Consider the following 72089-nt stretch of genomic DNA (forward strand, 5'->3'; position numbering starts at 1 on the left):
AGGCAGGGCTGCTCTAGGCGCTGAGAAGGGAGCAGAGTCGCTGGATCAGAGGCAGGGCTGCTCTAGGCGCTGAGAAGGGAGCAGAGTCGCTGGCTCGGAGGCAGGGCTGCTCTAGGCACTGAGAAGGGGGCAGAGTCGCTGGCTCAGAGGCAGGGCTGCTCTAGGCACTGAGAAGGGAGCAGAGTCGCTTGCTCAGAGGCAGGGCTGCTCTAGGCACTGAGAAGGGAGCAGAGTCGCTGCTCAGGGCTGCTCTAGGCACTGAGAAGGGAGCAGAGTCGCTGGCTCAGAGGCAGGGCTGCTCTAGGCACTGAGAAGGGAGCAGAGTCGCGGGCTCAGAGGCTGGGCTGCTCTAGCCACTGAGAAGGGAGCAGAGTCGCTGGCTCCGAGGCAGGGCTGCACTAGGCGCTGAGAAGGGGGCAGAGTCGCTGGCTCAGAGGGGAGCAGAGTCACTGGCTCAGAGGCAGGGCTGCTCTAGGCGCTGAGAAGGGGGCAGAGTCGCTGGCTCAGAGGCAGGGCTGCTCTAGGCATTGAGAAGGGGGCAGAGTCGCTGGCTCAGAGGCAGGGCTGCTCTAGGCACTGAGAAGGGGGCAGAGTCGCTGGCTCAGAGGCAGGGATGCTCTAGGCACTGAGAAGGTGGCAGAGTCGCTGGCTCAGAGGCAGGGATGCTCTAGGCACTGAGAAGGGAGTAGAGTCACTGGCTCAGAGGCAGGGATGCTCTAGGCACTGAGAAGGGGCAGAGTCGCTGGCTCAGAGGCAGGATTCTCTAGGCACTGAGAAGGTGGCAGAGTCGCTGGCTCAGAGGCAGGGATGCTCTAGGCACTGAGAAGGGAGTAGAGTCGCTGGCTCAGAGGCAGGGCTGCTCCAGAAACTGAGAAGGGGGCAGAGTCGCTGGCTCAGAGGCAGGGCTGCTCTAGGCACTGAGAAGGGGGCAGAGTCGCTGGCTCAGAGGCAGGGCTGCTCTAGGCACTGAGAAGGGAGCAGAGTCGCTGGCTCAGAGGCAGGGCTGCTCTAGGCACTGAGAAGGGAGCAGAGTCGCTGCTCAGGGCTGCTCTAGGCACTGAGAAGGGAGCAGAGTCGCTGGTTCAGAGGCTGGGCTGCTCTAGGCACTGAGAAGGGAGCAGAGTCGCTGGCTCAGAGGCAGGGCCTCTCTAGGCGCTGAGAAGGGGGCAGAGTCGCTGGCTCAGAGGGGAGCAGAGTCGCTGGCTCAGAGGCAGGGCTGCTCTAGGCACTGAGAAGGGGGCAGAGTCGCTGGCTCGGAGGCAGAGCTGCTCTAGGCACTGAGAAGGGAGCAGAGTCGCTGGCTCAGAGGCAGGGCTGCTCTAGGCACTGAGAAGGGAGCAGAGTCGCTGGCTCAGAGGCAGGGCTGCTCTAGGCACTGAGAAGGGAGCAGAGTCGCTGGCTCGGAGGCAGGGCTGCTCTAGGCACTGAGAAGGGAGCACAGTCGCTGCTCAGAGGCAGGGCTGCTCTAGGCACTGAGAAGGGAGCAGAGTCGCTGGCTCAGAGGCAGGGCTGCTCTAGGCGCTGAGAAGGGGGCAGAGTCGCTGGCTCAGAGGCAGGGCTGCTCTAGGCGCTGAGAAGGGGGCAGAGTCGCTGGCTCAGATGCAGGGCTGCTCTAGGCGCTGAGAAGGGAGCAGAGTCGCTGGCTCAGAGGCAGGGCTGCTCTAGGCACTGAGAAGGGAGCAGAGTCGCTGGCTCAGAGGGGAGCAGAGTCGCTGGCTCAGAGGCAGGGCTTCTCTAGGCGCTGAGAAGGGGGCAGAGTCGCTGGCTCAGAGGGGAGCAGAGTGGCTGGCTCAGAGGCTGGGCTGCTCTAGGCACTGAGAAGGGAGCAGAGTCGCTGGCTCAGAGGCAGGGCTGCTCTAGGCACTGAGAAGGGAGCAGAGTCGCTGCTCAGGGCTGCTCTAGGCACTGAAAAGGGGGCAGAGTCGCTGGCTCAGAGGCAGGGCTGCTCTAGGCACTGAGAAGGGAGCAGAGTCGCTGGCTCAGAGGCAGGGCTGCTCCAGGCACTGAGAAGGGAGCAAAGTCGCTGGCTCAGAGGCAGGGCTGCTCTAGGCACTGAGAAGGGGGCAGAGTCGCTGGCTCAGAGGCTGGGCTGCTCTAGGCACTGAGAGGGGAGCAGAGTCGCTGGCTCAGAGGCAGGGCTGCTCTAGGCACTGAGAAGGGGGCAGAGTCGGAGGCTGGGCTGCTCTAGGCGCTGAGAAGGGAGCAGAGTCGCTGGCTCAGAGGCAGGGCTGCTCTAGGCACTGAGAAGGGGGCAGAGTCGCTGGCTCAGAGGCTGGGCTGCTCTAGGCACTGAGAAGGGAGCAGAGTCGCTGGCTCAGAGGCAGGGCTGCTCTAGGCACTGAGAAAGGGGCAGAGTCGCTGGCTCAGAGGCAGGGCTGCTCTAGGCACTGAGAAGGGAGCAGAGTCGCTGGCTCGGAGGCAGGGCTGCTCTAGGCGCTGAGAAGGGAGCAGTCGCTGGCTCGGAGGCAGGGCTGCTCTAGGCGCTGAGAAGGGAGCAGAGTCGCTGGCTCGGAGGCAGGGCTGCTCTAGGCACTGAGAAGGGAGCAGAGTCGCTGGCTCGGAGGCAGGGATGCTCTAGGCACTGAGAAGGGGGCAGAGTCGCTGGCTCAGAGGCTGGGCTGCTCTAGGCACTGAGAAGGGAGCAGAGTCGCTGGCTCAGAGGCTGGGCTGCTCTAGGCGCTGAGAAGGGGGCAGAGTCGCTGGCTCAGAGGCAGGGCTGCTCTAGGCGCTGAGAAGGGAGCAGAGTCGCTGGCTCGGAGGCTGGGCTGCTCTAGGCGCTGAGAAGAGAGCAGAGTCGCTGGCTCGGAGGCAGGGCTGCTCTAGGCACTGAGAAGGGGGCAGAGTCGCTGGCTCGGAGGCAGGGCTGCTCTAGGCACTGAGAAGGGGGCAGAGTCGCTGGCTCGGAGGCAGGGCTGCTCTAGGCACTGAGAAGGGGGCAGAGTCGCTGGCTCAGAGGCAGGGCTGCTCCAGGCACTGAGAAGGGAGCAGAGTCGCTGGCTCAGCGGCAGGGCTGCTCCAGGCACTGAGAAGGGAGCAGAGTCGCTGGCTCAGAGGCAGGGCTGCTCCAGGCACTGAGAAGGGAGCAGAGTCGCTGGCTCGGAGGCAGGGCTGCTCTAGGCACTGAGAAGGGAGCAGAGTCGCTGGCTCGGAGGCAGGGCTGCTCTAGGCACTGAGAAGGGGGCAGAGTCGCTGGCTCGGAGGCAGGGCTGCTCTAGGCACTGAGAAGGGGGCAGAGTCGCTGGCTCGGAGGCAGGGCTGCTCCAGGCACTGAGAAGGGGGCAGAGTCGCTGGCTCGGAGGCAGGGCTGCTCCAGGCACTGAGAAGGGGGCAGAGTCGCTGGCTCAGAGGCAGGGCTGCTCTAGGCACTGAGAAGGGGCAGAGTCACTGGCTCAGAGGCAGGGCTGCTCTAGGCGCTGAGAAGGGAGCAGAGTCGCTGGCTCAGAGGAAGGGCTGTTCTAGGCGCTGAGAAGGGAGCAGAGTCGCTGGCTCAGAGGCAGAGCTGCTCTAGGCACTGAGAAGGGGGCAGAGTCGGAGGCTGGGCTGCTCTAGGCACTGAGAAGGGGGCCGAGTCGCTGGCTCAGAGGCAGGGCTGCTCTAGGCACTGAGAAGGGGGCAGAGTCGCTGGCTCGGAGGCAGGGCTGCTCTAGGCACTGAGAAGGGAGCAGAGTCGCTGGCTCAGAGGCAGGGCTGCTCTAGGCACTGAGAAGGGGGCAGAGTCGCTGGCTCAGAGGCAGGGCTGCTCTAGGCACTGAGAAGGGAGAAGGGGCAGAGTCGCTGGCTCAGAGGCAGGGCTGCTCTTGGCGCTGAGAAGGGAGCAGAGTCGCTGGCTCAGAGGCAGGGCTGCTCTAGGCACTGAGAAGGGAGCAGAGTCGCTGGTTCAGAGGCTGGGCTGCTCTAGGCACTCCTCTGTGGTGGAGACCCAAGTCATGTTAGGTTTACTGTGACGGAGACAGACACTGTCTGATTGCAGACCAGAGATGCTTATTGCACTGAGGATTACTCTCCTATGTGACGGTCATTGCAAATTCAGGGCACGCCTTGTCAGGGATACTGAGTACTGTGCTGCCCGTTACATTTCACACCTGAGTTCCTGTTTGTAATACCCAAGCAGTACCAGCGAGGTGGATCACTCCCAACGAGTAACGGACGAAGCCTATGCACCGTGATCAGAGAGAGAAGGACTCTTACTGATGAGTGAGCACATTTAACCTCTTTATCATTCCTCCTGAATCTAGACCCTACATGGTGAGGATATAGCAAGCATTAACAAGCCTTTGATTGATAACCTCCAAGAGCCGCCCACAAGTCATATACTTCCCAGTGACTGCTGGAGGAATCATCAAATCAGCGAGCTCAGAAAACCATCATTGGACAACCTTATCGTGACATCATCAAACCATCCACCTACGGGAGGGCCCTATCACTAGGAGCTAGAAAGGCACTGAAGAACCAGAAGGTTCAATCCAACCACATGGACACAAGGGGACACCAGAATCCAACCACCAGATGTGATGATGCACAAACCATGGACATCCCTCAACAACATAGACACAATGACCCATCAGAACCCAACCACCAGATGTGATGATGCACAAACCATGCACATCCAACAACCACATGAACAAAATGATGCAGCAGAACCCAACCACCAGATCTGATGATGCACAAACCATGCACATCCAACAACCACATGCACACAATGATACAGCAGAACCTAACCACCAGATCTGATGATGCACAAACCATGCACATCCAACAACCACATGCACACAATGATGCAGCAGAACCCAACCACCAGATCTGATGATGCACAAACGATGCACATCCAACACCCACATGAACACAATGATGCACCAGAACCCAACCACCAGATCTGATGATGCACAAATCATGCACATCCAACAACTACATGCACACAATGATGCAGCAGAACCCAACCACCAGATGTGATGATACACACACCATGCACATCGAACAACCACATGGGCACAATGATAAACCAGAACCCAAACACCAGAGGTGATGATGCACACACCATGCACATCCAACAACCACATAAACACAATGATGCACCAAACCCAATCACGAAATGTGATGATGCACAAACCATGCACATCCAACATCTTCATGCACACAATGATGCACCAGAACCCAGCCATCAGATGTGATGATGCACAAACCATGCATATCTAACAACCAAATAGACACCGGGTGTAATGATGCTCAAACTATGGACATCCAACAACCACATGAACACAAATGTAAACTAGAATCTAACCACCAGCTATGATGATACACATACCATTCACATCCAACAACTACATGCACACAGCGATGCACCAGAACCCAACCACTAGATGTGATGATACACATACCAGGCATATCCAACAACTACATGCACACAGTGATCCACCAGAACTCAACCACCGGATGTGATGAGGCACAAACCATGCTCATCCATCAACAACATAGACACAATGGCCAATCAGAATCCAACCACGAAGTGTGACAATTTACAAGCAATGCACATCCAACAACCACATGGACACAATGATGCACCAGGATCCAACCATCAGATGTGATGATGCGCAAACACTCACATCCAATCACCACATTCACAAAGTGATGCACTAGAACCCAACCACCAGATGTACTGATGCACAAACCATGTCTATCCAACAACCAAATGCAGGCAATGATGCAACGGAATCCAACCACTAGATGTGATGATGCACACACCATGCACATCCAACAACCACATAAACACAATGATGCACCAAACCCAATCACGAAATGTGATGATGCACAAACCATGCACATCCAACATCTACATGCACACAATGATGCACCAGAACCCAGCCATCAGATGTGATGATGCACAAACCATGCATATCTAACAACCACATAGACACTGGGTGTAATGATGCTCAAACTATGGACATCCAACAACCACATGCACACAAATGTAAACTAGAATCTAACCACCAGCTGTGATGATACACATACCATTCACATCCAACAACTACATGCACACAGCGATGCACCAGAACCCAACCACTAGATGTGATGATACACATACCAGGCATATCCAACAACTACATGCACACAGCGATGCACCAGAACCCAACCACTAGATGTGATGATACACATACCAGGCATATCCAACAACTACATGCACACAGTGATCCACCAGAACTCAACCACCGGATGTGATGAGGCACAAACCATGCTCATCCATCAACAACATAGACACAATGGCCAATCAGAATCCAACCACGAAGTGTGACAATTTACAAGCAATGCACATCCAACAACCACATGGACACAATGATGCACCAGGATCCAACCATCAGATGTGATGATGCGCAAACAGTCACATCCAACCACCACATTCACAAAGTGATGCACTAGAACCCAACCACCAGATGTACTGATGCACAAACCATGTCTATCCAACAACCAAATGCAGGCAATGATGCAACGGAATCCAACCACTAGATGTGATTATGCACAAACCATGCACTTCCAACACCCGCCTGGAAACAATGATCCATCAGAATTCAACCTAAAGAAGTGATGATGCACACAAACAGGGGTGGCTCCTCCATTAGAGCGGAGGAGCATCACCCCACTTAAAAGCCCCCAGAAAAGCCCCATAGGTAAAAATAAAATAGTAATGAACCTAATTCATTACCGTTTTATTTTTTGTCAATCCGTCCTGAACCGAGTGTCAGGACAGGGCAGGGCCTGCTGAGTGGCAGTATTGGTGGGCTGTCTGTGCACTAGTTTATAGTGTGCATGTCACTTTGGCTGACCGTCTTGCAATGGCCAGCCTGACATGCACACTAATGCCTCTAGTGTCCTCGAGAGCACAGAGAGAGGCCGCTCCCTCCAATCCTGGCACTTTTCTCATGCTGATTAACAGCATGAGAGCAACACCAGGAATGGTTAAGAGAGTTAGCTCGGGCCCTGATTGTGACGTGACGAGAAGAGGAGGACCTGATCGAGGAGGATGTGTGTGCAGCAAGTACGGTAACAAACTTTTTATTTATTTCATTTATATATTTATTTTATTTCTGTTATGCATTTATTTTATGCACCCACCAATTTACCCGCCCTCCAATCGCCATACTTCCCAGCCGCCACTGACACAACAAGCCCTCAGACCAGGAGGGAAGACTTGTAAATGGTGAACACCTTCATGGACCTCAGCTTGTCGTGGACCCACCAACGACCCAACAGTTTTGCTATCTAAGAAAAAGTCCCACCAAAGGGAGAAGAAACCCTCATGAACAAAAAGCTAAATTGGGGGACTCTGGTACAGCACTGCAAGACTGCTCTCTCCACTACATAGAAAAGAAGAGCTTTAGAAATATTCATTGCTGCGGACACTTTTACACCTGGAATCCGAGCAATTGACTGACACAACCACAAACAGTAAGACTAGAACAACTGTTTTTAGTAACGACTGTGTGTGAAAGTGTGGGAATAGAGGTGATTGCATCTGAGGTCCAATGAGTGTTAGTAAACAGTCTTTCTGGGCTGCTCACCACTGGGGGCAATGCTCAGGCGAGGGTTTAGACAGACACCTCCCTTCAGAGTTCTTGCAGCCTTTAGCTGGGGTCATGCCTTTGTAATGGATCCATTCTACCTTCCTTGGGTACAGGAGTTTAGCATAGCTTCAGCTTGCAGGCCTGTGCCCTTTAATTAGATAACATGCTCTGTTTTTATTGTTTGTTTATATTCATTTTAGCACAGCTTGCATTTTAGTACAAATGTTTTTATTTCATAATCAGTTGCCGTCCAGTGAAAGTGTCATTATCAGTAATGTAAGTATTGGATTGTCATTGTGTCCCTTTGCTTCACATTAGACAAGAACACAAATGAGAGTACGGGGTTCTTATACCGGGGGCAGGTCAATAGTGTAACATTTGTTGCACTAGGCCCCTCGTAAACCTCGATTGGAGGTGGGACAGCAGTGGATTCTAGTGTGTGGGATGAGAAAAGGGGAATTTCCTTTACGGACTAGGTGGTCTCACACACTCAATGGTGTCATGCTTCATTATATGACCACCTAGCCCCACCCAGGTAGGGCAATGCCACCTGGGCGGACTCAACCTCTCTGTTAAAAGAACAAGAGGGAGTGCGTAAATCAATTCTGATTCTGGAAAAGGGGATCCAGCTAGACTAAGAAATAAAAAACACCTAAACAGATACCCATATGTGTATTTTAATTGAAGGTCTGTCTGGTGTGATTAAAAAGAAGGCTGGGACACCAAGTGAGAGCAATGACTCACTGGGTCTCCTATCTAAATGAAAAAGGCCAACATGTTTCTGCCCACAACGAGGAGCTGGAGGGTCTTGGGGCATTCATCAGGGAGAAGGATCCCTACTATACATGTTAAGTAATTAATAGTAATCAAGAAATATAATAAATGTCACCCGAACGGGAGGGGGGCCTACCTTGTCAAGGGAATACCTGGGGGGACCCTATCACTAGAGGCTACTAGCGTCCGGAGTCCTGGAGAGGGAGCGTCCCCTTATAGTCAGACTTACATCAAAGGCGGGTGCTCGCTCTGCGCCTAGACCGACCTCTCGACAGGACCGCTCACATTAGACAAGAACAGAATGTGAACATGTCTGGCATTTGTTATGATATTGCTGATATAAGTTTGCGCACACAATCCAAAGTGTAGGTACATACCCACGTCCGGATGTCTGCACGAACAATGACATGTGCCTTATAAAAACACCTTGTGAGACCAAGGCAATTAGAGGGGGTCCACCCAGGATGTTCCATCCATACTGCACATCACTTTCAGGAGACCTCAGCCTTTGTGTCTCTGCAGCGCCTGATCTGGGGACTAGCGGCCGACCTTGTTCTAAGGCAACAAGGGTGTGGGTGCTTCTCATGGACACGGCATGGGCAGATTAGGTTTATCACGCCTTGCTCTTTTAGGGTAGAAAATACACTTTAGGGAGGAATTTACATATTCATGTTTATTGTAATGTGTTGGGGTTGTTCATATTCACATCAATTATTTTTACAATCCTGATTCTGTTTTTCCCCATTGTCCTAATCATTGCAGCTGATGTATTTTACCGTAGATTGCAGCCTTTTCAATAAATGTATTGAGAACTATGCTGCATTTTCCTTCCTGCCTGTGTGTGTGTATAAGAGACTTATTGCTAATGAGAGAAAAGGGGAAGACTTGTTCCAGGCTAGGCTGCCAGAAATCACCTTTACTGTTTGTGTTTTGTGAGGTGCTGCTAGAGAGCCGGAAGGGTTGAGCTGATGGTTGCCAACAGTTGTAGGAGTGACTCAGTCACCTACAATCAGAGGTGCTGCCACCCCTAATCCAGCAGTCCCTCGAGATACGAGAGTCCTTACGACACCTTCCTTCTGACTGGGCAATGGGGAGAAGTAGAAAAGGTTTTTTATCAATTTATTTATGGGGAGCTTTCTAGGCACTGCTTAATTTGTAGAGCTATAAGTGCAGGTGTGCAAAATTAAGGTGCCATTGCCCTCTTTCACTGCTCACGCTGTCCACTTCCTCCACCGGTACTGCCCACTTGCACTACTGCTCTCCCACAAAGACGTGCAGCAAGCGAGCCCACCCTCCTGAAGAGGGATTTGAGGGCTTCTCTGCAAAAATGTTGTGAAAAAGTGAGAGAAAATAGGAAAATAGACCACTATTCCAAGCAAACACAGACATAACTAGGGTTTGTGGCCACTCAAACCTCTTTGTACCGGTGCCAATGCACCTGTTGCACTAGGGATAGCCATGACCTCTACCACGACCCTTGCATCTAGCAAGGCTTTTTTGAGGTATTTCTTCGTGGGAACACCTCTGCAAGCTTCATCGCGATGTGGGACATCTGTCTTCCAAAGGAGAAGTTCCTAGTCCTCTTCGTTCTGCCAGTGCCCTTCACGTCCAACCACTTCACAACCAAGCATGTGCCTTGGGTATCTCATGGCAGTGCCATTCACGTCCAACCACTTCACAACCAAGGACGTGCGTCAGGTATCAGCTGCCAGTGCCATTCACGTCCAACCACTTCACAACCAAGCATGTGCCTCGGGTATCTCAAGGCAGTGCAATTCACGTCCAACCACTTCACAACCAAGACCGTGCGTCATTTATCTGTTGCCAGTGCCACTCATGTCCAATCACTTCACAACCAAGCATGTGCCTTGGGTATCTCACGGCAGTGCCATTCACGTCCAACCACTTCACAACCAAGGACGTGTGTCAGGTATCCGTTGCCAGTGCCATTCACGTCCAACCACTTCACAACCAAGCATGTGCCTTGGATATCTCATGGCAGTGCCATTCACGTCCAACCACTTCACAACCAAGAATGTGCATTAGGTATTTGCTGTCAGTGCCACTCACGTCCAACGTGCACAACCAAGTACACACGTCAGTTATCTGCTGCCAGTGCCACTCACGTCCAGCGTGCACAACCAGGCACGTGCATCAGGTATCTGCTGCCAGTGCTACTCACATCCAACCACTTCACAACCAAGGACGTGCGTCAGTTATCTGTTGCCAGTGCCAATCACGTCCAACCACTTCACAACCAAGCATGTGCCTCGGATATCTCAAGGCAGTGCAATCCACGTCCAACCACTTCACAACCAAGGACGTGCGTCAGGTACTTGTTGCCAGTGCCATTCACGTCCAACCACTTCACAACCAAGCATGTGCCTTGGATATCTCATGGCAGTGCCATTCACGTCCAACCACTTCACAACCAAGGACGTGCGTCAGGTATCAGCTGCCAGTGCCATTCACGTCCAACCACTTCACAACCAAGCATGTGCCTCGGGTATCTCAAGGCAGTGCAATTCACGTCCAACCACTTCACAACCAAGACCGTGCGTCATTTATCTGTTGCCCGTGCCACTCATGTCCAATCACTTCACAACCAAGCACGTGCCTTGGGTATCTCATGGCAGTGCCAGTCACGTCCAACCACTTCACAACCAAGGACGTGTGTCAGGTATCTGTTGCCAGTGCCATTCACGTCCAACCACTTCACAACCAAGCATGTGCCTCGGGTATCTCATGGCAGTGCCATTCACGTCCAACCACTTCACAACCAAGAACGTGCATTAGGTATCTGCTGTCAGTGCCATTCACGTCCAACCACTTCACAACCAAGCATGTGCCTCGGGTATCTCAAGGCAGTGCAATTCACGTCCAACCACTTCACAACCAAGGACGTGCTTCAGGTATCGGCTGCCAGTGCCATTCACGTCCAACCACTTCACAACCAAGCATGTGCCTTGGGTATCTCATGGCAGTGCCATTCATGTCCAACCACTTCACAACCAAGGACGTGCGTCAGGTATCTGTTGCCAGTGCCATTCACGTCCAACCACTTCACAACCAAGCATGTGCCTTGGGTATCTCATGGCAGTGCCATTCACGACCAACCACTTCACAACCAAGGACGTGCGTCAGGTATCTGTTGCCAGTGCCACTCATGTCCAATCACTTCACAACCAAGCATGTGCCTTGGGTATCTCAGCGTCAGGTATCTGTTGCCAGTGCCACTCATGTCCAATCACTTCACAACCAAGCATGTGCCTTGGGTATCTCATGGCAGTGCCATTCACGTCCAACCACTTCACAACCAAGGACGTGTGTCAGGTATCTGTTGCCAGTGCCATTCACGTCCAATCACTTCACAACCAAGCATGTGCCTTGGGTATCTTATGGCAGTGCCATTCACGTCCAACCACTTCACAACCAAGGACGTGCGTCAGGTATCTGTTGCCAGTGCCATTCACGTCCAACCACTTCACAACCAAGCATGTGCCTCAGGTATCTCATGGCAGTGGCATTCACGTCCAACCACTTCACAACCACGGACGTGCGTCAGGTATCTGCTGCCAGTGCCAATCACGTCCAACCACTTCACAACCAAGCATGTGCCTTGGATATCTCATGGCAGTGCCATTCACGTCCAACCACTTCACAACCAAGGTCGTGTGTCAGGTATCTGTTGCCAGTGCCATTCATGTCCAACCACTTCACAACCAAGCATGTGCCTTGGGTATCTCATGGCAGTGCCATTCACGTCCAACCACTTCACAACCAAGGACGTGCGTCAGGTATCAGCTGCCAGTGCCATTCACGTCCAACCACTTCACAACCAAGCATGTGCCTCGGGTATCTCAAGGCAGTGCAATTCACGTCCAACCACTTCACAACCAAGACCGTGCGTCATTTATCTGTTGCCAGTGCCACTCATGTCCAATCACTTCACAACCAAGCATGTGCCTTGGGTATCTCATGGCAGTGCCATTCACGTCCAACCACTTCACAACCAAGGACGTGTGTCAGGTATCTGTTGCCAGTGCCATTCACGTCCAACCACTTCACAACCAAGCATGTGTCTCGGGTATCTCATGGCAGTGCCATTCACGTCCAATCACTTCACAACCAAGGACGTACGTCAGGTATCTGTTGCTAGTGCCATTCACGACCAACCACTTCACAGTCTCAAGGCAGTGCAATTCACGTCCAACCACTTCACAACCAAGCATGTGCCTTGGGTATCTCATGGCAGTGCCATTCACCTCCAACCACTTCACAACCAAGGACGTGTGTCAGGTATCTGTTGCCAGTGCCATTCACGTCCAAACACTTCACAACCAAGCATGTGCCTCGGGTATCTCATGGCAGTGCCATTCACGTCCAACCACTTCACAACCAAGGACGTGCGTCAGGTATCTGTTGCCAGTGCCATTCACGTCCAACCACTTCACAGTCTCAAGGCAGTGCAATTCACGTCCAACCACTTCACAACCAAGGACGTGCGTCAGGTATCTGTTGCCAGTGCCATTCACGTCCAACCACTTCACAACCAAGCATGTGCCTTGGGTATCTCATGGCAGTGCCATTCACGTCCAATCACTTCATAACCAAGGATGTGCGTCAGGTATCTGTTGCCAGTGCCATTCACGTCCAACCACTTCACAACCAAGCATGTGCCTTGGGTATCTCATGGCAGTGCCATTCACCTCCAACCACTTCACAACCAAGGACGTGCGTCAGGTATCTGTTGCCAGTGCCATTCACGTTCAATCACTTCACAACCAAGCATGTGCCTTGGGTATCTCATGGCAGTGCCATTCACGTCCAACCACTTCACAACCAAGGACGTGCGTCAGGTATCTGTTGCCAGTGCCATTCACGTCCAACCACTTCACAGTCTCAAGGCAGTGCAATTCACGTCCAACCACTTCACAACCAAGACCGTGCGTCATTTATCTGTTGCCCGTGCCACTCATGTCCAATCACTTCACAACCAAGCACGTGCCTTGGGTATCTCATGGCAGTGACAGTCACGTCCAACCACTTCACAACCAAGGACGTGTGTCAGGTATCTGTTGCCAGTGCCATTCACGTCCAATCACTTCACAACCAAGCATGTGCCTCGGGTATCTCATGGCAGTGCCATTCACGTCCAACCACTTCACAACCAAGAACGTGCATTAGGTATCTGCTGTCAGTGCCATTCACGTCCAACCACTTCACAACCAAGCATGTGCCTCGGGTATCTCAAGGCAGTGCAATTCACGTCCAACCACTTCACAACCAAGGACGTGCTTCAGGTATCGGTTGCCAGTGCCATTCACGTCCAACCACTTCACAACCAAGCATGTGCCTTGGGTATCTCATGGCAGTGCCATTCACGTCCAACCACTTCACAACCAAGGATGTGCGTCAGGTATCTGTTGCCACTGCCATTCACGTCCAACCACTTCACAACCAAGCATGTGCCTTGGGTATCTCATGGCAGTGCCATTCATGACCAACCACTTCACAACCAAGGACGTGCGTCAGGTATCTGTTGCCAGTGCCACTCATGTCCAATCACTTCACAACCAAGCATGTGCCTTGGTTATCTCATGGCAGTGCCATTCACGTCCAACCACTTCACAACCAAGGACGTGTGTCAGGTATCTGTTGCCAGTGCCATTCACGTCCAATCACTTCACAACCAAGCATGTGCCTTGGGTATCTCATGGCAGTGCCATTCACGTCCAACCACTTCACAACCAAGGACGTGTGTCAGGTATCTGTTGCCAGTGCCATTCACGTCCAACCACTTCACAACCAAGCATGTGCCTCGGGTATCTCATGGCAGTGGCATTCACGTCCAACCACTTCACAACCAAGGACGTGCGTCAGGTATCTGTTGCCAGTGCCATTCACGTCCAACCACTTCACAACCAAGCATGTGCCTTGGATATCTCATGGCAGTGCCATTCACGTCCAACCACTTCACAACCAAGGTCGTGTGTCAGGTATCTGTTGCCAGTGCCATTCATGTCCAACCACTTCACAACCAAGCATGTGCCTTGGGTATCTCATGGCAGTGTCATTCACGTCCAACCACTTCACAACCAAGGACGTGCGTCAGGTATCAGCTGCCAGTGCCATTCACGTCCAACCACTTCACAACCAAGCATGTGCCTCGGGTATCTCAAGGCAGTGCAATTCACGTCCAACCACTTCACAACCAAGACCGTGCGTCATTTATCTGTTGCCAGGGCCACTCATGTCCAATCACTTCACAACCAAGCATGTGCCTTGGGTATCTCATGGCAGTGCCATTCACCTCCAACCACTTCACAACCAAGGACGTGTGTCAGGTATCTGTTGCCAGTGCCATTCACGTCCAACCACTTCACAACCAAGCATGTGTCTCGGGTATCTCATGGCAGTGCCATTCACGTCCAATCACTTCACAACCAAGGATGTGCGTCAGGTATCTGTTGCTAGTGCCATTCACGACCAACCACTTCACAGTCTCAAGGCAGTGCAATTCACGTCCAACCACTTCACAACCAAGCATGTGCCTTGGGTATCTCATGGCAGTGCCATTCACCTCCAACCACTTCACAACCAAGGACGTGTGTCAGGTATCTGTTGCCAGTGCCATTCACGTCCAAACACTTCACAACCAAGCATGTGCCTCGGGTATCTCATGGCAGTGCCATTCACGTCCAACCACTTCACAACCAAGGACGTGCGTCAGGTATCTGTTGCCAGTGCCATTCACGTCCAACCACTTCACAGTCTCAAGGCAGTGCAATTCACGTCCAACCACTTCACAACCAAGGACGTGCGTCAGGTATCTGTTGCCAGTGCCATTCACGTCCAACCACTTCACAACCAAGCATGTGCCTTGGGTATCTCATGGCAGTGCCATTCACGTCCAATCACTTCATAACCAAGGATGTGCGTCAGGTATCTGTTGCCAGTGCCATTCACGTCCAACCACTTCACAACCAAGCATGTGCCTTGGGTATCTCATGGCAGTGCCATTCACCTCCAACCACTTCACAACCAAGGACGTGCGTCAGGTATCTGTTGCCAGTGCCATTCACGTCCAATCACTTCACAACCAAGCATGTGCCTTGGGTATCTCATGGCAGTGCCATTCACGTCCAACCACTTCACAACCAAGGACGTGCGTCAGGTATCTGTTGCCAGTGCCATTCACGTCCAACCACTTCACAACCAAGCATGTGCCTCGGGTATCTCATGGCAGTGCCATTCACGACCAACCACTTCACAACCAAGGACGTGCGTCAGGTATCTGTTGCCAGTGCCACTCATGTCCAATCACTTCACAACCAAGCATGTGCCTTGGGTATCTCATGGCAGTGCCATTCACGTCCAACCACTTCACAACCAAGGACGTGCATCAGGTATCTGTTGCCAGTGCCATTCACGTCCAACCACTTCACAACCAAGCATGTGCCTCGGGTATCTCATGGCAGTGGCATTCACGTCCAACCACTTCACAACCAAGGACGTGCGTCAGGTATCTGCTGCCAGTGCCAATCACGTCCAACCACTTCACAACCAAGCATGTGCCTCGGATATCTCAAGGCAGTGCAATTCACGTCCAACCACTTCACAACCAAGGACGTGCGTCAGGTATCTGTTGCCAGTGCCATTCACGTCCAACCACTTCACAACCAAGCATGTGCCTTGGATATCTCATGGCAGTGCCATTCACGTCCAACCACTTCACAACCAAGGTCGTGTGTCAGGTATCTGTTGCCAGTGCCATTCATGTCCAACCACTTCACAACCAAGCATGTGCCTTGGGTATCTCATGGCAGTGCCATTCACGTCCAACCACTTCACAACCAAGGACGTGCGTCAGGTATCAGCTGCCAATGCCATTCACGTCCAACCACTTCACAACCAAGCATGTGCCTCGGGTATCTCAAGGCAGTGCAATTCACGTCCAACCACTTCACAACCAAGACCGTGCGTCATTTATCTGTTGCCAGTGCCACTCATGTCCAATCACTTCACAACCAAGCATGTGCCTTGGGTATCTCATGGCAGTGCCATTCACCTCCAACCACTTCACAACCAAGGACGTGTGTCAGGTATCTGTTGCCAGTGCCATTCACGTCCAACCACTTCACAACCAAGCATGTGTCTCGGGTATCTCATGGCAGTGCCATTCACGTCCAATCACTTCACAACCAAGGACGTGCGTCAGGTATCTGTTGCTAGTGCCATTCACGACCAACCACTTCACAGTCTCAAGGCAGTGCAATTCACGTCCAACCACTTCACAACCAAGCATGTGCCTTGGGTATCTCATGGCAGTGCCATTCACCTCCAACCACTTCACAACCAAGGACGTGTGTCAGGTATCTGTTGCCAGTGCCATTCACGTCCAAACACTTCACAACCAAGCATGTGCCTCGGGTATCTCATGGCAGTGCCATTCACGTCCAACCAGTTCACAACCAAGGACGTGCGTCAGGTATCTGTTGCCAGTGCCATTCACGTCCAACCACTTCACAGTCTCAAGGCAGTGCAATTCACGTCCAACTACTTCACAACCAAGGACGTGCGTCAGGTATCTGTTGCCAGTGCCATTCACGTCCAACCACTTCACAACCAAGCATGTGCCTTGGGTATCTCATGGCAGTGCCATTCACGTCCAATCACTTCATAACCAAGGATGTGCATCAGGTATCTGTTGCCAGTGCCATTCACGTCCAACCACTTCACAACCAAGCATGTGCCTTGGGTATCTCATGGCAGTGCCATTCACCTCCAACCACTTCACAACCAAGGACGTGCGTCAGGTATCTGTTGCCAGTGCCATTCACATCCAATCACTTCACAACCAAGCATGTGCCTTGGGTATCTCATGGCAGTGCCATTCACGTCCAACCACTTCACAACCAAGGACGTGCGTCAGGTATCTGTTGCCAGTGCCATTCACGTCCAACCACTTCACAACCAAGCATGTGCCTCGGGTATCTCATGGCAGTGCCATTCACGACCAACCACTTCACAACCAAGTACGTGCGTCAGGTATCTGTTGCCAGTGCCACTCATGTCCAATCACTTCACAACCAAGCATGTGCCTTGGGTATCTCATGGCAGTGCCATTCACGTCCAACCACTTCACAACCAAGGACGTGTGTCAGGTATCTGTTGCCAGTGCCATTCACGTCCAATCACTTCACAACCAAGCATGTGCCTTGGGTATCTCATGGCAGTGCCATTCACGTCCAACCACTTCACAACCAAGGACGTGCGTCAGGTATCTGTTGCCAGTGCCACTCATGTCCAATCACTTCACAACCAAGCATGTGCCTTGGGTATCTCATGGCAGTGCCATTCATGTCCAACCACTTCACAACCAAGGACGTGCGTCAGGTATCTGTTGCCGGTGCCATTCACGTCCAACCACTTCACAACCAAGCATGTGCGTTGGGTATCTCAAGGCAGTGCCATTCACGTCCAACCACTTCACAACCAAGGACGTGCGTCTGTTATCTGTTGCCAGTGCCAATCACGTCCAACCACTTCACAACCAAGCATGTGCCTCGGATATCTCAAGGCAGTGCAATTCACGTCCAACCACTTCACAACCAAGGACGTGCGTCAGGTATCTGTTGCCAGTGCCATTCACGTCCAACCACTTCACAACCAAGCATGTGCCTTGGATATCTCATGGCAGTGCCATTCACGTCCAACCACTTCACAACCAAGGTCGTGTGTCAGGTATCTGTTGCCAGTGCCATTCATGTCCAACCACTTCACAACCAAGCATGTGCCTTGGGTATCTCATGGCAGTGCCATTCACGTCCAACCACTTCACAACCAAGGACGTGCGTCAGGTATCAGCTGCCAATGCCATTCACGTCCAACCACTTCACAACCAAGCATGTGCCTCGGGTATCTCAAGGCAGTGCAATTCACGTCCAACCACTTCACAACCAAGACCGTGCGTCATTTATCTGTTGCCAGTGCCACTCATGTCCAATCACTTCACAACCAAGCATGTGCCTTGGGTATCTCATGGCAGTGCCATTCACCTCCAACCACTTCACAACCAAGGACGTGTGTCAGGTATCTGTTGCCAGTGCCATTCACGTCCAACCACTTCACAACCAAGCATGTGTCTCGGGTATCTCATGGCAGTGCCATTCACGTCCAATCACTTCACAACCAAGGACGTGCGTCAGGTATCTGTTGCTAGTGCCATTCACGACCAACCACTTCACAGTCTCAAGGCAGTGCAATTCACGTCCAACCACTTCACAACCAAGCATGTGCCTTGGGTATCTCATGGCAGTGCCATTCACCTCCAACCACTTCACAACCAAGGACGTGTGTCAGGTATCTGTTGCCAGTGCCATTCACGTCCAAACACTTCACAACCAAGCATGTGCCTCGGGTATCTCATGGCAGTGCCATTCACGTCCAACCAGTTCACAACCAAGGACGTGCGTCAGGTATCTGTTGCCAGTGCCATTCACGTCCAACCACTTCACAGTCTCAAGGCAGTGCAATTCACGTCCAACTACTTCACAACCAAGGACGTGCGTCAGGTATCTGTTGCCAGTGCCATTCACGTCCAACCACTTCACAACCAAGCATGTGCCTTGGGTATCTCATGGCAGTGCCATTCACGTCCAATCACTTCATAACCAAGGATGTGCATCAGGTATCTGATGCCAGTGCCATTCACGTCCAACCACTTCACAACCAAGCATGTGCCTTGGGTATCTCATGGCAGTGCCATTCACCTCCAACCACTTCACAACCAAGGACGTGCGTCAGGTATCTGTTGCCAGTGCCATTCACATCCAATCACTTCACAACCAAGCATGTGCCTTGGGTATCTCATGGCAGTGCCATTCACGTCCAACCACTTCACAACCAAGGACGTGCGTCAGGTATCTGTTGCCAGTGCCATTCACGTCCAACCACTTCACAACCAAGCATGTGCCTCGGGTATCTCATGGCAGTGCCATTCACGACCAACCACTTCACAACCAAGTACGTGCGTCAGGTATCTGTTGCCAGTGCCACTCATGTCCAATCACTTCACAACCAAGCATGTGCCTTGGGTATCTCATGGCAGTGCCATTCACGTCCAACCACTTCACAACCAAGGACGTGTGTCAGGTATCTGTTGCCAGTGCCATTCACGTCCAATCACTTCACAACCAAGCATGTGCCTTGGGTATCTCATGGCAGTGCCATTCACGTCCAACCACTTCACAACCAAGGACGTGCGTCAGGTATCTGTTGCCAGTGCCACTCATGTCCAATCACTTCACAACCAAGCATGTGCCTTGGGTATCTCATGGCAGTGCCATTCATGTCCAACCACTTCACAACCAAGGACGTGCGTCAGGTATCTGTTGCCGGTGCCATTCACGTCCAACCACTTCACAACCAAGCATGTGCGTTGGGTATCTCAAGGCAGTGCCATTCACGTCCAACCACTTCACAACCAAGGACGTGCGTCTGTTATCTGTTGCCAGTGCCAATCACGTCCAACCACTTCACAACCAAGCATGTGCCTCGGATATCTGCTGCCAGTGCCACTGGCATCCAACCTGCACAACCAATCATGTGCGTCAAGTATCTGCTGCCTGTGCCACTCATGTCTAACGTGCACAACCAAGCATGTGAATCAGGTATCTGCTGCCAGTGCCAGTCACGGCCAACGTGCACAACCAAGAACAGGCATCAGGTATCTGCTGCCAGTGCCATTCACGTCCAATGTGCTCAAACAGGCATGTGCATCATGTATCTGTTGCCAGTGCCCCTCACATCCAACGTGCACAACCAACAACGGGCATCAGGTATCTGATGCCAGCGCCACGGACGGCTAGCGTGCACAACCAGGCATGTGCATCAGGTATCAGCTGCCAGTGCCACTCATGTCCAACGTGCACAACCAAGCATGTGCGTCAGGTACCTGTTGCCAGTGCACTCACGTCCAACATGCACAACCAACCACGTGCGTCAGGTACCTGTTGCCAGTGCCACTCACAGCCAATGTGCACAACCAAGCATGTGCGTCAGGTACCTGTTGCCAGTGCTACTCACGTCCAGCGTGCACAACCAGGCATGTGCATCAGGTATCAGCTGCCAGTGCCACTCATGTCCAACGTGTACAACCAAGCATGTGCGTCAGGTACCTGTTGCCAGTGCCACTCACAGCCAATGTGCACAACAAGCATGTGCGTCAGGTATCTGCTGCCAGTGCCACTCACAGCCAATGTGCACAACCAAGCATGTGCGTGAGGAATCTGCTGCCAGGGCCACTCACGTCCAACCTGCTGCCTGCACAAGGCAGTGAAGAGCTAGTGCAGTTAGGATGAAAGAATAAAAAAGCGAGTGATGGAGCACCATTGGTTATTCCATTTCATCGTTTTAACTCCACCTCTATCATACAAGGAGTTCAGTCATTTGGCTGCCCCCAGAGGTGCTGTGTGGCAGGCGTGGCTCCTCCATTAGGGTGGAGGAGCGATGCCCCCCACCAGCAGCAGCTGCTGCAAATCACCTTTAACAAACGGAAAGATAATAGACCATTTTTATTATCTTTTCGTTTGTTAAAGGGGCGGGACATTGGGGATGACGACAATGAGAGAAGTGCACTGTGTACTCCCCTCAGTGTGCATGTATATTTGGCCAGCCGTGTCGGGCTGGCCAAACACACATGCGCACAGGGCTCTCTCCAGCCCAGCAACAGTTGCCAGGCTGGAGACAGCATGCACAGGCTCCCAGTCTGCCTGGGAGCGCGCTGGCTGAACGCTCCCAGCCAATCCTGAAGCTGCTCTGAGCAGTGTCAGGATTGGCCACAGGGCACGCTGGGAGCCTGTGCCTGCAGTGCAGCAGAGGAGCAGCGCGGCGGCGGAGAAGCAAGTAAGTTATTTTTTTTATGAATCCCCCCGCACCTTCCCCCGTGCACCCTCGCGCCACCCGAACAAAGCCCCATGAGCCACTCCTGCCGTCTGGTCTGATCTCGACACATTGACTATCAAGAGCATCTCATACCTCAGGCGCCTGCAGGCCGGGGACTTTCTGACCAGGCCTCAGTGGTGAGGTGCAGCCCTGGCCTGTAGTTACAGGGGGGGTACGACCCTTATCTGTGCATGATTCCCCCACCAGCAGAATCATGCAAAAAGGTGGTGGGTGGGAAGTATCCGGACACTGCTTCTCAGTCCACCTTTACAGCTTCTCTGGGCCCTTTAGTAATGGCAGGTGGTTGGTGAGGAGCACTGAGAGCTGGACTGATGTGAAATATCCAGATACTGGTGCAGTGAAGAGAGCCATTTGCAGCAGAATGAGTGCCTGAGAGTCTTGGGGTGTGGTCTGATGCTCCAGGAATGGCTGGGTGGCATAGGGCTGGAACCCCAACCCTGCCTTTCCCACACCGACCAACAGCCATGATTAACGGAGCTCATTGGACACTGGAGAGCTGCCCCACAGCCACCTGTACCCCCCATGGCACCAAAGCAGTGGGGCTGGCAAAGGGGCACCTCACCACCATCACAGCCAACGTGTCCGAGCTGGCAGTGGACATTCGCCCCAGTGACAAGGGATCCAAGTGAAGAGTAGGGGCCTCATTTACGAGGCCCAGGGCGCGTGGCAGCACATCAAGTGGCTTGCTGTGCAGCCGTGCGCCACCAAGAAAGGGCAGAAATGCGTACACCCATGGCATACAGTGCATTCCTGTCCTGCTCCCCTGCGCTGGCGCACAAGTTGCTGCCATGCACCGGCACCCTTGCACAATGGTGAAAGGGTGCCTGCATTGTGGGGATGATTGTTTTTGAGCACGAACAGACACCGTCCTGTACAAAAACAATAACGAGGGGTGTTTTTCACATAGAAAGAGGAAAGAAACGGGGAGAAATAAAGGTATTTCTCCCGGTTGCGTCATTCTTATGCCACCCCTGTGGGGGCGCAGGAATCTGACCCATTCCCAGACCTGTAAATCTGGGAATGGGTCAGATTCCGTGGGTTTTGCATGGGAACATCCATAGCAACTGGAACACCCGCAGCAACACCCATGGAACGCCTCTTTCACGTACTGTTATGCGTGAAAGGTGCCCATATTTACAAGGCTATGAAAAGCCTCACAATAAATGACACTCCAGTGCCACGGTGTGCCTCTAGGGCCTCACAAATGAGGCAGGAGGTGTCCAAGCGATTAATCACACATACGTATTCAAGGGGAACCGGGACATTCTGACATTCAGGCGCTGGTGGGGCGGAACTCCCAGTTTCTTTCCAACTTTCCTTCACACCAACAACATCTATGCCAACACTGAAAGTAGGAAAGCTTATAAGGAGTCAGAGGAGGCGGAGACAGCCTCTTCTGACTCCTCCTCACAATCGGGAAAGGGGGGTTAGAGCTGCGATCTCCCACCCACCCGACAGAATTTTGGGTACACAGTGGTGGGGCTTTTTTTTGCAGCAAATGCCATAGGACAGGTTGCAGGAGTTTTGACGGTAGTTGGGGGTGTGTTGAGTCAGAAGCGGGCATGTCCACCCCTTAGGGAGATGAAGGGACCACAGACGAAGGAAGAAGCTGTGTGGGATTCTTGGAACAGCATAAGGAGGCCTTGTTGGAGGATGTTTGGGAGGGGATGTGAGAGAGAGATTGAGGAATGGAAGGAGGTCAGTGAGTGAAAGGGGAAGAATGAAGAGAGGTATGGGGGCTGCGGGTGAAAGGTTGCTGAGAAGTGACAATTTTTAAGAACGGGGTTATGTATCAAAGATGTTGGACGTTATGTTTATGTTGTTTCTGGTTGATAACTGTCATGCAACCCTGTCCTAATAAATGGCCTTTTACACATCACGGTGGCGTGGCATATGACTATTGCACGCTCGTCGGTGGCTCACTCTGCTTGTGCCTCTGGGGAACCGAGGGACCTGTTGGATGGAACACTGGAAGTGCACATGCAACGCCCCATCCTCCAGGACAAAGAGTCCCCTTCATGAGCCTTCCCAAGGCAGCGAAGAGAAGAACATCCAGCATGAAGGCGGTATGATCTGCTGCACAAAGATGGCGAGAGCTGTCTTTATCCCTGATGCTGCGCCTTGAAGCGTCTCAAGAGTGGTCGCTAGGAGCGCTCGCGCCATGTCAATGCTTCCAAGGGGACCAAAGGATCCTCTTTCAATAAGTCTCCTTTCTCTGAGGCTTTTTGTTGGTAATAACATGTTTGAGCTAATAACTGAACAAAGGTTTCTCATCTTATGTGTGTTTCTGCACAGCTCCTGCCGCAGCAGGCTCTAATTTGCTTTAAATATAGTAATTATGGGTGTTTACTCATCTCTTAGGTATGGAACAGTTAAGTGAAACGTTGAATGCTCCATGTAGGCTGTCCATCCCTCTGAGAGCAGCTGCTTGGTTTCTACTCTTTGTCTGCCCTCCAGTTACACAAAGCAAGGATCTCAAAAGTGACTTATATAACTCTTTCTACTCATGACAACCACTGAAGTGTTTAATGCTGGGCAGCCTGCTGCTCCGAAACCCAAGGTTAGTGGTTAATCCAGTGCCATTGAATATTGCGGTTATTGGGTTTAGTGTTATGTGCTTAAGCAAACTGTCCCATGCTAGCACTGCAGGTCCTTTTGGTAGATGAATAGGAGCTACGCGTGATCATCGGAGGGTGGCGGAGTATGTGAGCTCATGCAGACGGCTGGGGGGTATAGTCGAGATTGTTGGAGTAGGTAGTGGTAGGTTGGGGGTATAACTTTCATCGACTGGGGCTGTGATCTCTGAAATGACAGAGGACTCTTTGCAAGAATACATTAAGAGAGATTAGGACAAACATGCATGTGGCTTGGAGTAGCTTTTGCACAGAGCACAGAGGCCTGCAGAAGACTGAAGGGAGGGAGAAGGTGATTTGAAGGAAAGAAGTAGCAACACTTAGAAGCTGTAACGCTCCCCATTTTATGCCGGATTTTGAGAATATAAAGGCTGCTTTTGAGATAGCGTGCAATTTGAAGATGCAAATAGTAGGAAGAAACAGTATTGTCTGCATGTCAGATGGCGCTACGATAGGCACTTTTGATAGGCACTATAATCAGGCTAAAGCCAGACCACCACTCCAGCACAGTCAGCTGAGAGGTTTTTAGTATAAATTAATTATATAAAAGCTGTAGACAGCACTCAAAGGAAGCAGTAACCTCAAGTTCATAGCAATGTCAGATACTGTCGGCCATATTCATACTTTTTGACGCAAACCAGCACCAGCACTGGTTTGCGGAAAAATTTTACCGCCTGCTAACGCCATTCCTAACCGCCATGCGGGCGCCTTATTTAAGGAATGACGTTAGCCGGCGCTGCGGGCTGGTCAGAGTAAAAAAAAATGACTCAAACCAGGCAGCGCCGGCATAGGGGAAAATGGGGGTTGTGCGTCAAAAAATGGTGCAAGTCAGGTTTGAGGCAAGAATGATGCCTCAAACCGGACTTGCGCCATTTTTTAATGCACAAACCCCATTGAAATGACTCCTGTCTTAGCAAAGACAGGAGTCATGCCCCGTGGCCCAATGGCCATGCCCAGGGGACTTTTGTCCCCTGGGCATGGCCATTGGGCATAGTGGCATGTAGGGGGGGCCCAAATCTCCTCATGCCACTTGAAAAAAAAAAAAAATTACCTCAACTTACCTGTACTTACCTGGGATGGGTGCCCCCATCCATGGGTGTCCTCCAGTGGTGGGTGAGGGTGGCAGGGGGTGTCCCTGGGGCAGGGAAGGGCACTGCTTCCATGGTCAGAGACCATGGAAGTGAGCCCACAGGTCCCTTGAAGCCTGCCCTCACCCAGGCGTTAAAAAACGGCACACATCAGGCTGGGTGCCGTTTTTTAAGGCCCGCCACCTCCTGTGCGTCAAAATGACGCGGGAGTATAAATAAGGCGCACAGGCCTTAAAGTCATTTTTTGGACGGGAACGCCTACCTTGCATGGCATTAACGCAAGGCAGTTTCCCACATTCAAAAAATGATGCACACTGAGGATTTTTGACATCCGCGGGGTTGGATGTCAAAGTATAAATATGGGGCAAGGTTTGCGCTGAATATGCACATTCGGCGCAAACAGATTATAAATATGCCCCTATGTGGGTAACAAACGCAAACATTGCGGAGTGGACACCTTGTGAAGTTCTTTATGAAGTTTGGCTGGCAGTGTTAATTACAAAGGCAGAGCGGGTTCCATTTCGATGCCTGTGGTCTGACATGGCACAAGGTGGCAGAGGAGGATGGGCATGAACTGCACAATACCGGATGGTGGACATGCTGACACTGAGGTGAGGTGGGCGGTCACGGGGCTCCCTTTAGAAGTTCTTTGAAGGCTTTGTTAGCAGGGGGCTGCTGACTAGACTCCCTGAAGCCTTCCCTTTTGGAGATGAAAGAGGCGAGAGTTTCTTTTGTGCAAGGTGAAGGGGACCTTTAGGTGAGGAACAGCTTTGTATCTTCACCTGATCACTGTCAGGTGGCCTCTGCCACCCTGGGGCAGTAACTTCACATTGTTTTCTGCCTCTGCTGTGGATACTCCAGGCCGGAGACCACCACGCTGTGAGGGGCAATCACTTCACACAAAGGCTGTGTCTGGGGAGAGGTCTGAAGGGGACACTAGAAAGGAGAACCATCTGACCAGTTCTGCTTTATGAGGCAGGGGATTCACTTGCAACGTGAATCAAGGTAAAAATCAATGAAACTAAAACTGCAACAATAACACATCAGGTGCAGTGAAACACGCGTGCCACATGACCTAGGCATGTACAGACAAAAACAAAATAAATGCACATTCACTCCACAATCCGGGTATAGTTCTTTGAGGGAATGATTCCATCTTAGTAAGATGCAAACAAGGTTAAAATGAGAATGTCTGCTGTGTGGTGACTGGAAACCAAAAGGTTAAAAATAATGTTGCTTTCTGATAAAACAAACATCCTTTCAGCAAAGAGTAATGCCACGCCTTCAAAATTAAAAAATACTTATAAGGACATCTACTCTGCACCTCTGAACCCCTGAGTGCTGGGGCCACCCAATGTACCCGTGCTTGGGTGCCGTGGACGGTTCCAGCACTTTCCAGCACCCATGGGGTAAGTGCTGGTGCCCCACCCCCACAGTCCGCCAGCGAGCCTCCCGCCACATGCCCCTCCCACTGGTGCCCTCTGATCTGGGGGTCCAAGTGCACAGCTAACAGTATTGCAAAAAAGGGGTCAGTATTCAAAGAAACGATGTGAAGTGCCTGTCTTATATTCTGGGCCCTTTCCTGTCGCGGGCACTAGGCCTACCCACACAAGTGAGGCACCATTTCCATCTGGAGACAAGTGGGAACAGGGAATAGTATAACTTTTGTTCTACCTATTGGAGGTCTCTGCATTCATGCCTTCCTAATATAAGCCAGTGAGTAAGAAAGACGCCATCTGAAACAACTGCTAGTATGGGTAACCACAAATTCAGAGATGTACAAATAACCACTGTTTGTGCTCTCAGTGTATGATGTGATTTTCAGAAGTACAGAGGTTTCACACCCAGGTTTCACTCTTTATATCCTAGCACGTGAATCGCTCTATAGCCGGTACACGTTGATAAACCTCTGTACGCTGTAGCTGAGTTGTTGTCTCTGGATACATCGGGGTCTTGGAAAACCTGCAAACAAACCCTATTTATCCGGGTGACCGGACGGGTGCATTGCTTTGGTGAAGCGCCCTTTGTGACAAACAGTTTCAGATAAAAACACTGTCACAAACTGCTGTTCTTTCCTACTCATTGTCAATATTTGTTTATTTTAACAGTTCGCTTTTTTGGGAAAACCTTGAGGGAGTTGCTCAAATGACTCGTTGCTGAATTCAGGATGTTTCATGCCTGTTCCCACCACAAACTGTAAGTAGGTTGAAATCACAAAAAATAGGTAAAATGTGTCACCTCTTTGAAAAATACCAAAACTGTGGTAAAAAAATTTCTTGGGATTCAGCTTTGCTTGTTCCTGAAAGCTGGGAGGAGGGTGACCTGAGCACAACAAAACTTTGCTTGATGCCATTTTTGGGGGAAAAAAGTAGACACTTCTTTTTGTAGACAGGAGTCATGTCCATGAGGTTTTAACGTAAAAAAATGACGCTAGTCTGGTCACCGTACTAGCGTCATGCTTTGACGCTAAACCCCTGTTCTCCCCACGCGGATCCTCTCTGAAGGAGGAAAAGCTTGAAGCAATGTTGTGTCCAGCACTGCCCCTATGAACAGGAGGCGCTCGGAGGGCTCCAGGTGAGACTCACGTAGATGGAAGCCCATGCCCGCAGGTGATGTACCGCCATCAGAGGGGCCTTGGCTCAGAGTAGCCAGCTGTCCAGATACAGGAGCACAGACATGCCTGACCTCCTCGGTCAGGCACAACCAGTGCCCTCACCTGGAGGCCCTTCCTTTTTGCACGTGAGTTGCCGGCACCTTTCTAAGTGTTTGCCTCCTGGACTGCAATTGTAAACTATTGGTACATTTGGAAATCACAATTTGGAGGGGCAATTCAGTATTCATTTCTAAACCTATTTTGCGACGTGCTTTATCTTTCAGGCCCATATTAATACTTTTTGACGCACAACTGCGCCAACGCAGTTGTGCAGCAAAAATGTTACCGCCGGCTAACGCCATTCCAACGCACCATGCGGGCGCCTTATTTATGGAATGACGTTAGCCGGCGCTGCGGACTGGTGTGCGTCAAAAAAAATGACTCACACCAGGCAGCGCCGGCGTATGGGAAAATGGGGGTTGTGCGTCAAAAAATGGGGCAAGTCAGGTCTGAGGCAAAATTCAGGCCTCAAACCGGATTTGCGCCATTTTTTTTTACGCCCAACCTTCATTGACATGACTCCTGTCTTAGCAAAGAGACAGGAGTCATGCCCCCTTGCCCAATGGCCATGCCCAGGGGACTTATGTCCCCTGGGCATGGTCATTGGGCATAGTGGCATGTAGGGGGGCCCAAATCAGGCCCCCCTATGCCACAAAAAAAAAACGAAAAAAAATACTTACCCCAACTTACCTCAACTTCCCTGGGATGGGTCCCTCCATCCTTGGGTGTCCTCCTGGGGTGGACAAGGGTGGCAGGGGGTGTCCCTGGGGGCATGGGAGGGAACCTCTGGGCTCCTTCTGAGCCCACAGGTCCCTTAACGCCTGCCCTGACCCAGGTGTTAAAAAACGGCGCCCATCAGGCTGGGCGCCGTTTTTTAAGGCCTGCCCCCTCCTGTGCGTCAAAATGACGTCAGAGTATAAATATGGGGCACAGGCCTTAAAGTCATTTTTTGGAAGGGAACGCCTACCTTGCATATAATTAACGCAAGGCTGGTTCCCCCTTCCAAAAAATGACGCACATGGTGGAACTTTGACGCCCGCGGGGTCAGACGTCAAAGTATAAATATGGGGCAGGGTTTGCGCCGATTGTGCGTCAAAATTTTTAACGCACATTCGGCGCAAACAGAGTATAAATATGCCCCTTAGGCCCATATTTATACTTTTTGACGCTAAACTGCGCTAACGCAGTTTAGCGTCAAAAAATTTTGCGCCGTCTAACGCCATTCTGAAGCGCCATGCGGGCGCCGTATTTATGGAATGGCGTTAGCCGGCGCAAGCAGACCGGCGCTGCCTGGTGTGCGTGAAAAAAACCACGTAGACCAGGCAGCGCCGGCGTTAGGCAAAAATGACGTTAGGGCGTCTTAAAATGGGGCAAGTCAGGTTGAGGCAAAAAAATCGTCTTAATCCGACTTGCGCCATTTTTTAACGACGCCCATCCCCCATCAACATGACTCCTATCATTGTAAAGATAGGAGTCATGCCCCCTTGCCCAATGGCCATGCCCAGGGGACTTCTGTCCCCTGGGCATGGTCATTGGGCATAGTGGCATGTAGGGGGGCACAAATCAGGCCCCCCTATGCCAAAAAAAATTATTAAAAAAAAAAAAAAAAATACTTACCTGAACTTACCTGAATGTCCCTGGGGTGGGTCCCTCCAGCCTTGGGTGTCCTCCTGGGGTGGGCAAGGGTGGCAGGGGGGGTCCCTGGGGGCAGGGGAGGGCACTCTGGGCTCATTTTTAGCCCACTTGTCCCTTAACGCCATGCCTGACCCAGGCGTTAACCCCTTCGCTGCCAGGCCTTTTCCCCCTCCTGTGCCGAGCCTTTTTTTGGCTATTTGGAGCAGTTCGCGCTTAGGCCCTCATAACTTTTTGTTCACATAAGCTACCCATGCCAAATTTGCGTCCTTTTTTTCCAACATCCTAGGGATTCTAGAGGTACCCAGACTTTGTGGGTTCCCCAGAAGGAGGCCAAGAAATTAGCCAAAAAACAGTGAAAATTTCATTTTTTTTAAAAAAATTGGAAAAATGGGCTGCAGAAGAAGGCTTGTGGTTTTTTCCCTGAAAAGGGCATCAACAAAGGGTTTGCGGTGATAAAATCACCAGCTTCCCAGCTTTCAGGAACAGGCAGACTTGAATCAGAAAACCCAATTTTTCAACCCAATTTTGGCATTTTACTGGGACATACCCCATTTTTACGATTTTTTGTGCTTTCAGCCTCCTTCCAGTCAGTGACAGAAATGGGCATGAAACCAACGCTGGATCCCATAAACCGCAACATTTCTGAAAAGTAGACAAAATTCTGAATTCAGCAAGGGGTAATTTGTGTAGATCCTACAAGGGTTTCCTACAGAAAATAGCAACTGAAAAAGAAAAATATTGAAATTGAGGTGAAAAAAACATCAATTTTTCTCTAAGTTTTACTCTGTAACTTTTTCCTGCAATGTCAGATTTTCGAAAGCAATATACCGTTACGTCTGCTGGACTCTTCTGGTTGCGGGGATATATAGGGCTTGTAGGTTCATCAAGAACTCTAGGTACCCAGAGCCAATAAATGACCTGCACCCTGCAGTGGGTTTTCATTCTATGCCGGGTGTACAGCAATTCATTTGCTGAAATATAAAGAGTAAAAAATAGCTATCAAGAAAACCTTTGTATTTCCAAAATGGGCACAAGATAAGGTGTTGAGAAGCAGTGGTTATTTGCACATCTCTGAATTCCGGGCTGCCCATACTAGCATGTGAATTACCGGGCATTTCTCAAATAGACGTCTTTTTTACACACTGTCTTACATTTGGAAGGGAAAAATGTAGAGAAAGACAAGGGGCAATAACACTTGTTTTGCTATTCTATGTTCCCCCAAGTCTCCCGATAAAAATGATACCTCACTTGTGTGGGTAGGCCTAGCGCCCGCGACAGGATATGCCCCAAAACACAACGTGGACACATCACAGAAAACAGAGCTGTTTTTAGCAAAGTGCCTACCTGTAGATTTTGGCCTCTAGCTCAGCCGCCACCTAGGGAAACCTACCAAACCTGTGCATTTCTGAAAACTAGAGACCTAGGGGAATCCAAGATGGGGTGATTTGTGTGGCTCGGACCAGGTTCTGTTACCCAGAATCCTTTGCAAAGCTCAAAAATTGGCTAAAAAAACACATGTTCCTCACATTTCTGTGGCAGAAAGTTCTGGAATCTGAGAGGAGCCACAAATTTCCTTCCACCCAGCGTTCCCCCACGTCTCCCGATAAAAATGATACCTCACTTGTGTGGGTAGGCCTAGCGCCCGCGACAGGAAACACCCCAAAGCGCAATGTGGACACATCACAGAAAACAGACCTGTTTTTAGCAAAGTGCCTACCTGTAGATTTTGGCCTCTAGCTCAGCCGCCACCTAGGGAAACCTACCAAACCTGTGCATTTCTGAAAACTAGAGACCTAGGGGAATCCAAGATGGGGTGATTTGTGTGGCTCGGACCAGGTTCTGTTACCCAGAATCCTTTGCAAAGCTCAAAAATTGGCTAAAAAAACACATGTTCCTCACATTTCTGTGGCAGAAAGTGCTGGAATCTGAGAGGAGCCACAAATGTCCTTCCACCCAGCGTTCCCCCACGTCTCCCGATAAAAATGATACCTCACATGTGTGGGTAGGCCTAGCGCCCGCGACAGGAAACGCCCCAAAGCGCAACGTGGACACATCACAGAAAACAGACCTGTTTTTAGCAAAGTGCCTACCTGTAGATTTTGGCCTGTAGCTCAGCCGCCACCTAGGGAAACCTACCAAACCTGTGCATTTCTGAAAACTAGAGACCTAGGGGAATCCAAGATGGGGTGATTTGTGTGGCTCGGACCAGGTTCTGTTACCCAGAATCCTTTGCAAAGCTCAAAAATTGGCTAAAAAAACACATGTTCCTCACATTTCTGTGGCAGAAAGTTCTGGAATCTGAGAGGAGCCACAAATTTCCTTCCACCCAGCGTTCCCCCACGTCTCCCGATAAAAATGATACCTCACTTGTGTGGGTAGGCCTAGCGCCCGCGACAGGAAACGCCCCAAAGCGCAACGTGGACACATCACAGAAAACAGACCTGTTTTCAGCAAAGTGCCTACCTGTAGATTTTGGCCTCTAGCTCAGCCGCCACCTAGGGAAACCTACCAAACCTGTGCATTTCTGAAAACTAGAGACCTAGGGGAATCCAAGGAGGGGTGACTGGCGGGGCTCGGACCAGGTTCTGTTACCCAGAATCCTTTGCAAACCTCATATTTTGGCTAAAAAAACGCATTTTCCTCACATTTGAGTGACAGAAAGTTCTGGAATCTGAGAGGAGCCACACATTTCCTTCCACCCAGCGTTCCCCCAAGTCTCCCGATAAAAATGATACCTCACTTGAGTGGGTAGGCCTAGCGCCCGCGACAGGAAACGCCCCAAAGCGCAACGTGGACACCACCAAAATTTTGGAAGAAAACAGAGGTGTTTTTTGCGAAGTGACTACCTGCAGATTTTGGCCTCTAGCTCAGCCGGCACCTAGGGAAACCTACCAAACCTGTACATTTCTGAAAACTAGAGACCTAGGGGAATCCAAGGAGGGGTGACTGGCGGGGCTCGGACCAGGTTCTGTTACCCAGAATCCTTAGCAAAGCTCAAAAATTGGCTAAAAAAACACATGTTCCTCACATTTCTGTGGCAGAAAGTTCTGGAATCTGAGAGGAGCCACAAATTTCCTTCCACCCAGCGTTCCCCCACGTCTCCCGATAAAAATGATACCTCACTTGTGTGGGTAGGCCTAGCGCCCGCGACAGGAAACGCCCCAAAGCGCAACGTGGACACATCACAGAAAACAGACCTGTTTTTAGCAAAGTGCCTACCTGTAGATTTTGGCCTGTAGCTCAGCCGCCACCTAGGGAAATCTACCAAACCTGTGCATTTCTGAAAACTAGAGACCTAGGGGAATCCAAGGAGGGGTGACTGGCGGGGCTCGGACCAGGTTCTGTTACCCAGAATCCTTTGCAAATCTCAAAAATTGGCTAAAAAAACACATGTTCCTCACATTTCTGTGGCAGAAAGTTCTGGAATCTGAGAGGAGCCACAAATTTCCTTCCACCCAGCGTTCCCCCACGTCTCCCGATAAAAATGATACCTCACTTGTGTGGGTAGGCCTAGCGCCCGCGACAGGAAACGCCCCAAAGCGCAACGTGGACACATCACAGAAAACAGACCTGTTTTTAGCAAAGTGCCTACCTGTAGATTTTGGCCTGTAGCTCAGCCGCCACCTAGGGAAACCTACCAAACCTGTGCATTTCTGAAAACTAGAGACCTAGGGGAATCCAAGGAGGGGTGACTGGCGGGGCTCGGACCAGGTTCTGTTACCCAGAATCCTTTGCAAAGCTCAAAAATTGGCTAAAAAAACACATGTTCCTCACATTTCTGTGGCAGAAAGTTCTGGAATCTGGGAGGAGCCACAAATTTCCTTCCACCCAGCGTTCCCCCAAGTCTCCCGATAAAAATGATACCTCACTTGCGTGGGTAGGCCTAGCGCCCGCGACAGGAAACGCCCCAAAGCGCAACGTGGACACCACCAAAATTTTGGAAGAAAACAGACCTGTTTTTAGCGAAGTGCCTACCTGTAGATTTTGGCCTGTAGCTCAGCCGCCACCTAGGGAAACCTACCAAACCTGTGCATTTCTGAAAACTAGAGACCTAGGGGAATCCAAGGAGGGGTGACTGGCGGGGCTCGGACCAGGTTCTGTTACCCAGAATCCTTTGCAAAGCTCAAAAATTGGCTAAAAAAACACATGTTCCTCACATTTCTGTGGCAGAAAGTTCTGGAATCTGAGAGGAGCCACAAATTTGATTCCACCCAGCGTTCCCCCACGTCTCCCGATAAAAATGATACCTCACTTGTGTGGGTAGGCCTAGCGCCCGCGACAGGAAACGCCCCAAAGCGCAACGTGGACACATCACATTTTTTCATTGAAAACAGTGCCTACCTGTAGTTTTTGGCCTGTAGCTCAGCCAGCACCTAGGGAAACCTACCAAACCTGTGCATTTCTGAAAACTAGAGACCTAGGGGAATCCAAGATGGGGTGACTTGAGGGGCTCTGACCAGGTTCTGTTACCCAGAATCCTTTCCAAACCTCAAATATTGGCTAAAACAACGCATTTTTCACACATTTCGGTGACAGAAAGTTCTGGAATCTGAGTGGAGCCACAAATTTCCTTCCACCCAGCGTTCCCCCAAGTCTCCCGATAAAAATGATACCTCAGTTGTGTGGGTGGGCCAGGTGCCTCCAACAGAATAAGGCCCAAAACTTGTAGAGATACAGGGGATAGTAATGCGAGTTTATAAGGACATATTCTTTTATACATCTTTAGACTGACTCTGCTTTGGGGACCCACATACGTGAGGTGTCATTTTATTTGGGAGACTGAGGGGAACACTGGGGAGTAGGAATTTTGTGCTGGAGTGGTGATCGTACGAAGAAAAGTCAGGAAAATATGTTTTTTTTAAGCACATTTTGAGGTTTACAGAGGAGTCTGGGTAAGAAAATGTTGGGGGATCCACGCAAGCCACTCCTCCCTAGACTCCTTGGGGTGTCTAGTTTTAAAAAATGTCTGGGTTTGGTAGGTTTCCCTAGATGAAGGCCGCACACAGGACCAAAAACATAGGTGCCCTCTCCCCCCCCAAACACAGGTAGTTTTGTAATATATCGTTTTGATGTGCCCACATACGTCCGTGATGTGCCAAACACTAAAATTTTGAAAAGAAACACACTTAGGTTATGTGAAAAAGACCCCTCACCCACCAACCAAGTTGGTGGCATGCTTCATCATCGGGGTCCCACCTGAGGCACCTAGCGTGTCATAGGTGTGCTGCGACGCCTGATTACAGCGGAGCAGGTTTGGTCATTTTTACCACACATACTGGTTGGATTTGGCACGAGGGTGAGTGATGGTTCAGTGGATCAAATTTTACTAACAAGAGCTTTCACAAAAATGAAAAGCACTGTTAGTAACTGAAAGGCAAAAAACTGAACCAATGACTCACAGCTCGTGAGCTGTAAAGCCGCGACAAGGCACCAACCGCTTTACAGTCCATTCACACAACTTTCATACATGACACACACAAGGCCATTCACACCGCCAGCCACGGGCCCAGCACATTACAACACTCACATCGACAGACAGCGCCACTCAAGGGCCCATCACTTACATACGCCCACATGCCTGATACAACAATCACACCAGCTGATGGGAGTGTGTGGACTGGTGTTTGGCTTGCAGTGTGTTGCAGTAGCCAACATCAAGTCAATATGTACAGTCTCAGCCAAGCCCCACTCCACACACAATGGCATCATATTTTTTTTTTTTTTAACAGAGGAACCCCTAACTAAGTAGAAAGAATTACAAAACAACAAACACAAAAGCTCTAACTAACAACATGACAGAAATGCTAACCATGAAACTAAACACATGAAAATACAAAACAGACATGAGTTTACACTCATGGTTGTTCCCAGAAATTCTTCTGGGTGTGGTAATTCTTAAAACAAGCACCGACACACAGCCCAGGCTTTGAAGGACAATCTGGGCAGTACATTCGAGACTCCCTCCGGATACCTCTTCGAAAACACACTCTACATTTCTTAGCTGGAAAGTCTTTTTTGGGTGTGGGAGGAATGTGCTCAGCAAAGTGGCGATCTTTCAATCTAGCCACATCCTCCACCACTGCTTCTCTAGGAACTCTGGCCTGTTCCACCACAATAAGGCTCTCTATCACTGACTCCTGAAATTTCACAAATGTCATCTTTGAGTCTGGAGACCTATCCCTAAACACAATAAAAGCATTGAAGGTTGCTAAGTGGAAGAGGTGAAGTGCTAACTTCTTATACCAAACATAAGACTTACGAATAGCAGTATAAGGTTCCAACCTCTGGTCAACTCTATCTACACCTCCCATGTGCTTATTATAATCTAAAATGCACACAGGTTTGCGCACTTCAGCAACCTGGCCCCAAACAGTCACAGGGGAAGTACTCTCATCATGGATGGTACTTAGCATGTAGACATCCCTCTTGTCTGAAAATTTCAAAGCTAGCAGCTCCTCGTTCCGCAAGGCACAGCACTGTCCCCTCTCAAGTTTTTTACAGACAAGCTCCCTTGGATAGCCTTTCCGGTTAGAACGGATTGTGCCACAAGCAACTGTGTCCACTCTAAACAATTCCTTGAACAACTGCACACCAGTGTAGAAGTTATCTACATACAAATGGTGACCTTTGTTGAACAGTCGTCTACCAAGATCCCACACTATTTTCTCAGTAACTCCAAAAGTGGGAGGACAACCAGGGGGGTCAATATTGGAATCCCTACCAGTGTACACACGGAAACTATACACATATCCTGTCCTACTTTCAGACAGCATATACAATTTAATTCCATATCGTGCCCTTTTGCTAGGAATGTACTGCCTAAAAACCAAACGACCCTTGAAGAGGACCAAAGACTCGTCCACACTTATCTCTTTGCCTGGAACATAGACCTCCGAAAACCGATCTACAAAATGATCAAGGACAGGCCTAATCTTAAAAAGACGGTCAGAATCTGGGTGATCTCGTGGCAAGGCTAATGCATTGTCAACAAAATGCAGCATCCTAAGAAGAAGCAAATACCGATTACGACTCATGGTAGCTGGAAATATAGCTGTTGCCATCAAGGGACTAGTAGACCAATAAGAAGCCAGTGACGGCTTCCTTATCAACCCCATCAAAAAAGTCAAACCCAAAAACTTTTTTAGCTCCTCCAAATTTGTGGGAATCCACTGGGCAGCTCTAGAGTGTGGCCTAAGTCTAGCAGCGTTGTCCCTCAAATGCTGCTCCGCATACAAATTAGTCTGCTCAACAATCTCTTCCAAAAACACATCATCCATGAATAACTCAAAGAAATTGATAGGCATAAAGTTCTCTGTATTGGCGTTACACCCCGGGAGACCAGTAAAGGCAGGCAACTCTGGCTGCTCCATGTTTGGGGCAACCCAGACATCAGGTCTTCTAACGGGAAACCTTTCAGCCCCAGGTTGCTGCACTATTGGCACATCAATGTCCTCCTCTAAAACAGAACCTTCATCTGCACTGAGTGTGGCTTCATCATCAGAAGATTCCCCTCCAACAGAAACATCACTGCCAGAATCTCTGACTTCCTCCTCTGCCTCAGATGCAGAGTCCGTCTCATAGTCATGATCAGACTGTGACTCAAAAAGCATACCAACCACCTGCTGAGCGGTCATCCTGCGGCTAGCCATGATCTCTCCTGCTAAAATTAACTGGACAAATTCACCACCAACAACCAGCACTGTGTAAGACAAGTAACAAAGTGTAGCTTTGTTAGTAAGAGTTACAAACTCAAAAACTATACCGCTCACTTGCCTGAAAAAGCTTGATTCACCAGCAACTACACAGCAATCACCAATGATATCCCACTAAAAAGAAAGAAAGAAAGGCAAATTAGAAATAAGACACAACAAATATCATTGTGCACAAACCTAAGGACAATTTCACACACAATCCTGCATTTAGTACACCCCCTACAAACATGTCATTCATGCATGGCAACAATACTCCTTTGGAGTAAATTGTTTTTACTTACCTAAAACATGCAACTGTGCAAACTGCAGGTCAACCACCGCCAAAACCGCAAGGAGCCACAGCAAATAAAGCAAAAGCTTTGAACTAGAACAAAAAGGAGGAAAAATTCTTTTATCACAAATGCAAAGACTTCTTCAGTTGACAAACACCCCACCATCAAACATTTTAGAAATTGGTGCCTAAGTGGATTCTGTCATAGGGGCAGATGGGCCTACTAAAAAAATAGGCCTGTCTGCCCCAAGGAAGCCAGAAAATACCTTTAGTACTGTGTCCCCATGGAGAGCGACCCTTGCCAAAGGGGACAGCCCTCAAACAAAAAAAAACAAAAAAAACACACACAACACTATCCCTGGTGCCTAAGTGGCTTCTGCCCCCTTGGGGGCAGGTGGGCCTAAGAAAATAGGCCCATCTGCCCCCAGGGGGTGTAGAAATGGCCAACAGGTCAATGCCCCCCTTGGGGGGGCGCCCCGTGACCAAGGGGACGCCCCCCCACAAAAATAAACACATAAAAAAAAATCCCTGGCGTTCTAGTGGTTTCTGCCCCCCTTGGGGGCAGATCAGCCTAAAAATAATAGGCTGATCTGTCTCCAAGGGGTGCAGAAATGGCCTGGGTACATGTGCCCCCAAAGTGGGGGGCGACCCTTGCCCAAGCCCCCCCCCCATCCACTAACACACACACACACACACACTATCCCTGGTGTCTACGTGGCTTCTGCCCCCCTTGGGGGCAGGTGGGTCTAGAAAAATAGGCCCATCTGCCCCCAGGGGGGGCAGAAATGGCCAACAGGTCAATGCCCCCCTTGGGGGGGCGCCCCGTGCCCGAGGGGACGCCCCCCCACAAAAATAAACACATAAAAAAAAATCCCTGGCGTTCTAGTGGTTTCTGCCCCCCTTGGGGGCAGATCAGCCTAAAAATAATAGGCTGATCTGTCTCCAAGGGGTGCAGAAATGGCCTGGGTACATGTGCCCCCAAAGTGGGGGGCGACCCTTGCCCAAACCCCCCCCCCATCCACTAACACACACACACACACACACTATCCCTGGTGTCTACGTGGCTTCTGCCCCCCTTGGGGGCAGGTGGGTCTAGAAAAATAGGCCCATCTGCCCCCAGGGGGGGCAGAAATGGCCAACAGGTCAATGCCCCCCTTGGGGGGGCGCCCCGTGCCCGAGGGGACGCCCCCCCACAAAAATAAACACATAAAAAAAAATCCCTGGCGTTCTAGTGGTTTCTGCCCCCCTTGGGGGCAGATCAGCCTAAAAATAATAGGCTGATCTGTCTCCAAGGGGTGCAGAAATGGCCTGGGTACATGTGCCCCCAAAGTGGGGGGCGACCCTTGCCCAAGCCCCACCCCATCCACTAACACACACACACACACACACTATCCCTGGTGTCTACGTGGCTTCTGCCCCCCTTGGGGGCAGGTGGGTCTAGAAAAATAGGCCCATCTGCCCCCAGGGGGGGCAGAAATGGCCAACAGGTCAATGCCCCCCTTGGGGGGGCGCCCCGTGCCCGAGGGGACGCCCCCCCACAAAAATAAACACATTTAAAAAAATCCCTGGCGTTCTAGTGGTTTCTGCCCCCCTTGGGGGCAGATCAGCCTAAAAATAATAGGCTGATCTGTCTCCAAGGGGTGCAGAAATGGCCTGGGTACATGTGCCCCCAAAGTGGGGGGCGACCCTTGCCCAAGCCCCCCCCCATCCACTAACACACACACACACACACACTATCCCTGGTGTCTACGTGGCTTCTGCCCCCCTTGGGGGCAGGTGGGTCTAGAAAAATAGGCCCATCTGCCCCCAGGGGGGGCAGAAATGGCCAACAGGTCAATGCCCCCCTTGGGGGGGCGCCCCGTGCCCGAGCGGACGCCCCCCCACAAAAATAAACACATAAAAAAAAATCCCTGGTGTTCTAGTGGTTTCTGCCCCCCTTGGGGGCAGATCAGCCTAAAAATAATAGGCTGATCTGTCTCCAAGGGGTGCAGAAATGGCCTGGGTACATGTGCCCCCAAAGTGGGGGGCGACCCTTGCCCAAGCCCCCCCCCATCCACTAACACACACACACACACTATCCCTGGTGTCTACGTGGCTTCTGCCCCCCTTGGGGGCAGGTGGGTCTAGAAAAATAGGCCCATCTGCCCCCAGGGGGGGCAGAAATGGCCAACAGGTCAATGCCCCCCTTGGGGGGGCGCCCCGTGCCCAAGGGGACGCCCCCCCACAAAAATAAACACATTAAAAAAAAACCCTGGCGTTCTAGTGGTTTCTGCCCCCCTTGGGGGCAGATCAGCCTAAAAATAATAGGCTGATCTGTCTCCAAGGGGTGCAGAAATGGCCTGGGTACATGTGCCCCCAAAGTGGGGGGCGACCCTTGCCCAAGCCCCCCCCCATCCACTAACACACACACACACACACACTATCCCTGGTGTCTACGTGGCTTCTGCCCCCCTTGGGGGCAGGTGGGTCTAGAAAAATAGGCCCATCTGCCCCCAGGGGGGGCAGAAATGGCCAACAGGTCAATGCCCCCCTTGGGGGGGCGCCCCGTGCCCAAGGGGACACCCCCCCACAAAAATAAACACATAAAAAAAAATCCCTGGCGTTCTAGTGGTTTCTGCCCCCCTTGGGGGCAGATCAGCCTAAAAATAATAGGCTGATCTGTCTCCAAGGGGTGCAGAAATGGCCTGGGTACATGTGCCCCCAAAGTGGGGGGCGACCCTTGCCCAAGCCCCCCCCCATCCACTAACACACACACACACACACACTATCCCTGGTGTCTACGTGGCTTCTGCCCCCCTTGGGGGCAGGTGGGTCTAGAAAAATAGGCCCATCTGCCCCCAGGGGGGGCAGAAATGGCCAACAGGTCAATGCCCCCCTTGGGGGGGTGCCCCGTGCCCATGGGGACGCCCCCCCACAAAAATAAACACATAAAAAAACATCCCTGGCGTTCTAGTGGTTTCTGCCCCCCTTGGGGCAGATCAACCTAAAAATAATAGGCTGATCTGCCCTCAAGGGGGGCAGAAATGGCCCTAAAAGACATGCCCCCCAAAGGGGAGCGACCCTTGCCCAAGGGGGCGCCCCCCCATCCACTACACACACAATCCCTGGTGCCTAAGTAGCTTCTGCCCCCCTTGGGGGCAGATGGACCTAAAAAAAATAGGCCGATCTGCCCCCAAGGGGGGCAGAAATGGCCAACAGTTCTCTGCCCCCTTGGGGGGGGCGCCCCTTGCCCAAGGGGGCACCCCCTCCCAACATACCTGCACAGAAAATATAATTCCCTGGTGATCCAGTGGTTTCTGCCCCCCTTGGGGGCAGATCCGCCTAAAAAGTAGGCCAATCTGCCCCCAAGGGGGGCAGAAATGGCCGTAACAAATTGCCCCCACAAGGGGAGAGACCCTTGCCCAAGGGGCCGCTCCCCGCAAACAAGAAACAGTAAAGAACAAAAAAAAAAACAAATCCCTGGTGTCTAGTGGGCATTCCTGCTGCCCGATCGCAATGCGATCGGGCAGCAGGAATGCTCAAAGAGACACCGGGGGAAAGGAAAAGCCTTTCCTTTCCCCCGGTGCCTCTTTAGCCCAAACCCCCCACCCACCGGGAAGAGGAACTCACCTCTTTCCTCGTCGCCGCACAGGAAGCAAATGGCTTCCTGTGCGGCGAAATCCCCATAATGAAGTCAGCGCGCGATCGCGCGCTGACGTCATTATGGGGGGGTGGGGGGGGTCGGGGGTGGAAGGGGAAGGGCTTCCCCTTCCATCCCTGACTTTGGGGGGGTGGGGGGAAGCACACAGAGGGAGCGAGAGCGCTCCCTCTGGGCTGTGTGCCGAGGACGTAGTGGTTACGTCCTCGGCACAGCAGCACTGTGCCGCGGGACGTAACCACTACGTCCGCGGCACAGAAGGGGTTAAAAAGCGGCGCAAATGCGCCGTTTTTAGCCACGCCCACTCCCGGGCGTCTCTTTTGCCCGGGAGTATAAATACCACGTAAAGGCCTGGGAGTCATTTTTTAAGACGGGAACGCCTCCCTTGCATATCATTAACGCAAGGAAGGGGTTCACGCTAAAAAATGACGCACATTCCGGGAACTTTGGCGCTAGACGCCTCTAACGCCATAGTATAAATATGGCGTTAGTTGGCGTTAGTTTAGCGTCGAATTTGCGTCGAAAAAAACGACGCAAATTCGGCGCAAACGGAGTATAAATACGGGCCTTAGTGTTTTGGGGTGCGTTTTGCTCTCGGGAACCCTCTAATTTTTATACCTGTGGGGCCCGTGACTCAGCTTGGCCCAGTGCTGGATAGGGGAAGGTAGACCGGTGCAGTAAACGGGGAGAGAACAGCCCAGGAAGGTCCCCCGGTGGATGGAGAGGTTGGCTGGGCAGCCGGCCCGGTGCGCGGTAGTCAGTGCGCGCGTGGATGAGTTCCCCCTCAGTGGCTGATGTCTGAAGGACGCTGCCCTTGGGTGGCCATGGGGGGGATGCTGAGGAGGGGATCCGGCCGTCCTAGGGCCCCGTTCAGCACCTGGGAGGGTTTATGTGCTGCACACAGACCTGCTCCCCGGACCCCCTGGGATGATGACACCTCTGGCCAGCTGTGGCGGCAGCCGGTGGGTGGGTTTGGGAGCCAGGCGGACTATTTGTGACTTTGATTCTGGTTCCACGGGGACCCAGTGCGGTTGCTGGGGGGGGGGGGGGGGGGGGGGTTGTTGGAGGGGGGGCGCGTTGTGGTTAAAGTTTCTGGTGGAGAACAAGGGGCGGGCCGTCAAGTGTAAAATGGCTTCGGTGTGAACCAATGAGGGTTCAGGATGCACATGAGTCCTACAGTCCATCATCTGAGGGGTTTGATTGGCTGTGATGCCCCCAGTTTCCCCACCAGGCAGGATGGAGTGAATGATACCAGGGGCCAGCCCTCCCCATTCAGGATTAATGCTGAATGAGGTGGACAGCTCACAGATATATGGATGGATTATCCGTCCCTGCATGAGAAAGGGGTCAGCGGGAGTAACCACAGCTCCTGGAAGCCCTCCCGACACCTCCTCTGCGCTGACATCACCTTAAGTGGGTGGTATTGACTTGTGGCCAAGAGAGATGCTGGATTGGCGCTCACACCACATCCCCTGAGCCCTCGCCGCATGACATCACTCTAATGGATGGGACTGATTGACGGGCGGGGGGGGGAGTGAGTTTACAAGACAAGCCTTCCTCTGGGGGAGGACACGCGCCCTCCGTTCGGGACTTCACACAAAAAATGATGGATTCATGGTCAATGGGGCAGTTACGAGAGGCGAACGACCCGTCCCTCTGCTGGGAGGACCAATGATTGTGGTCTCCACGGTGGGGGGTGGGGGGGGACAGGGAGAGGAGGGGATGGTTGGGTAAGGGATTACTTTAGATTGACCCAATGAACGTCTTTCAGTTCGGGGGGGGGGGTAATCAGTGCATTTTACAGATGTTTGACAAGTCTCATTACAGGGGAACACAGCAGCTGGTGGCCGGCGACGCCATCTCCGCTGCTGGTAACACAAGCAGCCAGCGACAAGAAGGTAAGGAAGAAACAGTGCTTAATTTGAGCCGGTGCGGGGCACTGACACTTAGGGCCAGATGTAGCAAGCATTTTGCATGGTGCAAACTGCGAAAATCGCAGTTTGCGCCATGCAAAATGCCATTTGTGATGCTCATTCACAATTTGCGAGTCGGTACTGACTCACAAATTGTGAATGCGACTCGCAGATAGGAAGGAGTGTCCCTTTCCTATTTGTCGACTCACATCGCGATGCTAAATTGCTTTGTGACCGCGAATGCGGTCGCAAAGCAATTCGCAGTTACCACCAGTGTCACACTAGTGGTAACCCATTCGCAAAAGGGAAGGAGTCCCCATGGGACCAATGGGACCCCTTCCCCTTTGTGAATGTTGCCAATAAGGGTCATTCAGAGCAGGCAGTGGTCCAATGGACCACTGCCTACTCTGAAAAAACGAAACCAAATGGTTTCGTTATTTTTTTTATTTTGCAACTCGTTTTCCTTTAAGGAAAACGGGCTGCAAAATAAATAAAAAAAACTGCTTTATTTAAAAAGCAGTCACAGACATGGAGGTCTGCTGTCTTCAGCAGGTCACCATCCCTGTGAGTGCAGGGACTCACTATGGGGTCGCAAAATGCGACCCACCTCATTAATATTAATGAGGTGGGTCTTTGCGACCCCATAGCGACACGCAGACGGTGTCTGAGACACCGTTCTGCATCTGATTTTGCGATTCGGAAATTGCGAGTCGTACCATCTTGCAATTTCCGATTCGCACTGCCTCTTTCTTTTCTGCCTCAAGCATTTACCATGAGCAAAAGAAACCTATGGGAAAGATGGAGGAAGAGACAAATGAAAAAGCGTCACAAAGGGAGAAAGCATAAAACTGCAAGAGTGAGCTGAAGAGGCAGGGAGTGGCTGTAAGTGGATTAAAGAGGCCCGAGGTGCCTTTACGATTACGCTGCCTCAGTATTCCGTGCCGCTCATTTAATTGGAGCAGATGCATCTTTCAGATGAGCTGTGGCACCGGCACGTTATTTACAAATTAAGCACCGGGTAGAAACAGAGCTCAGTGAAATGAACAACCGCTGCAAAGACCTGTGTAAACACAGGCCCACTCCGTCTTTCATCTTTTCAGTATTGTTAATAATGAGTACTCAGGGGGACAGTAATACCACCTGACAGTAAGCGCCAAGAGGCGGTTTGTTTTGTTGTGGTATCTAAGCTAAATAGGTGATCTGTGGTGTGCAAGCTTCAAAGCAATCTGCAGATTCACCAATGCTCTCCGATCCCCCCCCCGCCACCCAACATAAGGCAGGATTAAAACAGGGTGCGCTTCAGGTCAGTGGATGCACGAAACACCCAGGCGACCTTGCCTGACCCTGGACATGCACTGCAGTTAGCTGCCTGACCTTGGACGTGCACTGCAGTTAGCTTCCTGAACTTGGACATGCACTGCAGTTAGCTTCCTGAACTTGGACATGCACTGCAGTTAGCTGCCTGACCTTGGACATGCACTGCAGTTAGCTGCTTGACCTTGGACATGCACTGCAGTTAGCTGCCTGACCTTGGACATGCACTGCAGTTAGCTTCCTGAACTTGGACATGCACTGCAGTTAGCTGCCTGACCTTGGACATGCACTGCAGTTAGCTGCCTGACCTTTGACATGCACTGCAGTTATCTGCTTGACCTTGGACATTATGAAAGAGAGTCATCTTCAGGTACCAAAAACGCACTCCCGCCGGTCTCGCAATCTGTAGAACTGTGAGTATTAAATATTTGTAACAACACTGGATCCCAACACAACGGGGCACATGCACCCCGCCCTGAAGAAATCACGACATATCACAATACCACTGTCAGTAACACCCCGAGTCTGGAACCCACTTCACTCCTATTGGTGTCCACCAAACCTGAGAGGCAGCGGTGGGGAGTCGAGGGGGACTCTTGGAAAAAGGTGAGTTCTGTGCCCCATACCTGCTGGGTCGCACCACCCAGGATTGTGGGCACACAAGACGTGGGCTCTATGATGGGCCCTCTCTGGAAGTACATCCATAGGGCCATATTTACAAGCCCCTAGAGCCTCATGCGCCACATTAGCGTAATTTTTTATGCTAATGAGGCAAAAATCGCTGCACCATATTACACAGTGGTGCAAGGCATGCATGGTGCCACTCTGCGACTCCTTGCGCCACTTATGCCTGCGCATGGCATGATGTATGCAAGGGGGCGTTCCGGCGTCAGGAGGCCCAGAAAAATGGCGCAATGAAATCTACAAGATTTTATTGCGCCTGTAACCGGACGTCTCCGGACGCCGGTTCTCGTGACATTGTGCCGAACGCCATTAAGGGGGCCCGACACACTCGTGAGGGACGCAAGCCTGTGACGTCAGACGCCTTCGGCGTCTGGACGACAACCGAAAGAAAAGACGGACCAAAGGGAGAGGGAGAGGAGGAGACGGAAGTAGACGCCCGACGAGCGCGGCCGGAGGAAAAGGAAACCCGGACGCCGAGGACGGAAAGGAAGGACCCCGTCGAAGGAGCAGAGACCCCGAGAGAGAGAGAAAGACCCCGGGGCACTCCCGCCCCCGTCGGAGAGAAGCCGGGAGACTGCCAAAGTGCCGGCCGCGTCCCCGGAGGGGCGTGGCCACCTCAGGTACGTTCGTACCACAGCTGGGGCTTTGCGAGAGGGTGGTTATTAGGAAAAGGGGGGGATAAGGGAAAGAAAGGGAGGTCCTGCAGGGAAGGGGAGACCATATGACAGAGAGCCCTAAAGTGAACCTAACCTCACAAGGAAACCAACCGCCAGAGGATTCCTACATAGAAGGGAAAGTCTGAGAACACCTATAGGGGGAACCACAACTTAAAAGACAGTTAAACCCTCACTTCCCTTCACTTATACCTATTTCCCCCCACCACCCTACTAACCCTATATACTTACCTCATATATATATCCCACTTACCTGTTTTGTTATCCTTGTTTCTATTTCTTTGGAGAGCCTGGGCCACTGACGTAGAGGAAGATCGGAGACCTTCCCAAAGCTGGACCTGGTCACTTATGGACTATCATCAAAACCCTGAAAGAGAAGGGAAAGGGGACTTTTGTTAATTATTTTGGGACTGCAAGTACGTTATCCTTGTGAACAAGAAACAGGGGATAAAAAAACCATCCTTAAAACCAAAGCACGAATAAATTAGATAAATCCCCCACCTTCTGCGCCTGTTATATTATTCCAATATCCCTTTTTATTGCTTCAGGGATAAAGAACCCATTACAGCGCCATTTTAGGCGCCATTTTTAATGCCTGCTGAAAGCAAGCAGGGGTTAAAAGGACGCACCTGGTGGAATCAAAGGGCCTCCTTGCACTTTCCTGCACTAGTGTTAAAATGTTTGACGCTAGTGGAGCAAAGCGCCACAATAGCATAAAAAATGTTGGCCTAACGTGCGTCATGGTGCTCCATATTGTAAATACGGCACGCACACCCATGGTGTCAGGTGGCGGGGCGCAAGAAATCTGGCACATCAGTACCGATATGCCAGATTTTTGTAAACCTGGGCCCTAGTGTCCACATTAAGGGGCATATTTATGAACCCCTTACACCACCGTGCACCACATTAGTGTCACTTTTTTTAATGCTAATGTGGTGTTAGGTTGCCAAAAACGCCACGCCATATTTACAAAGTAGTGCAATGCACGCATTGTACCACTTTGTAAACCCTTGTGCCACATTATGCCTGACAGGCATAATGTATGCAAGGGGGGCGTTCCAGCGTTAGGAGGCTCAGAAAAATGGCAAAGTGGAATCTAAGAGATTCCACTGCGCCATTTGTAACATCATATAATGAGGCTCCCATTGTTTTCAATGGGCCTCCTTTCACTTCGTAGGATTAGCGTCAACATTTTTGGCACTAATCCTGCAAAGCGCCAAACTAGCGTCAACATTTTTGACGCTAGTTCCCTAACTTGCGCTATGGTGCGCCATATCATAAATACGACACACACATGGTGGCGTTAGGGGGCGCAATGGGGCGCAAGAAAAGTGCTGCTGCATCACATGATAAATCTGGCCTTAAGTGGCAGAAAATCCACCTCCACATGTCCCTCGATGGAATGTCCATCAGAGATTCCCTCATCCCCTGCAAAGAGGGGTGCCCATCGCTGTGGATAGAGTCCCTGCGAAGAACGACCTGCCTGAAAATGCAAAGGGACAAATTTACACTTCTTTCACACAGTGCAGCTCTTTCACGCAGTGTAGCTCTTGGAGCACTTGTGGAACACTCTTCCTACCCACCTACACCAGACCAAAGACCTCCTTACCTTCAGGAAACTTCTCAAGACCTGGCTGTTCGAGCAGTAGTAGCACCTCCCCTCCTTTCCCCCCTCCCTCCTCAGCGCCTTGAGACCCTCACGGGTGAGTAGTGCGCTTTACAAATTCCTGATTGATTGCACGCAGCACAGCTCTTTCACGCAGCTTTTGCACGCAGCGCTGCTCTTTCACACAACACAGCTTTGCACTCAGGGCAGCTCTTTTACACAGCGCAGCTCTTGCACGCAGGACAGAGTCATAGGTATAAAGATAGGGTGTTGCTGCTGTTTCCCACGTGCTGATGGACTTTTGGCTGCCTATTACCAAGCACTGGGGTGGGCGGAACTCGCAGAGTTCCACTCCACTAAATTCTGCAGCGTTACATGAAAACTCAGCCAGATTCTGTGAACGGGTGGAAATTGGCATGTTGCTTTGCACGTGCTTATTTTTAGTGCTGGGAGCTTCTTCCATGCTGAAAAATCAGCCAGAGTTGCAGACCCTCTGGTGCACTGCTGTTCGATTTGAGTTTGCTGCCGTTCGAGTGGATTTGCTACTTGAGTGACAGGTTTATCACTGCAAACAAGTCTTAGTTTTGTGATAAATTTGTGTTGTCTTCAAAGTCACTAAACTGCATGCCTCATCTAAATGTAAAGTTTGACATGGAACAGGCCAGGGTGATTTTAGTACAGGTATAACAAGCATTGGTAAAGCCAATAGGCCTCACTCTTCTAAACATGCAACGCACAATATTCAGGTCTTTGTTAGCAGAAGCATTTGGTAATAGTTGAGTGACTGTGTGTGTGTTGCTGCCAGCTTTCCCAGGAACACAATAATTAAACAACCTCTTGGGCCACAGCAGTGTGGAAACTGAGAGTCGGGTCCCTGTCCTGAAAAGACTTTATTAGCAGGCTTAAGCTGTGCCTTCAAAGAAGAATGTATACAAAATGGGTCAGGAGATGAGGTTTCTGCCGTAAGTGGTGGACTTAGCTGGCACAATGAGCAAAATATTACACAGTAGACACTTTTTATAGCACCATAAAACAAATGAACTCGCAGCAGTGAATATTGAATAGCCTTGGCCTGCTAGAATCACAAACAAGACATGTTACATATTCAAGAAGGCCATTAACCGCCAATTAAATGTCACTATATGACAGTAAAGTAACTGCATCAAAGAACACAAGGTGCAGGTCACGCAGCCTCTGCGGTCCAATCAATATGGCCAGATGGGTACCACCATGAATCAGAGCAGACGTCTGACCTTGACTGAAAGCCCATCCAACCAATGGCAAACCATGAAAACATGAAAGCCAGTGGTTGAAGTGTGCTGACCCACAGGCCACTCTCCCTCTGCTACTTCCTGCACATACTTTTCTTTTTAGTATTGCTAACATGAGGTCTCAGCACAGCTGCATCTGTCCAGACCCACAAAGAAAGGCGGACTCTTTATCCAGCTCAGATGTAACAGGGAGGAGACAGCGGGGGCGACAGACTTTATCAGCTCAGACATAACTGGGAAGACAGACCCCTTATCCGACATTGTGGACAATATTGTTTGTGGTTCTTCATCGGACCGTCAAGGAGGTCTGGTAGGGATGTTGTTTGGTCGGGTGTGTGGGATTTGTTGCTCTGTGGTGCTGTCACCGCATGCGCAATGGGGTGACCCCTTTGCTAAGGAGCTGTTTATTTCAGGTGTAGATACTTGAGGGTATTTATAAGCCCCTTTCGCCGCTGGTGCGTCACTTTCTGTGATGCTCCGGCGGCGCAAACCTCTCACCATGTCTCGGACCATGAGGCCACTTCGTGTGGGTTTGAACGTCCTCGTAGGTATGGAGTAAGTCAAAGCAGCGGAAGTTGCTGAGTTGCCTTAACGTGCGCCAGGGAGGCGCTCAGTGGGGGTTGCAGCGGGGTTTCCCACGCAGCACCCATGGAATTTGGGCCCATATTTATACTTTTTGACGCTAAACTGCGCTAACGCAGTTTAGCGTCAAAAAGTTTTGCGCCGTCTAACGCCATTCTGAAGCGCCAAGCGGGCGCCGTATTTATGGAATGGCGTTAGACGGCGCAATCAGACCGGCGCTGCCTGGTTTGCGTGGGAAAAAACCACGTAGACCAGACAGCGCCGGCGTAGGGGGAAAATGGCGCATGGGCGTCTTAAAATGGGGCAAGTCAGGTTACGTCGAAAAAATCGTCTTAACCCGACTTGCGCCATTTTTTAACGACGCCCATCCCCCATCAACATGACTCCTATCATTGTAAAGATAGGAGTCATGCCCCCTTGCCCAATGGCCATGCCCAGGGGACTTCTGGCCCCTGGGCATGGTCATTGGGCATAGTGGCATGTAGGGGGGCACAAATAAGGCCCCCCTATGCCACCAAAAAAAAATATAAAAATTAAAAAATTATACTTACCTGAACTTACCTGAATGTCCCTGGGGTGGGTCCCTCCATCCTTGGGGGTCCTCCTGGGGTGGGCAAGGGTGGCAGGGGGGGTCCCTGGGGGCATGGGAGGGCACCTGTGGGCTCATTTTGAGCCCACAGGCCCCTTAACGCCTGCCCTGAGCAGGCGTTAAAAAGTGGCGCAAATGCGCCGTTTTTAGCCACGCCAACTCCCGGGCGTCTCTTTTGCCCGGGAGTATAAATACCACGTAAAGGCCTGGGAGTCATTTTTTAGACGGGAACGCCTCCCTTGCATATCATTAACGCAAGGAAGGGGTTCACGCTAAAAAATGACGCACATTCCGGGAACTTTGGCGCTATTCGCCTCTAACGCCATAGTATAAATATGGCGTTAGTTGGCGTTAGTTTTGCGTTGAAATTGCGTCAAAAAATGACGCAATTTCGGCGCAAACGGAGTATAAATATGGCCCTTGATGCTGCCCCAGATTTAGAAAATCACGTAAACTTAGGGCTGCGCCAAAGCTTTACGCCTCCCAAGGTGAGGTGTAACGGGGAGAAATATTTGTATTTCTCTTTGTTTTTTCCTCTTGCCATGCGTGATGCGTTCTGCATAGAAAGAGGGAAAAGTCTCTCAGGATTCTTTTTTACGTTGGACGGTGTCCCTCTCGGAAGAAAAACAGTCCTGCACCCAGTGGAGGCACCCGTGCACCACGGTGCAAGAGTGGTGCGTTAGCGCTAGGCTGCCGAATGGAGCCAGCGCAGGAAAGGACAGGAATGCGCAGCGTTGCGTGAATACGGTGAATTGCTGCCCTTTCACTTTGGCCTGGGGCAGCAAGGTGACTCGTGGTGCTGCCGTACATGAAACCCCCATAAATCATTCCTTTGGGCCATTGCTACTTTGTGCCAGTGCCGGGGATATCTCAGTTTGAGGTGGGGTGTGAGGGCGACTTTGCACTAGAAATAGATTGGAAGAAGTTTTACATTAAGAGTTATCAAAGTCACATTGAACATGGTGCAGATGCTAATGAATCTGTGGAGGGAACTTTAAAAGAATCCAGGAGTTCTTAGACAATTCAGTGTCTAATTCAGTGTCTAAGGCGGTGTCAGCCTTTGAAAGTTTGGCTTTTGATACTGGGTGTCCTGTGACATCTGCTACATCTACCTCATGCTATGCACGTGCAATTATCAAAAACAAGCACATGAGGGTGCAACATGGGATTCAGAAGCAGGGAACTGGTGGCCCTTGAACTCTGCATGGTGAAGTGGAGAGAAGGTTCTTATTTTCTGACTCTGATCCCGATCCAGGTGAAAGTCAAACTAAAAGACCTTCTGAAGTCACAATAACTTGTGTGTAGATGATTTAATGATGACATACCACATAACAATATTGTTAATGTGACAAACAAGCAAAGGTTGATAGGCTGCAGGATGTAATTGAGGATGGAGAGGGTCGATCCAGTGTTGGACTGTAGCACCATCCTAACTCCACGGAGAGGTGTCGGGCATCCTTCTTAGGTCGTTGTATTGAGGCCAGGCTTAGAACTCCTTGGATAGACCAACGAGGTTCCTAATGTGAGCAGAATGCCCTTGAGGAACCATTTCCGAGAAGGCGGCTATAATACCTGCCCTGGATCAGAAACTTGTGACTTTACTGAGCAGATCGAGCGTTTTCAGACCCTACTAGAGTCAACAGTTTGACTACTCCAGGCCCATGTTCTTCCCACAAAGAAGAAGGAGAGGGCGGTGTAACGGGCTTCAGGTTGAGACATGGGTCGGTGTGAGTGATTGAATAGTTTTATTCATTTGGTTATGGCTTTTTAACAACTATAAGTTATAGTCCAACACAAAGATGTCTTCTCTTCACAGCGTCACTTAGTTTGTTCTTGCTGGAACTCTTCACAGCGCCTTCCTGGTCCTCCACACTTCTAGCTCAGACTGGCCATCAGAGAAACAAAGATATACAGGCGGTAAGCGATCAGGCCTGGTTTCAGTCACTATGCCTGTCACCAATAACCATGAGTCTAACACTGTCCCACCCGGGAAGAAACAAAAGAGCAGAGAAGGAAGAAAACACAACCAATGAAATGATGTTGCTCGGGCCGGCGATGTCGGCCATCATGGAATTCCCAGAAGTGCAGTCTTGCAACTGTGGAGAAGATCAAGGGTGAAGGGAACCCAAGGCATGAGTTGTTCCCTTCCACTAGCGAACAGTAGGGGCTGGGTACCTCTTTGTGCCAGAGAGCCAGACAATGGAGGGGCTTGAAATAGAGATTCATGCTGTTCCCTTCCAGGACAGACTCCCTGCTCCAGTGCAGCTTTCCCAGGACGGAATAGAATTAAGTTGTATAGAAGTTCAGAAGCTATTGTTAAAGGGTCACTAGAGATGTGTCGGAGGTTTCACACAGGCTTTGTAGGCAAGATGTCTTAGGTGCAGATGAAGAACAAGAAGTTCAGGCCGGTGATAAACATGAAGGACCTCAATCACTGTGCTTTACTCTCATTTCAAAATGAAAACATCTACCTGTCCGCATGATGTTCTTGTCCCAGGGGAATGGATTATGAGTTTGGATCTGAGGAATGCATATTTAGCTGTATCTGTTCTTCAAGGGCGCATAAATATCTCCTATTCCTGCGATAGGGTGAGGAGCACAGCGTCAGGTCTCTACCTCTTGGTCTCTCCTCCACCTCTTGGTTTTTCACTAACCTGGTAAAACCCGGGAACACATTTCTCACGGTCAGAGGCCTGAGAGTGGTGATTTATATGGTTGATATGATTTTCTTGGGTCAGGACAAAGAAACAGGGCTTCATAGTAAATGAGGAAACGTCAGCCCTGGTTTCATCCAAAAGGGTGGATTTCTTTGGTTCTTGGCAAAGGTTATGCGTTCCCGCAGTTTTGCACCAAAAAGTATAAATTCTGGCCAAAGATATAAAAAGATGAGGTAAAATCTGGAGTACTCCATATGGACGATCTGATTCTGGTCAGATACATCAACTAATTTGGACGCACAAGGTCACAACCACAGGCAGAGTTGGGCAAGGCTCTTTGAGAGTTTTGTTTTGAGCAAGGAACTTCTTTGCCGGCGAGTGTCTTCCGAGCAATCCACCATGTTGCAACAGCAGCAAGTGGAGTTTGGATAGGTGAGTTTTCAAGGAGTTACTTAAAGGTTTGAGGGCCATTTTTTATACATTTCTCTGCCTCCAGGTTGATGTCACAGTTAAAGAGATTTTTCAGCTGGAGACCAGATCTGCATTCCTTGGCTAAAGATGCTTTTCTCCCAGATTTGTTGTGGGGGTCACTTTGTTTTCCCCCCCTTTGCAATGACTTCCCCATGTGTGGCCCAGAAAAGACAGCTGGCAGACAAGAAAGGTATTGGAGGAACCAGCATTGGCTCACGGCTCTTAGAACTATCAGTGGATTTCCAATTCTACCCCAGTTTTCCACAGATTGTGAGTACCCTTTCCAAGGAGAATCCCAGTCCTGCCAGACAGAGCAGGGTGGGCCTGCTGGCGCGGAATCTTTCAGGGCTTTCAAAGATGTGCAAGGGCTTTCAGAGACGGCTTACATCAAGACAGAGGTAGGACACACCAGGGCTTCCTGGACCAAGAGGACGCTCAACGCAGACACATCAGCCGGGGAATGTTGGAGTATCTGGTGGGTGAGAAAGAGTGGAGATCCCGTTTTAGCAGATGTCACAAAGGTTTTACATTTCCTGGCATCTCTGGCCACTGGGGAGAAACCTTATAGTACCATTAATGGGTATAGGTCAGCCATATCAACGGAGCATGAAAACATAGATGGTAAACCAGTAGGGGAGCATTCTCTGGGGTGTACAGTGATGAAAGGAGTAAGATGTGAATCCCCCTAAATCCAGATATACCTCTATATGGGATGTGAATCTGGCAGTGAATGTGTTCCAGTCATGGTGTGATAATGACGCCCTATCCTTTAGATTACTCTCTGTGAAACTGGTGACGCCGTTATTGTAGTAAATGGAGAAGCAGAGGTTAGTAGTAGCGAGTCTCCGGTTACAGGTAGGAGATGTTATGAAGGTGTCAGAACGGCCCCACTGGGAGCAGCGTCCTTGCTGCTCAGCCCACGTGTTTCAACTGACACTCACTCGCACCATGCACACAGCAGCGTCCTTGCTGCTCAGCCCGCGCGTTCCAACTGACACTCACTCGAACCATGCACACAGCAGCGTCCTTGCTGCTCAGCCCGCGAGTTCCAACTGACACTCACTCGAACCATGCACACAGCAGCGTCCTTGCTGCTCAGCCCAGGCGTTCCAACTGACACTCACTCGAACCATGCACACAGCAGCGTCCTTGCTGCTCAGCCCACGCGTTCCAACTGACACTCACTCGAACCATGCACACAGCAGCGTCCTTGCTGCTCCGCCCACGCGTTCCAACTGACACTCACTCGAACCATGCACACAGCAGCGTCCTTGCTGCTCCGCCCAGGCGTTCCAACTGACACTCACTCGAACCTTGCACACAGCAGCGTCCTTGCTGCTCAGCCCGCGCGTTCCAACTGACACTCACTCGAACCATGTACACAGCAGCGTCCTTGCTGCTCAGCCCGCGCGTTCCAACTGACACTCACTCGCACCATGCACACAGCAGCGTCCTTGCTGCTCAGCCCGCGAGTTCCAACTGACACTCACTCGCACCATGCACACAGCAGCGTGCTTGCTGCTCCGCCCGCGAGTTCCAACTGACACTCACTCGCACCATGCACACAGCAGCGTCCTTGCTGCTCCGCCCGCGCGTTCCAACTGACACTCACTCGAACCATGCACACATCAGCGTCCTTGCTGCTCAGCCCGCGCGTTCCAACTGACACTCACTCGAGCCATGCACACAGCAGCGTCCTTGCTGCTCAGCCCACGCGTTCCAACTGACACTCACTCGAACCATGCACACAGCAGCGTCCTTGCTGCTCCGCCCACGCGTTCCAACTGACACTCACTCGAACCATGCACACAGCAGCGTCCTTGCTGCTCAGCCCAGGCATTCCAACTGACACTCACTCGAACCTTGCACACAGCAGCGTCCTTGCTGCTCAGCCCACGAGTTCCAACTGACACTCACTCGAACCATGCACACAGCAGCGTCCTTGCTGCTCAGCCCACGCGTTCCAACTGACACTCACTCGCACCATGCACACAGCAGCGTCCTTGCTGCTCAGCCCACGAGTTCCAACTGACACTCACTCGCACCATGCACACAGCAGCGTCCTTGCTGCTCCGCCCACGAGTTCCAACTCACACTCACTCGCACCATGCACACAGCAGCGTCCTTGCTGCTCCGCCCACGCGTTCCAACTGACACTCACTCGAACCATGCACACAGCAGCGTCCTTGCTGCTCAGCCCGCGCGTTCCAACTGACACTCACTCGAACCATGCACACAGCAGCGTCCTTGCTGCTCAGCCCACGCGTTCCAACTGACACTCACTCGAACCATGCACACAGCAGCGTCCTTGCTGCTCAGCCCACGCATTCCAACTGACAATCACTAACAGTCCTAATTGGAAATACTAAGGACAGGGAAAGAAATCGCATTGGAGGACCACCCGCCTCTACCCCCTCAGCAGAAAATAAAACATTGAGGTGCAAAATTAGTGCCGACCCAAACTAGAGACATAGACTCTATAATATAACAAAAGGGTGCAATGATTGTGCCCCAACTGGTGCAATACACCAGCCCGATCAACCAACCACATAGGTAGATACGATAAAGTGCAGAAACATATGCTCCTGGGGTGCAACATATATGACCCAAAGAAAAGGTTTGAGGACAAAGAAAATGCCCCCATCCCCAGCAAGAAATGTAGAAATGTAAGTATTGCTTGGGTTGCAACTAACAAGCCTATCACAAAGCAACATCTGGGAGCAGATACTGTGCCCCCACACATGCAACAGAAAATATGGTGTGGGTGCAGCGTATGTGACCCATCACCAGCAACAGTAAGCAACGTCTGGGTGCATTTACTATGCCTGAAGACGTGTAACAATTAGTATGTTTGAGTGCAATACAGGTGGCCCATCACCAGTAACAGTGAGTAATGTCTTGGGTAACCCAGTACAAGTAAAAGCAAGTATGGTTTGGGCACAGTGCAAATGCCCATCACCAGCAACATGAATGTAAGTGCGGTTTGGGGTGCAGGATCCCTCCCCATCACCAGAAACTGTACGATCAAATAAAAGTAAGAAACATATGGGCAAAAAACATAACCCCCACTAGCAGTAACATTGGCATAAGGTGCAACGCTCACATGTATACTGCCTAACACACAAACAGCCCACAAGGGTTTGCTCCTTCGAGTTCAGAGGTCCCAAGAAAAAATGGTAACCTCGGACCACAGCTAAATAAAATTATCAGACACAAAGTCAGTGAATGCAGTACACAGCAAATGCAGACCAGCATAGATCACACAGGAAAGGAATGGTCAGGAAATTAAGCAAGGTACAAACCAATAGGTAGAAAATAAAGAACCGTATCCAGAAATGATAATAAAAGTTCCCGATGAGCGATCTCTCAGCCGAACTTGTTTCGGAGTGTAAGATACCAGCAGACACCTCATAGAATCACGGAACAACAGGAATAATAATGGCCCCATTGTACTTTAGAGAATGATAGTCCTTTGTTGATGTTTCGAATGCTGGAGAGAATACTCCTACCTCACTTTCAGTGGTACGTTGTGGCGGTACTGAAGTCCTTTGTTACTGTTGATGAGCGTAGCACAGCAAGAGGTGAAGTAAACGCAGAAGTAGGAGTCTGGACAGTGAGGTTACGCACGAGTAGGACAGGCCAACCGCCCTCTTTACATTTGGTGGTCTCTAAAAGGGTGTCTGATGTCAGGGCTGTCGAATTTTCTGAGATAAGATTTTTCCAGTAGGTGTCCATGTTAACATCACAAGGTGTACAAAGAACACTTCTACTTATGTCAAGTTCCCAAGTTTCCCATCACATCCAAAGCTGTGTGGTGAGATGCCTTAATGAATATGTGAATGTTACTAAAGATGTGAGACTGGGGCCCGGCCGTTATTCATGTCTGGACTCTTTGCTCCGGTAACAACTGCATTGAGTTGGGTTGAAGTAATGGGGTTAGTGGGGTGGACACAGCTCACTCAGCTAAGGAAGTGATGGGCTCTGAAATGTTTTGGGGCTGGAGCTAGGCTAGAGGATCTCCTGGAACCAACAGGGCGTGTTTAAGTGTCAACTTTTAAAACATTGCATTGTAAACTTGTACAGAGCAGTAACAGTTGTGAATATGCTTTGAACATGCATAATACCAGCCTCTGCCTTGAAATAAAACTGCAGATTCTCATAGCCAGTTGTGAAGGAGAGCCCTGATTTTATTAAAGACAAGGAGGCCAGTATTATCCATCCACTGTAAATGCCCCACCCTGGGGGTGATGCTCACACATGTTTTAGTTACTTCTAGTGTCAGTTTCAAATAGTCAAGTGGCAATTCGGACTTTGTAAGGCATCTCAAATGGGGACTGGACAAAGACAGGGTGTTCTCACACAGCTAATTATGGGATTTTCTGTTGTTTCTGATGTTTATGTTTATATACAGGTTTTGAATAGTATGGGTGCATCAAGAAAAGAGGGGGTGTTCATGAGTCTGCTCGGCTTATGCTGTGACCTTAGTTCTATTATCATTTGCTGTTTTGGAGAACAGATTTTGGGGAATCGTGGTTCTTTAAATGACTGTGTAGATAGCAGTAAGAACACAGACTGCATAATACTGGCCTCCTTGTCTTTAATAAAATCAGGAGTGTCCTTCACCACTGGCTAAGACGATCTGCAGATCCAGAGGCGTCAAACAGAAGAGCACGAGGCAAGATCACGTGACTACAACCCATGAATGAAAAGCACTCACCAGCTGTGAGTACAAACTGTGCTCCAGGAGCGACGGGTTCCTTCTTGCTGTCCATTGCTGCTGTGGGCATAATGCCATCATTAATTGTGCATCTGAGTAGTGCCTTTCATGCTTGGTTCATAAGAGGATCGCGGAGGAGGGAAGAGTTTCTCATTTGGATGCACTGACCCAGTTTGCATTGAAAAGGCTGTTATTAACCAGGTGGAGGCAATTAATGAAATTCCCACCTAAATTAGCAAATCCTTTTAGTAGAACTGAACCTGACCACCACACCTGCCGAATGCTCACAGCGCTTAGCGTTTGTGGCTACAGGTTGTAGCGCCTCGCTGGAAAGGAAGCACTGCACCAAAATCATCCTGCCCCCTTCGTCTTCTCATGTTAGTTCTCTCTTTTCACCCATCTATCTCTTCTCCTTCCCTCTCTGATCACCTCCTCTCTACCTTCCTAGCCTCTCTCCTTTACCCTCTCTTTCTCTTGAAGCCCCCCGTGCCATCTGCACTGAACCTTGTGATCTGCGGAAACTGACAGCGACACCCAACAGTGTACAGAAGTCAGACAATCTTTTCCCACCCAATTGTGGTGGAAGGTGTACACTTGCTATGTTGTGTTGTCTTCCCTCTGTTGTTGCGTATGTCACTATGCATCTGCCTAGTGGGCCCCTGCCCCCGCATACTGCCTGTGGTGGGAAGCGTGTATGGAGACGAGTGGTGGTGCCCGGGAGCTTGTTTTTTTTATTTTTTTGTTTTCAGTTTTCAATAGAGTGAGCTCATATCCTATGGGATTCATATTACGGTGGATGGCCTATCCATTACCGTCGTGACTGAGTAACTCGTCAGACAAAATCTAAATCAGGCCCTAAGTGATTTGCCAGAATCACAGGATATTGAGCCAACGCCAAGACTCCAAAGTTGGCATCCCTGGCCGTTACGCCAACACTCTTCTACAGTACTCTGTAATGCTCCATTTGCTGAGAGCTTTCATGGCAATAATTATGTATTGCTTCTTTATAATTTAGTTTTTTGGGGGTGACCGGCATGTTATAGACAACAGTCCCCAAATCTCCATAGAAAGGAGCACCCAGATACCCCTCGGGTGATCAGTCGAGCTCTGCAAATCCATATAACATAACATAACATGGCAAACGAGCATCCAGAGCCCAGGAGGTGTGTCTCCAGATGTAACAGAACCACTGGAGTGTGATGCTTGGCAAAGCACATGGCCACCACTCTCTTGGCACTGTCATTAGAGCTGGTAACTTTCCAAGGTGGTATCTTTAGAGATGCTGTGGGGTTTGCGTGCGGCTTTGTCTGTGTGCCTGAAATTCACATGGGAACCCCACTGCCCCCCCCCCCCAAGTACTTATGTTGCCTCTGTGTGATCCTATGCAGAATGCATGATGTGCTGTTGGGCAGAGAAGCATAGCCTTGTAAGGGTGAGCTGTGTCTTCGTAACTCAGGATAGCAGCCAATGTTCTAATGAACATTTACGGCTCACTACTCATGACCCGGGTTCACAAATGCAGTTATGCACTCCCTGATCCATTTCTGAAAGGTGTAAAGTTGTGATTAAGGCTAGTTTTATTCACTCTAAGAGAACTAATGTCTCATCCCCATATCACTAGCACAACTCCATGTCAAATGGCAAGGGATACTTAATGTAGCGTATTCCAATGAGGGCTGGACGGATGTTGTTATGCACATGGATAAAGGAATCAGAGAGGCAAGAATGAAATTTACTCTTTTCAAAATTCTTCATAATTGGTACTGGTCACCACAAAAACTCAAGGCAGCAGGTTTGCTAAACCGTTCTACTTGTTGGAGGTGTCCTCATGAGGACTGTGATATCCTACATATTTTATTTTGATGTCCAGTTTTGACGGAATACTGGTCTCCTATAACTTCCTCTCTACACAGATGTGTCACAATGTACACAATGTGCCCATTCCTTTAACAGAAAAATTAGTTATATTACATGATGTTACTGTTGGCTGTCGCACTCACTGTAGCAAAAATGTGTATATTACGTCATTGGAGAACACCACAACGTCCTACACATGATGAATGGCTTTTTGAAATGTATAACATGGCATCATATGAAAAGCTGATTTACAGATTGCAAGATAATGTTGGGATTTTGACCCAAATTTGGAAACCCTTTCTAGCTAATGCATATTCTATTAATATCCACACTTAAATGTTTTCTCCTTCTTTGTCTCCTATCTTTATTAAGACATTTTTATTATTGTTTTTGAGTCATGCTGTTATTATTAAGACAATTGACACTTCACCCATTAACACTGTTATTTTAAGTAGGACTTACTGTTCACCAATTCAACACTGTTGAATTGGCAGGAATATCTCCATTTGAAATGTTATATATGTGGATTTGTATGATATTACTATCTTGACTATCTTCTAGCAACCTATAATATATGGCTTAATATATATTGCATAATTCTTTCTTTCCAGATTTTCTTTTATAGGTCTACTTCTAAGAGTTAATGCACAGATGGATGCCTTATAAATAATCTCATATATTGCATTTATTGACATCTGTATAATGTTTTTTGTGTTTAGAAATCTGAGAAGTTAATATTTCATAATATTTTTCCTATGTGGCCATAATTTGATGCATTGTTTCTCTTTCTAACACATTGTTTATATATTGACGTGTACTTCTCAATAAACATATTAAAAAAAAATAAGAGCACTAATGTATAAAAACTTGCCCTTTGTCTATTTCTCACAATGCTCTGTCCTTGGATAAAGTTAGTATGTTTAGCACATATTTTTGTGATAAATCTCTAAAGGTTTAGGTTGTGATTTCTGCTTGTTTCCCTTTCTCCATCTCTTCTTCTCACCATTGTCTGAAGTCTCCTTCCGCTGCTGCCTGTATTCCAGTCCCTTCCTCTCCTAAACCACCAGCGTCGACAGAAGATCCACTTCTGGTGGCCCTGCCGGAAGGTGCTCCTGAAGCCTCCTCCATCCTTTGGCTGCAGCTGCTGAACGTCTCCTGAGTCCACCCCTCAGAGGTCTTCCGGATGCAACTCAAGAAGGGCCAGCTTTTGCCATCATTAAAAAGCTACTTTGAAGCAGATGATCTGGTAAATTAAAGGCTGAATATGAGTATTTCTTGTCAAGACAAGCTCCTTGAAGTGTGCAACAACTGGACCCCAGTTACACTTACCTTCTGATCACCTCCATTACTCCTCTCTGGTGTGGCCCTTCAGGTGACAGAAGGGGCCCTTACATGCTGATGAGAGGTGGGTGCCAATTTACTAGTTGTGTTGAATGTCCCAGGACTTTCCATAAGGTGGCCCATGAGAGGGTCTTATCCATCTCGACATGATGATTTTAGTGAGTTTCCAGTTGGCTCCTCTCTGTTCTTTCTGGTCATACTAAGGAGCTCCAGGTTTCACCTGATCCCCATAGCTTTTGGATCCTGCAGGGGTCAATCATGGAACAAACTTAAAACTTGCATGGATCCATTGCCCTTCGGCTGAAGATCTCAAGCACCTCTACCCACCAGAAAGCCCACTATACGCAGCTCTACCAGAGTGTCATCCAGTGGCGACATTTGTTGTATGGAGAACCTTATTGATACAATCGAGAAATAGAGGTCTTGTCACTTACTAAACCTCAAGAGGCATATTTACACGCAATTGGAGTAGGGCAGCGACACAAGTTTTTTTCTTCGCTGCTCTATGCCAATTCGAAAGGACAGGAATGTACTGTATCTACGAGATAGAGTACAGTCCTGACCTTTCAGCAAACGCAGACACTGTTGCACCCTGGTGCAAGGGTGTCTGCATTCTTGGCAGGAATGTTTTTGTACAGGAAGTGGCACTTTCCTGCACCAAAAAAATCAATCAAGGTGTTTTCCTTTCTCTATGGGCTTCATTTACGAGGCCCTAGTGGCACACTCACCACCGAAGCGTCATTATTTTTGTGCACCAGTGATGTTATACTTCCCGTGTCAGTGATGCCTGTGTCTGTGCACCAGTGATGTTTTACTTCCTGTGTCAGTGATGCCTGTGTCTGTGCACCAGTGATTCTTTACTTCCTGTGTCAGTGATGCCTTTCTCGGTGCACCAGCAATGCTTTACTTCCTGTGTCAGTGATGCCTGTGTCTGTGCACCAGTGATGCTTTACTTCCCTTGTCAGTGACGCCTGTGTCTGTGCCCCAGTGATGCTTTACTTCCTGTGTCAGTGATGCCTGTGTCTGTGCACCAGTGATGCTTTACTTCCCTTGTCAGTGACGCCTGTGTCTGTGCCCCAGTGATGCTTTACTTCCTGTGTCAGTGATGCCTGTGTCTGTGCACCAGTGATGTTTCACTTCCTGTGTCAGTGACGCCTGTGTCTGTGCACCAGTGATGTTTTACTTCCTGTGTCAGTGACGCTTGTGTGTGTGCACCAGCGATGCTTTACTTCCTGTGTCAGTGATGCCTGTGTCTGTACACCAGCGATGCTTTACTTCCTGTGTCAGTGATGCCTGCGTCTGTGCACCAGTGATGCTTTACTTCCTGTGTCAGTGATGCCTGCGTCTGTGCACCAGTGATGTTTCACTTCCTGTGTCAGTGATGCCTGTGTCTGTGCACCAGTGATGCTTTACTTCCTGTTTCAGTGATGCCTGTGTCTGTGCACCAGTGATGTTTTACTTCCTGTGTCAGTGATGCCTTTCTCTGTGCACCAGTCATGTTTCACTTCCTGTGTAAGTGGTGCCTGTCTCCGTGCACCAGTGATGTTTTTCTGTGTGCACCAATGGTGCTGGTCTTCCTGTGGGTGTCACTAGTGTTCTTTCACATACCTCTGTGATGCACTAGCCCTTTCCGTGGTGGGTTTGGTACCTGTGGTATTTTGGTTCCAGGTGTATCATGGGGTTTCCTCTGTTGTGGTCGTTACACGTGGAGGACACTTCATGGTGACATGGTGATGCTGCGGCTTGCTGGGTGTTAATTTAATCTCTGGAGTCCGGTCTGTGCCCAGCATCACAATTAGCAGTGCGACTGGTGCAGCTGCACCTGGCCCTGACATCTGAGAGGTCCTGTGTTCAGAAATAACTTTTGGTTTTAAAAGTACTGCAAGTTCCTTGGTTATCCAACAGTTTGCAGGCAACAATAAAAGTGTTAAGGTAGCTCAGGTGATTAAAGTTTCTGCTGGAGAGAGATGGAGTTTTGTCAAGGGGCGGTTTTGAGTCATCTAAGGTAGCAGAGAGGGTTAATGTTGCTGCTGCAGAGACCGTGCTGTGCAGATCACAGATCAGTAATCCTCACTGGTTTGTGTGACATTTGCTATGGACTGGTTTACACATGTAAGATTCATTGCCTCTCTATAGAGCGAGTGTGTGATGAGAATTGCGTACGAGAGAGGGACTGTGAAGAGAGGAGTGACTGCTGGAAGGTGGGGGAGAGGGAATCACTAGAGAAGGAGGTCGGGTGGGGGGGCAAAAAGGACTGTTGGCCTGGCGCCTCTAACTCTAACGTGGCTCCGGAGGGGGCGCTGGAATTATACGATTCTTTGTCCGCCATCTGCCGCATTATCTGCAGATTTTAACAAAACAGTTGTTTCTAGCTCAAACACATCCAAAGTTACAAAACAATATGTGGCCTCGAGGTCCTGCTCACCAGAGCAAAGGTTGAGTGGGCATCTTTCCGCTGCTAATTGTGGTATTTGGGTCTTAAATTGGTAGTAATCAAGGTGACTCTTTTCTCAGACACTGCTACCAGGTGTAAAAATGACACAATAATGAGGTAATACTGCGACACAATGTGCCGCAGTATGTCTTGCCACATAATGTGGTCCTCCTCTGCCGCATAGCTCCAGTGTCCCTGACTAACTCTGCACCAGGGAGCCCAGCCCCTTCCAGGTGGTGCCCCTGGCACTGGGCCCTTCGGTTGTCAGATGATGGGAGACGGGAGGACACGTGGGTGGAGACGCAGCGCCTCCCTGGGCGGCCCTCTGCCTCCAGGCGCTCTTCTTGGTGTTATTAAACAACAAGCAGCAGCAGGTCGAGGCCAGGCACGAGGCGCTCGGAAGTCACTGCCCCTGCCAGGGGGTCTAAAGCTGGTGTTAAGCGCCCTGATTACGGCGCAATTACGTTTAAGTGCCCATGAAGGAGGGGGCGTGGGGCCTGCTCCAGAGGCGGGAGCCCCCCCTTGTGAAGTACTCTAGCGCCCCCCAGCGGACCCGAGGGGAGCTGCCGTCTGTCAGTCTCTCTACTGGGCACCACTGTACATGGCACAGACTGGGCTACACAGGCACTGGAAGCAGGGGTGCCAGGGGTAACATGCTGGGGTTCAGAGCCGGGAGTCCCCCCCCCCACACCCTTGTGAAGTGCTCTAGCGCCCCCCAGCGGACCCCAGGGGAGCTGCCTGTCTGCCTTCTCTCTGTACTGGGCACCACTGTCCATGCCACAGACTGGGTTATATAGGCACTGGAAGTAGGGGTGCGGGGGGCATCCCTAAATAAACATGCTGGGGTTCAGAGCCGGGAGTCCCCCCCCCCCACCCTTGTGAAGTGCTCTAGCGCCCCCCAGCGGACCCGAGGGGAGCTGCCTGTCTGCCAGCTCTCTCTACTGGGCACCACTGTAAGTGGCACAGACTGGGCTACTCAGGCACCGGAAGCAGGGGTGCCAGGGGTAACATGCTGGGGTTCAGAGCCAGGAGCCCCCCCCCCCACCCTTGTGAAGTGCTCTATCGCCCCCCAGCGGACCAGAGGGGAGCTGCCTGTCTGCCAGCTCTCTGTACTGGGCACCACTTTACATGCCACATACTGGGTTATATAGGCACTGGAAGTAGGGGTGCGGGGGGCACCCCTTAAATAAACATGCTGGGGTTCAGAGCCGGTAGCCCCTTTTGTGAAGTGCTGTAGCACCCCGCCCCCCCAACCCAGCGTGCTTGAGGGCAGCTGCCCGTCTGACAGCTCTCTGTACTGGGCACCACTGTATATGGCACAGGCAGGCTTTTACAGGCACTGGAAGTAAGGGTGCAGGGGGAAACATGCTGGGGTACAGAGCCGTGAGCACCCCCACCCCACGTGAAGTGCTCTAGCGCACCGCCACCCCCGAGGGGAGCTGCCATCTTCTCAGTCTCTCTGCTGGGCACCACTGTCCATGACACAGACTGGGTTATACAGGCACTAGAAGTAGGGGTGCCGGGCAGCAATATGCTGGGGTTCAGAGTCCCCCCGTGTGAAGTGCTCTAGAGCCCTCCAGAGGGCCGAGAGCGTCTGTCGCCTGTCAGGTTCTGTACTGGGCACCACTGTACATGGCACACGGAGTAACTTACACAGTGACCTTTGGTTCCTCTTACAACCCTCTCCCCCCATCCCCTCCAGAGCCACAACCTCCCTCCGGGGCTCGGTCTCCAGTTCAGCAGAGATGTCTTATCATTTTTATCAGTTGTCCTTCCACGCAGAATTCGTTATTAGTTCTTTTGCACAGCATTTCATCTTGTGCTCTGCCCAAGGCAGTACAAGGCTGTACATGATCATTTCCCGAGTACTGCCTGCCCAAGAGTAAGATGTCTACCTTGCACAGTAAAGATGTCTTGTCACGTCAGGGCAGTTCTCAGAAGGACAACACCGTTTGGTATAAAACAACCAGCTGCCCCAAACTACCCCAGAGGGGACATTCCAGCCATCCATCTCACGAGCTCTGCTGAACCTGGGCCCGGAGGAAGGCAGATCACAGGCAGAAAACCCTGCTTCACGTTCAGGTATGGGGCTTCCTTGCAGAGACTAGTACGGGCAGATTAGAGCTAACACTGCCATCGCTCTCATGTAGATTTCTAGTGGTGGGGGTGGGGGTTTTATATTCACTAGTGTGACAGAATGTTGGGACTGTTCATCTGTTTCACTTTTCTAGTCACAATGGTACTTCTGTTGTGTTTCATCTTCCTAATATTCACTATTCATGACTTTTTACATGGAACGCAGTTGCTTCAATAGATGTATTGACCCAAATCCTGCTTCTGTTTGTCTTTGAGACTTGAGTAACTGAGAGAAAGGGGTAAGATCTGTTCCACCACGACTTCTCTGAGGAGTCCGGGTGTTATGGGTCAGGCTGCCACCTTTACTCTTGGGATTTGGTGAGGTGCTGCTAGCTAACGGAAAGGGTTAGGCTGACAGCTACCAGACGGTGGGATCAGACTCAGTAGCAAACAGGTACTCCGAGATAGTGAGGACCGGCACAGTTCTGTTCCCGTGCCCAGTACTGCTCGAGTGCCTGTGACTAACTCGCTCTCTCACTTCAAGAGCTCGGCTTTCATTCCTCATTCTTCCTCACACTATCACTGTTGTTCTTCATCACTTGTCCACTTTCGTCATAATTCTTACTGCTGCCTATTTCATATCTACTCAAAAGAGCTGAAGCTTAGTTGAGTAACTGGAATCGACATATAAAAATGGAAGGCGGCTACCTTCTTACACACACACCTTAGGGGGACTGTGAATATTTAAGGGAAAGTCTGATCACGGACATTACATGCGTTGGGAAAGCCAATAGGTCTTGACTTTGGGATTTGCTAGCTTTGTTAACGGTTTTTAGCAATGCTGAACAGTATTGGTAGAAAACAAGATTTCTTGAGTGTACTGTTTCCTCTAGACAAAAAAGGGACAACAACACGGCCACTGTTGGTGGTCATTTCACTTTCTAGGACCACACAAGCGTCATGACGCGTGGGCACGCCTAGGTAATGACGCCTGGGTCATTTTCTTTCATTTTTTTATTGACCCATCTAAGAAGGAAGGCACCACTTACATAGATCAACAAAACTGCAAGTGCATCAAAGCACATGAGGAAGACAGGTGCGTCGGGTGAGGAAGAAGTGCATGACGTAGACAGCAACCTGGATTGTGGAGGAGAATGTGAGGGGGTGAATTACGTGAGAGAGAAAGTGAGCAGCCACAAGAGAGGGAGGAAGATACAGAGCAAACATAGAGGGGGCATGCATTTTTGGGGGAACGAGAAACCCAAGAGGGAGAGCTAGTAAACACATGCACTTAAGGAAAAAGAAAAAAGTAGTTCCCTAAAAGTGAGCAGTGGAAAGTCACAAGTGAACCAGTCCAGAGTATGGTAAAGAGGGTAGACCCCAGGGAAGAGACAAACACAAGATGGCCAAGGAAAAACATCAAATATGAAGCAAGCAAATGAGAGCAACAATAAAGCCAATCAATGATATGTGATGGGACCGGGGGCTCAAAGGGCCTGTAAGTTCCTGGTAAGTCCACTATAGGAGGTATTTTGCAACCAGACAACTTGTCTCAAGACCAGTGGTTTCTCCCACCTCCCCGTTCTATGTAGGCATAACCTAGAGGAATATACATTCTGTGCAGAGATGTTATTCGTATGACGTGGGGTGTATAGTGGTTGTGTCTCCCTAGTAGACCAGAGAGCATCACAACTCCTCTTGTACGGGGTCCACGCCCTTTCTCCTTTCTCTAAGTTTCTATAGTGCTTGGGGGAAGTTGTCTGCTGCACTCCATTCACCGTTTCCTTTCTATGGTGCACCCAGCACTGTTATGTTAGGTTTAGTTATGAGCGCCTCTCTACAAAGCTCATGGCACTATCAGCACTGGTTGTACTATGTGTTAAGGCAAGAAACCTTGGGAAAACAAGTTAAGAGATACACACGAAGGAGAGAGACAACTGATTTAGGGATTAAAAATAAGAGAATAATGGATGCTCCTAGACATGGCATCATCACCATGAGTAAAAAACACACATATGAAAATGGAACCTTTTGAACGCTCCCTGGCGTTCGACAAGTTCCCCTCGGTACGTGGGGTGTGGGGTACAGAGTCCCACTCTCGCTTGTCGTTACAGAACATGCCCCGTCACTGGACAACTGTTTTCTCCCAGGTGGGACTAGTGTAAGGCTAAGGCAGAGCTTTGTTGTAGAGCAATTCAGTTTAATACGTTTTTTTGTTTTTTTTTTACAAAAATAAACGCAAGGATGCACTCCCAGGTGATAGCGCACTCTACAAATCTGCATAACAATAAAACGTAACAGAGAATAACATAATATAGCATAACATAACATGACATAACATACCATAACATAACGTAAGAGACTAACATAACATAGCATAACATAACATAACATGACATAACATGACAAAACATAACATAACAGAGAATTACATAACATAACATGACATAACATAACAGAGAATAACATAACATAGCATAACATAACATAACGTAACAGAGAATAACATAACCTAACATAACATAACATAACGTAACAGAGAATAACATAACCTAACATAACATAACAGAGAATAACATAACATAACGTAACAGAGAATAACACAACATAACATAACATAACATAGCATAGCATAGCATAACATAACATAATATAGCATAACATAAAATAACATAACACAACATAACAATATAACATAGCATAATAGCATAACATAACGCAGCATAACAGAACATAACATAGCATAACATAATATAACATAGCATAGTATAGCATAACATAACATACCATAACAAAACATAGCATACCATGGCATAACATAACAGCATAACATAACATTGCATAACACAACATAACTTAACAGAGCATAACAGAGAATAACATAACATAGCATAGCATAGAATAATATAACAGACAATAACATAACATAACATAACAAAACATAAAATAACGTACCATCACGTAACATAACACTGCTACCTCTACTGATGGGAAAGACATGCTACTATTGGAGGTCTTTATATAAAGTCTTACCTATGAGCTGATAACTCACTCTTATGTAAAATAGTTAGTGAGTTTATATCCCGATTACAAGAGTTTTCATGTTTTCATTTTTCTCCAATTCTGCTAAAGCATTTTCAACCTCAACCCCTAAGTCACATTTACATTTTATTTGTTTTATATCATCTTGCCTAGAGATAGCGTTAGCACACTTGCCAGTCTCATGTAATTAAAAACATTGTAAATAAAAACTGCTTACATGTATAGAAGGGCTTTGTGTCAGCCCTATTCAGCCATTGGTCTGTCCAGTTGTCAATCACCCTTTGTTTCCCCTCGCCTCAGCTCACAGCATGGAGCAGTGGGTCAGCTCTCTTCAGCCATTGGTCCGTTCAACTATCATTCACCCTTTGCTTCCCCTCACCTCAGCTCACAGCATGGGGCAGTGGGTCAGCCCACTTCAGTCATTAGATCATTTTACTGTGAGTGGCAGCATTTCAACCAACCACATGAGCACATCTGCTAAAAAGACCTGAACTTCAGTGCCTGGGCTGCTGGGCCAATACTTTGCGTTGCCCATGTTTTATTTTTTGCTATTCTTTATCCTTTCTAAGTTAAAGATCTCCTTCTGTGCTCAGACCCTGTCTTCAAGTTCCTTTAAGTAGAGCCAAGAGTACCTTCCTTTGCAGCAATAAAAATCAAATTTCCCAGTAATGGGTGTTAAAACATCACAGGGTATCTATACCTCTTCCAAGTGTGCCGCCTTCTAGGAAGCATGCGTGGTGTTCCATTTCAATTACATCCAACGGTTGCTTGCTTTAGTTACATTTTTTTTTAAAGCATAAGATGGTCACATTTATGTGGTGCCATGCTTTCCTTTTTAATTTTTTTATTTTTGTGTATTTGTGAAATTTAAAATAAAACAATAAACAATATATAACTTTTCCACCATCTACCCAGGTCCAGAGTTAGGGCCAGATTACGAGTCTAGTAGTCCGAAGACTGCCAGACTCACGGTGGAAGTTGGATTACCGCGGCTGCAGCTGTCCGATGCCACTCTACAAGGTTGGCAGACGGAGCCGCCACCTGAATGCCGTCTCCACCAGGATCCAAGATCCCGACGGGCTGACGGCAGGCTTGGTTGTAACCACCCATGGCGGTGCTGAACTCAGCACCACCTGGCTAATTACGACCTTGTTCTCCGCCAGCCTTTTCATGGCAGTCTGACTGCCATGAAACAGCTGGAGGTGAACAAGTGCAGGGGCCGCCCTGCCGCGTACCTTTGAAATGCGCAAATGTGACGGTGCTCATTCCAAGGGTGCTTGCGCGCCCTACATGCGGCAGCATTGCAGCCGGCTCAATTATGAGACAAGAGCAATGCTGGTGCACGTGTCCCACTGGGCACCTTGCTGCTCATCCACAGCTACCTCTAGGGAGCCCTGGCTTCTAGGCACTGCCTACACTTCACTAATAGGAGATACCTGGGCCTGGTACCCACCACACGCCAGGACAGCATCCTACACCTTCACCTTGCCAACTTTCCACCAACCACCCACCGCCTCCTCGCGCTGCTCCCAGCTCCCAGGGCCTACTTCACGGTGGCCGCAGCTCACCCCACTGAGCAGGTGCCAGGCCCAGATCTCCGCCCACCTCTGCCGGCCTCGGCCAGCTCCAGAATCTGCGGTCTTCTAGGCCCTCTCTTCTCTGCTGCATCCTTCATCCTCTTCCTGCTTCTGCGCCGCTCTCTTCCGAGCCCGTTCCTGCTCTTTTCTGCCATTTATGCTGCTCCTGCTCTTCCCTGCTTTTTTGCTGCTCCTCTCACCCGTTTCCCACTCGTTTTCTTACTCTCCACTTCTTCTTGCTCTCACCTTATTCCTTCATTCATTTTTGTGCTTTTTGCTTCTCCTTGCCCTCTTTTGGCTCTTTCAGTTCGTGTTTTGCTCCCGCCTCCCCCTCTCCTTCCTGTGTCTTCGACAGCCGTGGCTACCACCTCTTAGTGCCCTCCATCCTCCCAGGACCTACTTAATGGTGACCGTGTGCAGCGGGCATTCCGCTGGCCCGCCGAAGATGCGCCAAAGGCAAGTCCATCTGCACTCGTCCACGCCTGGACCACGCCCAGCACCAGGAACCCTGGTCCAGCTGCCACCCACAGGTATAGTTCTACCGCCCGCCCCTCAACCCAACCGCTCCTCACCTCTCTTACCTTAACCCTCTCTCGCTACCTCAGCTCGCTCAACCTCACCTCCCTCTCAATATACCCAGTAAGCCTCATTCAACTTAACATCCTCCCTCCCCTTGAGACCTTGTCCCTCTCTCTGCATGTGTATCTATCATTCTTGACCCCCACCCCTTCTGTACCTCAACTCTGTCTACTTAATGCCTTGCTCTGTACCCCACTGGTCCATCCTCGCTATCTCTCGCTGAATGTCTTCACTGCCTTACCTCCCGCTACAACTCTCAGGCTTTTCTCTACCTTCTCATTCTCTCACCCATCTAAATGATCCTCTTACCTTACATTTCCCACATAGCTCACCTCTGTCTAACCCACCTCTCTCTCTATCTCTGTCTCTCTCTCCTCTGTCTCTTTCCTCTCCCTCCTCTCTCTCTCTCTCGCCCCCTATCTCTCTCTTTTTCTCACGCTCCCTCTCTCTCTATCTCTCTCTCTCTTTCTCTCTCTTTTTCTCCTCCTCTCTCTATCTCTCGCATTCTCTCTCTCACTCCCTCTCTCGCTCTTCTTGCTCCTTCTCTCTCATCTCTCATTCCTCTCTCTCAGTATCCAACCTCTCAATATACCTCGGCATTAGTTCACCAGCTCACGCCTCCATCCATCCCTTCTCTGGTTCTGCCTCTGTTTGCTTTCTGTTACCTCTTCATGTTTGTTAGTCCTTCCAGGCCACCTCTCTTTCTCTGCCTCTGTGCGCTTTCCTTCATCATCAATTCCTCGTTATATCTCACACAAAGAAATATATCTCTCTGGACCTCCTTGTCCATTTCAGTTCACTCCCTCCACCTCGACCATCCTTTTTTATAGATCTCTCTCCCTCATCATCTCTAACTCTCGCTATGTACCTCTCATCTCTTTCTCTATTTGTATGTCTCTCGACTTCATCTTTTCTTTCCACACCACATTTATTTCACTCTTCAGCAATCCCTCTTTCTCTCTTCCCCGTTGCTCTCTTTGCCTGACCCGTTTTTAACCGCCTCATCCCACTGTTCACTGTATCTTATGTTTTTGTCCTTCCTCAGGACTCTGGACCTGGTTGAGATCTTGGCGGAGGGAATACTCCGGCAAAAATGTGACGGGCATGGGATCGTAATACGGCGGACGGGATATCTATCATGTTTGTGACGGAGTATTCGCTCCGCAGAGATCTACATCTGGCCCTCTGCGTGCGTCGAGTTCTGTTGCCTTTACCTCTCCGTACCTCACCCTTCGGAGGACTGGACTCCTCTGCCTCTCTCCACATTTACTTCTCTCTATTTGTAGCTCTTTCTACCTCTCTTCCGCACACTGAAACCTTTCGAGTACTCGAGCTCTCATTCTCTCCCTACGGCTTCCACTTTCCACCTCTATTTATAGAGAAATGAGTAGAAAGTTATTCAGTTTTAACCAATGGGATGGTGGCAATCCTCAGAGCAGTGTTTGATGTTCATTGTCGCAACAAGAAGTCCACAGTGAAAGATGTATTTGTGGTTACAACTATTCAGCAGCTCCATTCCCAAGCGCTACGTGCATCTGTCTATGCGCCAGCCCACTAAACATCTAACAAGTAACTCTTGACATGTTTTACACCAATGGGAGCAACGAGCAGGTTAGTCACTGTGGGGCACGTTTACTGAAGTTTTGCGTCAGGGTGATCTCACTTTCTCGGTGCACCCCCAATGCAAAATCCTTTTTGGCACTTAGTAAGCAAAGCCACCTTGCTTGGCATTGTTTGGTTTAATACAAAGCAAGCCAGTGCAAGGTCCTGCCCTGCGTTA

Source organism: Pleurodeles waltl, chromosome 9 (genome assembly GCF_031143425.1).
Source record: "Pleurodeles waltl isolate 20211129_DDA chromosome 9, aPleWal1.hap1.20221129, whole genome shotgun sequence".
Taxonomy (NCBI): Eukaryota; Metazoa; Chordata; class Amphibia; order Caudata; family Salamandridae; genus Pleurodeles; species Pleurodeles waltl.